We start from the raw sequence: 72,089 nt of genomic DNA, 5'->3' as shown, positions 1-72,089 counted from the left end.
TTATGACAGTAACCTCCCTGTTTGCTGGAGAAATTGTGGAAATCAAAATGCAAATCATTATCATATTTTTGGGACTGCCCTGTTATCAAAAACTATTAGAGGGGGATACACAATGCCCTACAAGACATCTTTAAATGTGAAATACCCTTAGAGAGTAAGACCATATATTTTGGGTATATACCTCAAGAATGGTTGAAAAGAGATAAATAATTAATGAATATACTGTTGGTGGCTGGTAAAAAGACTCTTACTAGGCAATGGTTATCACAGGAGAGCCCAGCTTTAAATACATGGATGGAAATTACAATGGACATTTACAAAATGGAGAAGATAACAGCATCTGTTAATCATAAGCTGGAACAATTTGATTCAAACTGGGAAAAATGGTTTAACTACATAATACCTCATAGGCCTGATTTTATTCTCACAAATCAATGAATATGTTGTAAAAAAAAAGATCGCTCCCTACTTGTACACAGTTCTTTCCTTTTTTACTTGTTTTTTTCTTTCCACCCTTTTCTATAAGTGTATACCTCAGATAAAGACTTTGTGGAGATTTGTAACATATATGGTTATATGATATATATATATATTTACAATGTCTGAAATGCATCTTATGGAAATGTTTGTTTGATGATGAACTTCAATAAAAAAATAAATAAAAAGAAAGCTTCCTCCTGCTCTTCACCCCACCACCACTTAGTGTCATTGTGAAGCAGCTTATACAGTGGGGCCAAAACCTTTGAGAGGTCCGGAAGAAACTTGCCATAATAATTCACCATGACCAAAAATGATCTGAGTTCAGTGATGCATTGGGGCTTGGGGCCTCCTTAATAGCTCTCACTCTTTCCTCCACTGGACAAAGTCCCTCAGTTGTAATCTTGTGTCCCAGGTAGGTCACACTCGGAGCCAGGAACACACAACCGCAGCCCTGCATCTGAGAGTCTCTTCAGCACCTGTTCTAATTTAGCCAGATGCTCCTCCTCCATGGCTCCCGTGATCAAAATATCATCAAGATACACTGCTACATGCAGAATCCCCTGCAGCAAAGAGTCCATTGTCCTTTGGAAAACGGCGGGGCTAGACGCCACTCCAAACTCCAGGCAATTGTATTTGAATAATCCCTTGTGCATATTGATGCTGATGTACTCCTTTGAATCCTCATCGAGCAGCAGCTGTTGGTAGGCATAGCTCTTGTCCAGCTTTGTGAATAGTTTCCCCTCTGACAGGGTCGCAAACAGGTCATCCACCCGTGGCAACGGGTACTCCTCCAGCTTAGAGACCTTATTCACCATAAGCTTGTAGTCCCCACATATCCTCACTGTTTTAGCTGCCTTCAAAACTGGAACAATAGGAGCTGCCCACCTTGAAAACTGGACGGGCTCAATGATGCCCAGCCCCTTTAAACGGTCCAGCTCCACCTCGACTTTGCCCTTCATGGCAAAGGGCACTGACCTGGGTTTATAAAAATGTGGTGTGGCCTCAGGGTCGACATGGAGTTTCACGGTCACGCCCTTCAGTGTGCCCAGCTCGTCCCTGAAAATGTCACTATACCGCTGCAGAATGTCCTCCGTCGTGTGTCCATACTTAATTTCATGCCAGTTGAGCCGGATTTTCCGAAGCCAATCACGGCCCAGAAGACTGGGCCCACTGCCCTTAGCTATCACCAGCCTGGCTTCAGCCTTCTGGCCCCCAGCCGAAATATTCATATATAACACCCCTAAATGAGGTATGGGCTGTCCCGTATAGGTCCTGAGTTGGAGCTTAAATGGTCTGATAGAAGGCAGGTTGGATCCCCATATCCTCCTGTAGGTGTCTTCATTAATGACCGATTCAGTAGCCCCTGAATCAATCTCCAACTTAATGTCCTCTCCCTTGACAGTGACTGGAGCATAATATGGTTCAGGTGGTCCCTCATCCGTTTCCACCCCAAACACGTTGTAGGCTCACACTGCCTCTTCATCTGCTTCTCCTAGGTGGTGTGAGGCTGCCTGAGTCTGTTGAGCTTTCCCCTGCCCAGGCTTAACCTTACCCTTTATGCTCCTGCGGAGGTCAGCGGGAGACGCTCATGGAGTGAGTACTGTTTCAGATCCGCTCCATAATCTTTACTTTTTTTAACCTTTGATCACCCTTATTCAACTTATTGTTACCTACACCAAAAGACTTTTGCTACTTTCTCGGGCTTATTGTTAAGATTTTATCGTGAATTTTGGAAGATATGCAAACAGAAATGGCTCTTAGATCCAAAGGACGAGAACCGGGGCGAAACCCGAACGGTAATGGAAAGAAGCCAGCTCAACCGCAACGCACTGAGTTAACTTATGAACTGCTTATGGAGCTTTTGGATAAAAAATTTGAGGAACAACATCAGGCTTTTCAACGAGACATAAAGGTTTTTCAAGATTATATGGTTAAGACGGATTCAGTAATTAACCAGCAGCAAGCGCTTATCACATTGCTGCAAGAAGAAGCGCGGAAACGAGATTTGACTATTGAAAAATTGCAACAGGATTTAATTTCGACTATTAAATTGGTGGAGACACTTAAAGCCAAGAGTGTCGATTTGGAGAATCGGTCCAGAAGACAGAACCTACGCATACTTGGTCTCCCAGACGGCATAGAACAAGGCGATCCTTCGAAATACTTTGCTCAATTTCTAAAAGATGCGTTTCCGTCGGTTTTTCCAGTAAACCCTCCGCTACTTGACCGAGCACATAGAATTTGGAGTCGATCACCGACGGTTTCAGATAAGCCCCCGGTGGTAATCGTCCGATTTCATTACGTACACGATAAAGAACAACTCATTCGTGAAGCTCGAAGGGCCGGGATGATTAAATTTCATGAGTATTGTTTTCGTTTGGTGCAAGATTTTAGCCCAGAAGTTATGAAGAAAAGGCTGCTTTTTAAACCTCTGATGTCTGAATGTTATGAGAAAAATCTAAAACCTGCGCTCTTATACCCGGCGAAGCTCAGGATCTCCCCCCCGAATGCTCCGCGTAAAGTATTTTTGTCTACCTTTGAAGCGAAAAAGTATTTGGAAGTGAACTTCCCTACTGATACAGTTACTACTCTCCATTAAATGAGTGATTCTGATCGTGAAAGATGGTTTTTGATTTTTTAATCTCCATCTCTGTTTTTTAATGGTTTGATGGTTTTTTAATAACCATCTCTGGTTATTGGTGTAGGTTTATCCTATACTTCATATTTAAGTTAAAGTGTGTTTTCGTTATATTAATCGCTCTGTCTTATACACTTTAACTACTATACTATATTTTTGTCTATTATTTTTGTTCCCTTGAAGGTATATTTTTAACCTTTCGAAGTGAATTTTTTGTTTAATATCAAGATAATGGTTTTTTGTAAAGTATTGGTTTAGTTTAAGATGGCGTTATTGTTTCTTTTTTCGTCTTCTTCCTATAATGCATCGCTTATCATAGTTTAAATACTTCTTGATTTGTTTGGGTTATAACCCGATTTATAAACTTTTAATGATTTTATTCCCTTTTTCTTTACAACTCAGCATATTAAGAAGCGCAGTTTTTAGTACTGCGATCATAATTCTTAAAGTTCGGGTGGTTTTTTATATATATCCGTTAAACACGGAGTGGTCTGCCGCTGATATGGGGGTAGAGTTAGTTTCATTTTTTCTTTTTTCTAGCCATATTTTGGCTTTTTTTCTTTTTCATACGGGGGTGGGGGTTGGTCTGTTTTCTTTTTTAATTTTTCTCTTATTAATTTGTTTTAGTTTTTTTACTTGGGCTGTTCTTGAACTACAAATATGTCTACGATGTCGTCACTTCCGGGTCCGCTCTTTATTTTTGTCCCTCTTCCGGATGCATGAGTTTATAACATGGTTAACCCTTTATATACCAAAGGGATGACTTTAGAAACATGGCTCAAACCATTAACTTTGTGTCTTGGAATACTAATGGATTAAACCATCCGATTAAACGAAAGAAGATTTTCAAAGTATTCCAAAGACTTAATGCTCATATTATTTTTGTACAAGAAACTCACGTGAGGAAGGAGGACAAATATCGCTTTTTTAGGTCTTGGCGGGGTCAACAGTATCATTCGAATTCGAATGCCAAAGTTAAGGGAGTTTCAATTTTTATTGACTCCTCTATTGCATTTGTTCAACACGATATCCTTTCGGATCCGAATGGTAGATTTTTGTTAATTACGGGTTTACTCGGTAATAAAAAGGTTGCTATGGTTAATGTTTATGCCCCGAATGTGGATTGTCCTGACTTTTTTAAGTCCTTATTTACTTCTTTACCTAATTTAAATGAATATAAGTTAATAATGGGTGGTGACTTTAATTGTTGTTTAATTCCTTTGATGGACAAATCTACACCTATTCAGACTCTACCCAATAAGTCGGCCACTTGTATTAACTCCTTTTTGACTGATAATGGAGTTTTTGATATTTGGAGATTTCGTCATCCTAATGACAAAGAGTTTTCTTTTTTCTCACATGTTTATCACTCCTATTCGAGAATTGATTATTTTTTTATTGACTCTTGTTTTATTCCATCGGTAATTGGTTGTAATTATGATATTATAGCTATTTCTGACCATGCTCCATTAATACTTTCTATTAATTTTAGGGATACAGCTTTAAATGCTAGACAATGGCGATTTGACTCTACCTTATTGCAAGAACCGGACTTTATTAAATTTATGAAGGAACAGATTGATTTCTTCTTTTCAACTTTATGCTCCTGCACTTTTTAACTAAATGTCCCTTCTTGCTACAAGCATGGCAGACAGTATCTTTGAATTTACAAACATTTGCATAGTGCGTTCCTCCACACCGAAAACATTCCACCCGCTTTGCCCGTTTACCAGTCTCCCTCCCGACTTGGATCACTGCTGCCGACTGCGACCCCCCATATCCTTTCTGTATACCCTTGGCATTATCAGCAGCCACCTCCATGCCTTGAGCAATCTCTAGGGCTGTCTTGAAAGTCAACGGTGGGGTTTCTCCCAACAAGCGGCGTTGTACGGCGGCATTATTAATGCCACATACTAATCTGTCACGGAGCATGTCAGCCAACACGGCTCCGAAATCGCAATGCTCCGACAGCTGCCGAAGCTCGGCCACAAAATCGCCCACAGACTGACCTGGCTTCCGGGCACGGCTGCGAAACTTGAACCGTTGAACTATCACCAAAGGCTTCGGATTGCGGTGGTTCCCCACGAGCTTGACCAGTTAGTCGTATGGAATTTCTCCCAGTTTCCGCGGCGTAGCTAAGTTCCGTATCAGCTTGTACGTCTTTGCCCCACACCCACTCAGGAGAATAGAGGCTGCTTAGCCTCCTCAGTAATTCCATTAGCACAGAAAAAGCGGCCCCACCTTTCCTCGTACTGCGGCCACTCCTCGATTTGCTCGTTGAACACACCGACCGTTCCGAACGTAGCCATCCGAACACAAGGCTCCTCGCCCGCTCACAGCTCCTGATCGAAAATAGATAGATAGATAGATACTTTATTCATCCCCATGGGGAAATTCAACTTTTTTTCCAATGTCCCATACACTTGTTGTAGCAAAACTAATTACATACAATACTTAACTCAGTAAAAAATATGATATGCATCTAAATCACTATCTCAAAAAGCATTAATAATAGCTTTTAAAAAGTTCTTAAGTCCTGGCGGTAGAATTGTAAAGCCTAATGGCATTGGGGAGTATTGACCTCTTCATCCTGTCTGAGGAGCATTGTATCGATAGTAACCTGTCGCTGAAACTGCTTCTCTGTCTCTGGATGGTGCTATGTAGAGGATGTTCAGACTTATCCATAATTGACCGTAGCCTACTCAGCACCCTTCGCTCAGCTACCAATGTTAAACTCTCCAGTACTTTGCCCACGACAGAGCCCGCCTTCCTTACCAGCTTATTAAGACGTGAGGCGTCCCTCTTCTTAATGCTTCCTCCCCAACACGCCACCACAAAGAAGAGGGCGCTCTCCACAACTGACCTATAGAACATCTTCAGCATCTCACTACAGACATTGAATGACGCCATACCTCATCGCCAAAAATATGTGGTAACTTCTACTTTACAAAAAGACCACTCGACAACTTGTTGGTCAAAACAGCATCTTTATCTGGGACAATACAGAAGCTTCCAGGTACCTCGTGTGGCATGGGTAGAGGAACTACATACAATGCATACTGGGAGTCAAAAGAGTAAAGACCCTGCCAACCCCGGATCCCGCCTCTTGCTACCAACAGCTTCCCAATTAGTATTAACTTACTTTTAATAATACTCACATTACAACAGTTATCTGTTCTTCTTTAAAGACCAACAGATATTGTGGCAGAATTAGGCCATTTGGCCCATCGTCTGCTCCATAATTTCATCATGGTTGAACCATTATCCCTCTCAGCCTCAATCTCCAGCCTTCTCCCCATATCCCTTCATATTCTAACTAATCAAAAATCTATCAACCTCTGCCTTAAATGTACCCAATGACTTGGCTCCATTGCTTGCTTGCTTGCTTGCTTGCTTGCTTGCTTGCTTGTTTGTTTGTTTGTTTGTTTATTAGTATTGTTTCTCCTTTTTTCACTTGCACAGTTTGTTTTCTTCTGCACTCTGGTTGAACACCCAAGTTGGGCGATCTTTCACTGATTCTGTTATGTTATTTATCGATACATATATTGAGTATGCCCGCAAGGAAATGAATCTCAGAGTTGTATATGGTGACAAATGTGCACTTTCAACGAGGATTATCGTGTACAGTTCTGATAATCACATACGAGGAAGAGACTAATCTCAAGAACGTGCAGATAAGATGCACAAAAGGTTTGCCAGGATTGGAGGTTTCGGTTATAATGAGAAAACAGGGGGCTAGGTCTGTTTTCCCTCGAGTGAGGAGGCTCTGGGGTGACTTTATAGAGATCATTAAAATTTAGAGGGGCATAGGTAGGGTAAACAGGTACAGCCCTTTTCCCATGGTAGGGGAGTCTAGAATCAGAAGCTCAGGAGTAAGGTGAGTGTGAATTGATTTAAGGGAGAACTGAGGGGTCAGAGAGTGGTGATCATATGTACAAACAGTTAGAGGAGGTGATAGAGGCGAGTCCTATCACAGTGTTTAACATCAGCCTTGGACAGGTACACGGATAGGAAAGATGTGTCTGAATATTGGAGGAGAACTGGATTTGCTTAGGTACGTATCTTGGTTGTTGTGTATGAATTGTGCACTACAGCACAAGCTCATGTTTAAACACACTTGTCTGGGTGATCAGTTGTAAAACAGTAAAAGATTAGAGTTTATATAGCAGAGAAGCAGGTCCTTCAGTGCAACTTTCCCTGCCCTCCAAAGTGTCTTCCTGAGGTATGGAGGGTTATGGGGTAGTGTGGGTTTAGTACTTTATTTTTAAGGATTATATGGGTCGGCACATCATGGAGGACTGAAGGGCCTGTACTGTGCTGTAGTGTTCTATGGTTCTATGGTATCCCACTTGCACAGTGTGCTGTCTTCTGCACTCTGCACTCTGGTTAAACGTGATCTTTCACTGATTCTGTTATGGTTATTGTTCTATAATAATTCTATGCTGCAGAGAGTTGAGGACTCAGCCAAATATATCACAGGTACAGCCCTCCCCAGCATCGCTAGTACCTATATGAGCTGTTGCCTGAAGAAAGCAACATCTATTACCAAAGACCTCACCATCCAGGCCACGGCTGCCACCATTGGACAAAAGGTCCAGAAGCTCAAGCTCCACATCACCCAGTTCAAGAATTACTAATTCTCAGTTCTTGAATCAGCCTTCTCTAAGCCCAACTTCTGTATCACAATAACATGACCACTTTTGCAAATCAACAGGCTTCATATCTTTGTTCTAATTGTGTTATTTATTTAAAATCAGGTATAAATAATGCTTCCCTTTCTCTCTGTCTGTACACACTGGAATTTAGAAGGATGAGAGGGGGTGGATTTCATTGAAACCTGTAGATGTGGAAAGGATGTTTCCCATGGTGGGGGAGTCTAGGACAAGAGGACACAGCCTCAGGATAAAGGGGTGTCCATTTAAAACAGAGAAGTAGACAAATTTCTTTAGCTAGAGGGTGGTGAATTTGTGGAATTTGTTACCACAGGTAGTTAGGTGTTTTGAAGGCAGAGATTGATAGGTTCTTGATTAGACATGGCATCAAAAGTTACAGGGAGTAACCGGGGAAGTGGGGCTGAGGAGGGGAAAAAATAATCACCCGTGACTGAATGGTAGAGCAGAGTCAATGGGCCAACTGGCCTAATTTGCTCCTATGTCTTTAGGTCTGATAAAACATTGGTTAGAGCACATCTGGTGTATTGTGTGTAGTTCTGGTCACTACTCTGTAAGAAGCATATGCTTGGTTTGGAGAAAGTACAGAGGTGACGCACCAGGATTGGAAAGTTGGGCAAGATTCATCAATGCCGAGGAAGTTGTGAGGTGACCTGATTGAAATATACAGAATTGCGTGTGTGATACAGAGAGGAGCTCAGAATTGCAGATGGTGACGTATATGTACTTTGATAATAAATTTACCAACAGTTGTTGCAGATGTAGTCGTTAGGAACCATAATGGTGTCGCCAGCTCCCAAATCATACTGCTACAACACGTCACCTGAACCTGTATCCTTACTTCATTTAATTAGTTGCAGTTTGGTATCCCGGTACCAAACTTACCTGCTACTCACCTATGCCACCTCACCACAGAATCACACAATGGCTACTCCAAAGTGGAATGGGGAAGGTCTTGAGCGAAAGGTTCAGTTCCCCAGCCTATCTCTGTCCATGCCCACAATGGAGGCTCTGCTTACTTTTTATTGGCCCCAAGCAAAACTCTACGCAACAAAACTTCCTTTTTAATTGTTCTTGTTCTCAAAGAGATCCTGCTTTCGCTGATTTGCTCATTTCTGCTCTTGCACAGATATTTATTAAGCAAAATAAACTTTATTCATAATAAAAATTATTAACAAGTATATGATAACTCAGAGCATCAAGTCAAGTCAACTTTTATTGTCATTTCGACCATAACTGCTGGTACAGTACATAGTAAAAATGAGACAACGTTTTTCAGGACCATGGTGCTACATGACACATTACAAAAAAACTAGACTGAACTACGTAATTAAAAAAACAGAGGAAGCTACACTAGACTACAGACCTACACTGGACTGCATAAAGTGCACAAAAAACAGTGCAGGCATTACAATAAATAATAAACAGGAGAGTAGGGCAAGGTGTTAGTCCAGGCTTCGGGTATTGAGGAGTCTGATAGCTTGGGGGAAGAAACTGTTACATAGTCTGGTTGTGAGAACCCGAATGCTTTGGAGCCTTTTCCCAGTTGGCAGGAGGGAGAAGAGATTGTATGAGGGGTGCATGGGGTCCTTCATAATGCTGTTTCCTTTGCGGATGCAGTGTATAGTGTAAATGTCCGTGATGGCAGGAAGAGAGACCCCAATGATCTTCTCAGCTGACCTCACTATCCGCTGCAGGGTCTTGCGATCCGAGATGGTTCAATTTCCGAACCAGGCAGTGATGCAGCTGCTCAGGATGCTCTCAATACAACCCCTGTAGAATGTGATGAGGATGGGGGGTGGGAGATGGACTTTCCTCAGCCTTCGCAAAAAGTAGAGACGCTGCTGGGCTTTCTTTGCTATGGAGCTGGTGTTGAGGGACCAGGTGAGATTCTTCGTCAGGTGAACACCAAGAAATTTGGTGCTGTTTACGATCTCTACCGAGGAGCCATCGATGTTCAGAGGGGAGTGGTTGCTCCGTGCCCTCCTGAAGTCAGCAACCATCTCTTTTGTTTTGTTCACATTCAGAGACAGGTTGTTGGCTCTGCACCAGTCCGTTAGCCTCTGTAAGCTGACTCGTCATTCATGCTGATGAGACCCACCACGGTCGTGTCATCGGCGAACTTGATGATGTGGTTCGAGCTGTGTGTTGCAGCAGAGTGAACAGCAGTAGACTGAACACGCAACCCTGGGGAGTTCAGGGTTGGGGAACCCCGTGCTCAGTGTGATGGTTTTGGAGATGCTGCTCCCGATCCGGACTGACTGAGGTCTCCCAGTCAGGAAGTCTAGGATCCTGTTGCAGAGGGAGGTGTTCAGGCCCAGTAGGCTCAGCTTTCCAATCAGTTTCTGAGGGATGATTGTGTTGAGTGCTGAACTGAGGTCTATGAACAGCATCCAAACGTATGTGTCTTGTTTGTCCAGGTGAGTTAGGGCCAGGTGGAGGGTGGTGGCAATGGCATCAACTGTTGAGCGGTTGGGACGGTACGCAAACTGCAGGGGGTCCAGTGAGGGGGGCAGCAGGGTCTTGATATGCCTCACGACGAGCCTCTCAAAACACTTCATGATGATGGATGTATGTGCAATGACGGTAGTCATTTAGACAGGACACTAAAGACTTCTTCGGAACGGGGATGATGATGGCGGCCTTGAAGCATGTTGGAATGGTGGCACTGCTCAGGGAGATGTTGAAGATGTCAGTGAGAACATCTGCTAGCTGGTCTGCACATCCTCTGAGCACTCTACCAGGAATGTTGTCTGGTCCAGCAGCCTTCTGTGGGTTGACCTTGCACAGGGTTCTTCACACGTCGGCCACGGAGATACACAGCACCTGGTCATTTGTAGGAGGGGTGGACTTCCTCGCCGCCACGTCATTTTCTGCCTCAAACCGGGCGTAGAAGTTATTCAGCTCATTTGGGAGGGAGGCATCACCTGCACAGTCAGGTGATGTTGTCTTGTAATTGGTTATGTCCTGGATGCCCTTCCACATGCGCTGCGTGTCGCCGCTGTCCTGGAAGTAACTGTGGATTAGCTAGGCGTGTGCACGCTTTCCCCTCTGATGGCTCGGGACAGTTTGGCCCTTGCTGTTGTTAGAGCTGCCTTGTCGCCTGCTCTGAAGGCAGAGTCGCGGGACCTCAGCAGCACACGCACCTCTGCAGTCATCCATAGCTTCTGGTTGGCACGTATAGTGATGGTCTTCATCAGAGCAGGTAGAACCAGTCAAGAATAAAGGAGGGAAGCAGATGAGATAGGTGAGATCTGAAATGAATACCTGGCATCGGTATTTACTGTGGAGGTCAGGGAGATCAGTGTGACGTGTGCTAAAGTGCCAGGGCATTTTTAGACAAAGTAAAGGGTAGTGTTGGATCTCTTATCAAACATGAGGGTGGAAAACACCTACTAGCTGGTTGTGATATACTCCATTTTATGGAGAGAGAGGCAAGAGTTTGGATTGCTTTTGCATTAAAGAGATCTTTGAGCCCTCTCTAGCCATATGCAAGGACCTGAAGAGCTGGTGAGTTGAAAATATTGTTATGTATTATCTAAAATATATTTAGTACACTTATCAAAAATGCATCATTCCAAAGGGCACTATAGTTGTTGGCTATGAGGCTCATTGTGTTTTACTATCACCTAATTACTGGAATCATATTGGGATCCCTCCTGCAGACTGTGATGTGTATTCTGTCTGGAGTGTACCGATGGGTGAGGAGGCGTAAGTGGATAGTTAACTCCCCAGTGGTAGAGCATGATGCTTTCCCAAGGAGCATGTTTCCAACTGTGCCTCATTTTTCAATAACGTCCATTTAAATCAGTTCAAATGGTGTTTGTCTTATAATAACTGTTCCTGCTTCTCCAACTGTTTAAATCCCTGAGAAACAGGATTTCCCAGTTTTTTTATTAATCCCTACCATTAACTGAATGGTCCTCGGAGCCCCAATTTCAGAGACTCACCTCCTCCCTATGTCTGGTCCAGCGGCCTTATTCGTTCCACTCTGAACACTAGTATTCAAACTTATGATGCTATCAGTTTTGTTTAATACAACATATTGGTCCAAGATTGTCTTCTTGATATTTATAAACACATCTTCCCATTGTATGTTGATGAGGGCAGTTGGTGAATAGGAACACCATGCAGCCCTTGGACATCTGGACCCACTCATCTCACCCCACACATCTGCCCTCTCTGAACTGAAGGTGGGAGCACCAGATGAAATTCACAGCACATAAGGAGGAGCCAATGAGCTGAAAAGACAGAAAGCATTTCTCAACAGGAAGTGAGCTTCAGAGTTCGGTCAGATCCAGATCACAGCACAACAGTTGTCCTGTTCTAAAGAGTCAGTTAATTTATTTGTTGGAGATTGTGCAAAGCCAGTTGGAATGTATAATGATTGATGTCCTCAATCTGGACAGACTTTAATGATGATTTCACAACTGTAGTTCATGAAGAATTGTAATACCTATGGACATGCCAGCAGGAAAGCTTCACCCAACTCTTTAAACACCGTCCTGTATTAGTTTGGGAATGTAATCATTTCACCACTGGCGGTCAGAATTTGGATGTCAAGGTCCTAGTTTTTGGAATTCTCGTCTTGCACCTCTCTTCTATCCTTCCTTTCTCTTTGAAACATTCTTCACAAAAACTACCAAATTGTTCAAGCATTTATTTACTGTACCTGATTTCCAATTATATTTTTTCAGTGACAAGAGAAAAACCATGCTTATTTGAAGTGATTTGGTATTTTTTTTCCCAATTAAGGTGCTCATAATCCATCATCAGGGATCACCCATGCTCTCTTCTCACTGCTACCATCAGGAAGAAGATACAGGAGCCTCAGGAATCACAACACCTGGTTCAGGAACAGTTATTACTGTTCGTCCATCAGGCTCTAAAATAAAAGGGGATAACTTCACTTGCTCCATCATGAACTATTCCCACAAACTATGGACTCACTTTCAAGGACTCCTCATTACACATTTTCAATATTTATCACTTAATTATTTACATTTGCACTTGTACAGTTCATTGTCTTCTGCTCTCTGGTTGATCTTTCTTTAATCCTGTTCTACTTACTATTCTATAGATTTGCTGAGTAAGCCTTCAGGAAAATGAAGCTCAGGATTATATGTCATAACATTTGTGTACTCTGATAATCAAACATACTTTGAACTTGAAATGAAGCTGTGCAAGGTCATAAAAATAACATAGCCGGACAAAATTCTAACTGTCATTGAACTCAAGGCAACCTGAGGTCCCCAGTTGTTTCAAACAGGCTTCAGTCATACTGGTGCTCAAGAGGAACGTGGTAACCTGCCTCGATGAATATCGAGTAGTTACAGTAGATCCACTGTGATGAAGTGCTTTATGAGGTTGGTAATGAAACATATCAACTCCTGACTGAGAAGTGACTTGGTTCTGCTCCAATTTGCCTACCAGCAAAACAGGTCAACAGCATATGCCATTTTATTAGCTCTTTAATCATCTAGACGGCGAAGATACATACTTCAGGATACTTTCCATTGGCTACAGCTCAGCATTCAATATTATCATCCACTCAGAGCTAATCAATAAGCTTCGAGACATTGGCCTCAATATCTAATTGTGCAATTGGATCCTCGGTTTCCTCACGTGCAGACCCTGATCCGTTCCAATTGGCAACAACATCTCCTCCACAATGTCCACAGGTGCACCACAATACTGTGTGCTTAGTGTTACGGATTCAGCAACAATTAATATATAAGTGAGGCAGGGTTTTTTATAACAAATAAAACATTTATTAAACACTGAAAAACAAACCCCCAAAAGTAAACAAACAACTAACGTAACCGGAAATCAGCTGCTGTGCGGCAGCTTAAACAGTTCTTAAAGGAATAAAGCGAAAACAGCTCTTAAAGCGATGTTGCAAAAACAGTTCTTCAAAGTAGTACTGCAATAGTTCAAAATGCTTACAGTCCATTAAAGGAGAGACTTTTTAGATGATTTAAATTCTCTTTCACGTCGTGTTGCTGCGGTTCCCAGTCAAACTATACTTTTCCCGGAGAATTTACGAAGATGAAAATGAAACGGCTTAAAGGCACTGACCTTTCCTTTACAAAACTGTACCCAACCCTTTCTGCTATTATTTGCAGGGGTTAACACAGGCACAGCCAATGAATACCTTCCAAATGAGGATCAAACAAGGTCAAACCTGTTTTTCCGTCGAAATCGATTTTCCTCGATCTTTTAACACCCGAACTCCGATCTTCACTCTCCACTGATTTTTAACTGGCAGTATTATAAAGAAACTGCCGGCAATGACCTTTTAAACTTTAGGCATTAAATAGAACTCCACCTTTCAACCAAACTGCATGATAATATTGGACCACGCAGTAGCATGGAGTCAAAATGGCAAATCCAGCCATGAACTGCCCCTCCTCACAGGGAGGGGTCCTCCTTTTATACCCTGTAAAAAAAACCTGTCACATGACCTCTACTGGTGGGAAAATGACATCACTCCACCATCACAAGACCACTACCTTAGGTCCAGTATATCTTCAACACCACTGTCACGTGACAAGTACAAGATACCCACGGGTATCTAACATTAGCTACCAGTTCTTTTCGCTTTACACTTCTGACTGTGAGGCTAAGCACAGCTCCAATACCATATTTATGTTCGCTGACACCACCACTGTTACTTGACAAATCACCAGGTAAGAGGGAGATTAAAAATCTGGTTGAATGGTGCTACAACAGCAACCTCTCACTCAAAGTCAGCAAAACCAATGAGCTGATCATTGACAAAAGGAAGAGGGAACCGAAGGTTTATGAGCCTGTCATCAGTGGAGAGTCATTTAATTTCGGTTCCTTTAAAATCAGAGAATGTTTACATATACAACCTGAAATTCGTACACTTCACAGACATCCACAATGCAAAGGTGGAGACGGTCAATATCTTTAAATACCTTGGTGTATCATTTTAGAGGATGTGTCCTGGGCCTAGCATGTAAGTGCAATTACAACGAAGGCACGGCAGTTTCAAGATTCAAGATTATTTAATGTCATTTCCAGTCCACAGGTGTAAAGGGAAACAAAATTATTGTTCCTCTGGATCTGTCGCCATGCATAAAGACACACTAAGATAAAAAAACATGATAATAAAAAACACAATAAATATAAGTACATGAGATATTTTATATATATAGATGGACATGTACATAAAGTGACACGAGGTACAGGAATGTCTGTGTATACGGTGACTGTGACAGGAGATAGGTAATGCAGAAGTGGGTTCGGTGAGGTGTTGATCAGCCTTACTGCTTGGGAAAAGTAACTGTTTTGGGTCTGGTGGTCTTGGCATGGAGTACAGTTCCAAACCCATCAAATGCTCTTCGTGCACGAACCTTTTCATTGCCAGGATCACTCATTCCTGTGAACCTCTTCTGGATCCTCTCCAAAGACAGCATATCCTTTCTTTGATAAAGAGCCCAAACTATTCTCAATACCCCAAGTGTAGTCTGAACAACATTACAGTATTGCTTTAATATTCTAGTCTTCTTGAAGTGACTGCTAACATTGCATTTGCCTTCCATACCACCAACTCACCTGCAAGGTAACCTTCAGGGAAACCTGCAAAGGATTCCCAACTCCCTTTGTACTTCTAACTTTTGATTTTTCTTCTCATTTAGCAAATAGTCTATGCCTTTATTTCTTCTTCTAAAGTGTAAGACCATACACTTCCTGACACTGTATTCCATCATTTAGCACCCTATGCATTCAGTAAACCTATCTAAGTCCTTCTGCAGACACCCTGCTGCCTTAACATGACTTATTCTACCACCTGCTTTCGTATCATCTGCAAACTTGGCCACAAAACAATCAATTCCATCATCCAAATTTTTTCGCATATAACCTGAAAAGAAGCAGTCCCAACACCAACCCCTGTGGAACACCACTAGTCACTGGCAGCTAACCAGTAAAGGCCCCCTTTATTCCCACTCTTTCCCTCCTGTAAGTCAGCCAATCTTCTATCTATGCTAGTATCTTTCCTGTAATACCACGTATTCTTATTTTACTTAATGGACTTTGACATCCTGTCAACAGCCTTCTGAAAATCAAGTAAACAATATCCACTAACTCTCCTTTATCATCACTGCACGTTATTTCCTCAATGACTTCCAACACACCTGTCAGATAAAATTTATCTTAAGCAAACCATGCTGACTTCAGCCTATTTTATCATGTACCCAAAATCCTCCACAATCTCTTTGCTACCTCTTTCAGAACCCTGTGGTGTAGTCCATCTGGTCCAGGTGAAGTATCTACATTCAGGTCTTTCAGCTTCTCAAGCACCCTCTCCTTAATAATAGCAACTACACTCACAACTGCCTTGTGACTTTCTCTAATTTCTGCCATCCTGGTCTTGTCTTCCACAGTGAAGATTGAAGCAAAATACTTACTGAGTCAATCAGCCAATTCTTTGTGCTACCTCTCCAGCATCATTTTTTAACGGTCTGATGTTCCTCTTGCCTCTCTTTTATTCTTTATATATCTGAAAAACCTTTTGGTATCCTCTTTAATATTATTTTCTAGCTTACCTTCATATTTCATCTTTTCTCTCATAGTTTTTTTAAAGTTTCCTTCTGCTGCTTTTTAAAGGCTTCCCAATTCTCTAGCTTCTCAGTAATTTTTGCTGTATTGCATCCATCCCTTCTGATATGCTCTTTTGCGGACACTGATTTCCCGTTTCAACCACAGTTGCCTCATCTTCCTTTTAGAAGACTTTTTCATGTTTGGGATGTATCTATCCTGCACCTCCGAATTGCCCCCAGAAACACCATCCATTGCCATTCTGCTCTCATCCTTGCTAGTGTCCCTTCCAATCAACTTTGTCCAGCTCACCTCTCATGCCTCCATATTTGGCTTTACTGACTTTGGCTTGTCCCTCTCAAACTGCAGGGTGAAATGAATCTTATCATATTATGATCACTACCTCCCAAGGGTTCTTTACCTTAAGCTCCCTAATCAAACCTGTTTAATTACACACATCCCAATCCTGAATTGCCTTTTTTCCCTAGTGGGCTCAACTACATGATTCTCTAAAAAGCAATATCATTTGGCATTCTACAAATTCCTTCTCCTGTGTTCCATCACCAACCTGATTCTCCAAATTTTCCTGCCAATTGAAATATCCCATGACTATTGTAACATGATAGGAATCCAATTTCTACTGATAGGGATACTCCTGGCCTTTAATCTGTATCCCTGTGTATTACTTTGTGTAAACATACTGCTGTCATTGATAAATTCTCTTTTTCATGTTCTTATACAGTACCTCATCATCATGTGCCATATCATATGAAGTGATCGATCATGGACTTTGACCATGATTGTTCTTAGCAATTTTCTTTTGCACAGAAGAGTTTTGCCACTGCCTTCTCCTGGGCAGTGTCTTGACAAGATTGGTGACCCGAGCCATTATCAATACTCCAGAGATTGTCTGCCTGGCATCAGTGGTCGCATAACCTGGACCTGTAATATGTGCTAGCTGCTCATATGACCATCCACCACCTGCTCCTATGGCTTCATGTGACCCTGATTTGTGAGGGGGTGGGGGGGGGGGGTGTTAAGCAGGTGCTACACCTTGCCCAAGGGTGATCTGCGGGCTAGTGGAGGGAAGGAGCACCTTACACCTCCTTTGGTAGAGAACTATCTCCACCCTGTCACACATAGCTTGTAGCTTACTTGATAAGTAGTTTCGAAGGTGACATATGTAGAATGCACTGCTTTTCTTAAGGCAGCTTATGATGTCCATAGGATTAGAAAATGGACCATTCTACTCATATATATGGTTGTCTAGATTCCAATTCTGATCAGACTAATGTAATGCCCTGGTTCACATCTTTATTGCTATGCTGTAGGTATTTCATTTAGCAGTTCTGTAAGAGCAGTTCTGCTTTCAGCCTGTTTGGGTTATTGTTGAAGATAAGGGATAATGAGGAATGTGTGCCATCCAATTAGGATGCTGGAACTGGGGGGGCAAAGATTTTTTGGTGAGGGACACAACTGTTGGTCTTGGAGCTTTTGTTCGGCGGTAGATGAAGAGAAAAACTGGGGAGGACCAGTCATAGGATACGAACCAGTGGGAGACCATCTGTTCGAGATGGATTGCGAGCGACGTTTGGAAGGTGGTGTGAGCTTTCTCTCAGACCGACGACCCAGTACACGAGTGACCGAGAAGTATGGGTATTGAATGGGGTAGACAGTCATATCCCCAACAAATTGTTGCTACAAACTTGAAATACCATTAAAGCATTAGGAACAGTTACGATCATGCAGCGGAGGTTTGACAAATTGGTCAGCAAAGACTTTGATTCAATTCAAACTAGCACTGACATAATGTCAGTGGAACAGCCTGGTACAATTGGGTCCCGGGAGAGGTTGGTGGGGGCATGGGCTGTCCATACTTTCTGGGAGGAGGGCAGCATAGGCAAGCATGCTGAATTGGAAGCTGAGTTTCCCTTAGCTGGGGCCAGAGACTTCAAAGTCAAGTTGCTCTCATTTCTGCAGATCAAGGGGAAGGAGTGATCTGGCTCAGGAGGTCTAATGTGTCTTCCAGCGAGGGGTGAGCGTTTTGAGTTTGTATCTGCCCTTAGCTCTCTGGCAAATAGGTGGCCAAGTGCATAGGCAAGGGGTCTAAGTTATCAAAAGCTGAGAATGCTCTCAGGAGTGGGCCCCTGGGTACCTAAATGGAGAGGCCCGGTAAGGGAATGACTAGGTATCCTGGGGGGTAACACATTCCAAGTAATATATCAAGGAACACCCTAAAGCACAAAATCCTATTCCTGAAGGCTGAGTGGGGGTCAAGCTCCAGTGTATCACTACAGATTGAGGCTAGAGCGATACTTGACACCGGTTCTCAGGTTACTCTGTACTGTTCGGTTTACAACTGGTATTTGACACATTTACCATTGACGCCACTCAACACGCTAGACATCTGGGGTCTTAATACGGATGACTATCCATACGATGGTTACTCCTCATTGAAGCTGGAGTTTTCAGAGGCAGATAGGGAGTAGCCAAGGTTGTTGATACTTTAGTGTTGGTTTGTCCGGACCCAGTCGAGAAGGACGAAGCTTCAATTCTTGTGGGGAATGCTTGTATTGTGAAGAGGCTAGTGGGATCCTGCAAGGCGAAAGTTGGAGAGAACTTCCTGAAAATAGAAATGTATTTTCCATTCACCCTGTGTTCCAAGCTGCTTTTGAGGAAGTGAGTGACTGCACTGGGCTGGATGATGAGCATAAATGAGGGACTGTGTGGTACACCCAGTCCAAACCAGTCGTGTTACAGCCTGGGGAATTAGCTAGAGTGAAGAGAATGCCCAAATTTCCCGGAACACCTAATGCCGAGGCCCTCTTGGCGGATGCTCCCGAAGACCACGAACAGGAGTTATGCTTACCTGCTGGGGTACTGGTGAGGCCCAAACTGCAGAAGTCCTCGGTTGTATGGGTGAACAGGATGACAGTGAGTGTCAGGTACACCTCAGAGGGGAAGGTCACCCTCAGGCGAGGGATGCCAATGGCGCACCTCTTTCCAATGACGGGTAATGTCTAGAGTCCCTGTCAGACAAGCCAGAGAGAAACTCTCTCCCAAAAAGGGAAAGTTGACTGCCGAGTCATGCAACTTTGGGGACTCCAGGGTACTTGGAGTTTGGAAGAAGAGCTTGATAGAACCGATGTGGAAGCTGGAAAATGTCTTTTCAATGGAGGAGTTTGATGTGGATTGTTCCAAGAGCTCTCGCCACACCATCCAGGTGACAGAGGACAGCCCGCTCAGAGAAAGGTCGCAGCGACAGTCCCCAACCAGTATACGGTCCGAGTATACAGCGAGTGGCTCTCCTACCCGACCGCGTGCTAGCGAGGCTGACGATGGGCCTCGTTCAGGCGAAGCGGCAAATATGATTGAAATATTGAAAGAGATACGGGAGTTCCAGAAAGATATAAAACAGCAGCTACATGATATCAAGTCAGAGCTCGCCAACGTCAATCAACAAATAGCAGTGGCAGAGGCTAGAATTGAGAAGGTGGAAGATCGCATTCAAAACGTGGAACGGATACTAAGTAAGATGATAGAAATATTAAATCAACAAGAAGGTAAACTGCTTGACCTGGAGGGAAGATCACGGTGGAAAAATATCAGGATATACAACATTTCCAAAGGAGCAGAGGGTTTTTCTATGACGGAGTTTGTCGGAAAGTTGCTGCGGGACGTGCTGGAGCTTCCCTCAACTATGGAGCTGGAAATCAAAAGACCCATCGTGCGCTAGTCGCGAAGTCTACCCAAGATAAGCCACGTTCAATAATAATTAAATTCCTTCTGTACAGCACCAAGGTGGAGATTCTACCAAGGGCCTGGGGTAAGAAGAGAGTGTTTTTAGATGATAAAGTAATATATTTCGACCAAGATTACCCCCCCTGCCCGCAGTCCTGCAGAAACGTAAAGAATACTCTGAAAGTAAAGCGAGTACTAAAGCAAAAAAAGATTAGATTTCAAACTCCGTACCCTGCTAAACTCGAGTGTTTTATGACGACGAGACGCAGTTGTATCAGACAGTGGAAGAGGCGACTACAGACATGAAGACCAGAGGGTTGCCCATCAGCGTGACCAAACTGAGAGAAAGCCTGGCAGAGGAATTATCCCACTCCGCTTGGGAAATAGTGCGAGAATCGAGAAGGCAGGAGACGGGAGGAGTCCGAGAGAAGTATATCAGGAAGAGACCAGGAGTTTCCCAAAGACAGTCCTCACCCCCTTCAGAAGAGCCATAAGGTTTGGCTAACTTTAAAAATGTTGAGAAGCTAAACGGCAGCAAAAGTAGACGGTGATATTGTCAGGAGGGGCCGGATGGACCCAAACACAAGACGCAGACACTGAAGTACTGGGGGGGGGGGGGGGTCATGATGGGGATGCCATGGCACTAAAGGGTAGAGCTGGGGTTCAGGTAAATAGAGTTCAGGCAGGCGGAGCGGAGCGGCTCCCGAAGTTCAGGCAGGCTGGCAGGCAGATAAGCTGTCAGAGAGCCCTCCCTGGGCGGGCCACGTATATCCCGGGTAGGGACGCCTCCCAGGCGGAAACACCGGAGGCCTGGGCACGAACGGACCCCTAGGCGGGTGCGGGGCACTATCCCAGGGTTCGGGCGGAAGAGAAGGACGGGGCAGAACCCCCACCGGGCAGCGGCAGGTCGGCCGGACCTGCCCGACGGAGGCAAGGGGTAGGAACGGGCATAGGTCCAGGGTGACCAACACAACAGTCACGATAACAGGAAAATCGGAAACGGCCAGCAGACAGCGCAACCGTGCGAACAAAACAAACGAGCGGAGAAGCGGGACCAGTGCATGGGAAGAAAGGTGGGGGAGTGGACCAACCTGGTAGTACTGGCACAGGGCAGTGAAGCCTGATGAAGAGAAGATCTGAGCCCGGGCGGAATCACAGAATGCAAAGCAGAGTTCGGAGCCGGCGGAGAAACGGGAAACAGAACAAAACGACCACCCGCCTGGTCCCAGTCCCAAGGCCCCTTATAAACACCTGCAGCTCAATGAGTTACAGGTGTGCCTCCTTGAACCAGGAGGGTCCTAACTAGATCACGGGTGACGGGAGGGACAACTGCAGGACCCGGATTCCGGAGCCCCCGGACCGGATCAAAACCCGGAACGTAGTTCAGGGCTGGACCCTGACAGATATACCTATCTCGAGAAATATTTATTATAATATGGATTTTATATTACTCAGTTATTATTCTTAAGTGACTTGTGTTATGAATATGAAGCAACTCTGAGGGGCCGAAGGGTACAAAGTCGCCCCCTCCTTTTTGAGAATCGCAAGATCGCTATTAATTCGGGTCTGGGACCCAGGAAATGAGAGAGAGACTTGCAGAATACACAAGGTTTGGAATGTGTCCTGGCCTCAGCGGAACGGATCCACTGATAACGGCCATTGTCTCTTGGAGACGGAATTGTGTATTGAGTACTGTACTATTCATTGAAAACCCTCAGGGAACAACCAGAGAGGTCTGGTTGAGGGATTGCATCATCTCAACCTGATTGACATCTGAGACCCCGTGAGTAAGGATAAAAGAGGGGTCTGGGGAACAACCCTTTAGATGCACCAGGAGAAACGCTGGAAATCCAGTGACAGCGTTTTATAGCGAAAGCCGGTGGGGGCTCGTGTGCGTCCTCCCTTGCCTGGGTGGCGGGCTCACCACGAAAGAACAGTTTAGCTAAAGGAGAGGTCACAATTGAAATGCCACGACAACGAGACACCTGACGGATCAAAATCATAAAGGAAGGTTGGAAAAACCTGACGGATCAAAATCATAAAGGAAGGTTGGAAAAACCTGATGGATCGAAATCATGAAGGAAGGTTGGAAAAACCTGTAGCGGTAAATGTTCCCATTATCTCTCTCTCTCTCCAACAAAGTGTAACACAGCGAAAACCAAAAGACGGCAGCTTGTGGAACTGCATTGAACTTTATATTTCCATCGGATAATACATTATCCCCTAGACAATGATAGAGTTTATTTCTTATTGATTATTATTATACCCGCACTTTTAGATTTAGTATTGATGACGTAGATAATCTGTATATTTGCATTGATATTATTTTTGTGTATTTTTACTAAATAAATACTGTTAAAAATAGTATCATCAGACTTCAATGGACGTCTCCATCTTTGCTGGTAAGTGACCCAGTTACGGGGTTCGTAACACTTGGAAATGTTCTTTTATCCATTTTCTGACCTGTACTTTTCAATAATCTTTTTGTGGATTTGCTTGGAGTGTTTTTTGTCTTTGTGGTGTTGTTTTTTTGTCAGGGTACTGAATACATTTACAATCCAGTTTGTGTTTATATTGGTAATTAATTTAGATCACCTTGTTGAGATTTGTTTTCACTTTGACACAGAAGAGTCTTTTACTGTTGATCGGAATGGTAAACCGATGGAGGGGCAGGTGGTTATAAGGAAGATGAGAGGCTACTGAAGGATTTGGACAGAATGGACAAAGAAGTGGCAGATGGAATACAGTGTCGGGAAGTGTATGGTCATTCACTTTGGTAGAAGACTCTCTTCTAAATGGAGAAAAAATACAAAAATCCTCCACATTGCCAAGAGTCTTACCATTAATACTATATTCTGCCATCATATTTGACCTACCAAAATGAACCACTTCACATTTATCTGGGTTCAACTCCATCTGCCACTTCTCAGCCCAGTTTTGCATCCTATCAATGTCCTGCTGTAACCTCTGACAGCCTTCCACACTATACACAACAACCCAACCTTTGTGTCATCAGCAAATTTACTAACACATCCCTCATCTTCCTCATCCTGGTCATTTATAAAAATCACAAAGAGTAAGGATCTGAGGTACACCACTGGTCACCGACCTCCATGCAGAATATGACCGGTCTAGAATCACTCTTTCCCTTCTGTGGGAAAGTCAGTTGTGGATTCACCAAGCAATGTCCCCTTGGATCCCATGCCTCCTTACTTTCACAATAAGCCTTGCACGTGGTACCTTATCAAATGCCTTGATGAAATCCATATTACATCTACTGTTCTCCCTTCATCATCCTCAAAAAATTCAATCAGGCTCGTAAGGCACAACCTGTCCTTGACAAAGCCATGCTGACTATTCCTAATCATACTATAACTCTCCAAATGTTCATAAATCCTGCTTCTCAGGATCTTCTCCATCAACATACCAATCACCGACCATGTTAGCATTCATTTCAAGAGGACTAGACTATAAAAGCACAGATGTACCGTTGAGGATTTATGAGCCACTGGTGAGGCCTCATTTGGAGTTGGGTAGTTTTGGGCAATTTGGGTAGTTTTAGGAAAGGAAGTGCTGACACTGGAGAGGGTTCAAAGGAGGTTTACAAAAGTGATTCCAGGATTGAACAACTTTTCATATGAGTTCACTGGAATTCAGAAGAATGGGGGCTGACCCAATTTAAGCCTATCAAATGTTGAAAGGCCTCGATAGAGTGGATGTGGAGAGTATGTTTCCTATGGTGGGAGAGCCTATCACCAGAGGATACAGCCTCAGAAAAGTGGGGCGTCCTTTTAGCACTGAGATGAGGAGGAATTTCGTTAACCTGAGAGTGGAGAATCTGTGGAATTCCTTGCTACAGACAGTTGTGGAGATCCAGTCATTGGGTATATTTAAGGCATGTTGATAGATTCTTGGTTGGTCAGGGCATGCTGGGATACGATGAGAAGGCAGAAGACTGGGGCTGAGAAGGAAAATGGATCAGCCATGATGAAATGGTGGAGCAGACTCGATTGGCCAAATGTGCCTAATTCTGCTCCTATACCTTTTCGTCCGGGTCCTATACGCCAGTGATATTCAATCTGATTCTGATTTGGAAATACAGAGTCTGGTATGAGCTCTACCCTTGTTGGACTGTCTACATACTGTTTCAAGAAATACTCCTGGTTGCCTATAATAAATTGTATCTCATCTGAACCTTTGGTCAGTTAAACTATTTCTCCCTCCTCTCCATGTCCCAGCCTTCTGAATGTTTTATGTTATCACTATCCACTCTCCGCTTTGCATTCTCCCTCCTCACAACCTTTACCAATGTGTTTCGCTCCACACTGACTCCCTCACTTTCTGCTTTCCCTGACCAACAGCTGCCTTTTCTTTTCATATCCCTGAACCCTTCAGATGTTTAAACATTTATTTTCAATTCAGTGGCACTTTGTTCTCTAAAAGATGAGGTGGATACTCTCATTGAACGTTGGATTTGTTTCTGTTTTCACCGTGATATTATGTACAGAATCCTACTGGCCTTGTGCTTATTAACAGTGGTATTTACCGGAAATGAATTACAAGCCATCAGTGGATGTGGGATCAATGTGATCTCTAGTGAAATTGTTCTGACCAAATATTTTAAAGTTGAATGTGTTTAAGATGATGAGAAGCATTCTTCGTGTGGAAGTCGGAGGCTTTTTCCCAGGGCTGAAATGGCGAGCACGAGAGGGCACAGGTTTAAGGTGCTTGGAAGCAGGTACAGGGGAGATGTCAGGAGTAAGTTTTTTACGCAGAGAGTGGTGAGTGCGTGGAATGGGCTGCTGGTGACGGTGGTGAAGGCAGGTATGATAGGGTCCTTTAAGAGACTCCTGGGCAGGTGTATGGAGGTCAGAAAAATAGAGGGCTATGGGTAACTGATGCACCATCAATAACTCTGAGGCATGGGTTAAGGTAGGTTTTATTGGCTGGAAGAAAGAACAAGCAGCAACTGACCACCACACTGCATCCTGGAGACTGAGGCCGGGGCTGTGTCTCCAATCGCCTTTATACCGGGGTCTGTGGGAGGAGCCACAGGAGCAGTCAGCGGGGGTGGTGGGGGGTGGTGGGGGTCCAGACAGGTATAGGTAGTTCAGCACAGTAACTCTGGGTAATTTCTCAGGTTCGGCACAGCCTTGTGGGCCAAAGGGCCTCTATTGTGCTGTAGGATTTCCTATCTTTCTATGTTTAATTTTGCACATTATTTTGAATGTTAAAATAATTGTCTGTTCATTCCTTTTCCAGAGCTGCTGCCTGTCCTGCTGAGTTCCTCCAGCATCTTGTCTGTGCTTCTCTGGATATCCATCGTCTGCAGAAAGAATCGCTTGAGTTTAAAATTCGAGTGAGCTGCTTTATTTTGCTACAGAGTTCAATCACTGTCCAGAGCCTACAAGTTTCCTTTCAGAGGGAATGATCATCAGAGAATATCACAAAGCATTATTGTGGATTTGTTTCTGACTAGTTTTAACATTGAATTACCAAGATACAAATCAATATTTGCTCTGTCTTCTTCGCACCAAATATTTTCTGAACTTTGGGTTGCTGTCAGAAAATGAAAAGAAGGAAATACATAATGCTTTAAAGAGAAAGGCTGTGTTAGTATAGGTATACCATGAGCATACAGCAATGTGCAAAGGTCTCTGGCACAGAAACAGAGCCTATAAGAAGTATTCGCCCACCCTGGAAGTTTTCATTTTGTAGAGATCTGTTTTCACTTTGCAATTAGCCTGCAGGCATTTCATCAGCAGTCGTGGTGACACTCTCAGTGCACAGGTTTTGGTGTTTCTCTCTGGGACTGCTCACATTTAGATAGGACCCCATTGCTTGCCTCGGTCCTGATTGGCTACCCCTCCAGCTGAACTTGAATTACTGTCAGCATCCTGTAAACTTGAACCAGTCTGGGCATTCTCCTCCGACCTCGCTCATTAACAGGCACTTTCACCCACGGAGCTGCCACTCACTGGATGTTTCTTTACACAATTCTCTGTAAACTCTAGAAAGCCTTGAAAGGATTCACTCATGGCCTTCCGAAAATTCAACTGGGTGGCTGAGGAACATTTCTCAAAATTTGTAAAATATATATTAATACAACAAACTACAGCGTAAAGAAAGACACATGAATCAACTTATGACCTTTTATTTTTGACCAGAACATTGAAACTTCAGCAGTGATAAAAGCCTTTTAATTGATAACACCTCAAAATCTACACCTCAAATTTGCTCCAAATTGTGGTTCGATTCTCCAAAATCTTTGATAGTTTTGAAAGTGAATATACTGACTGACACCAGAGAAAGGAATAACATTGCTTATTTTCTATGATACAGCAAGAAAGGGATCACATCATATTTTACAGTAGCGTCACTAGTACTATTTCCTCTTTATCATACTCAATCCCAAAATGATGCTAAAAGAGAGCTTTTGCTGGCTTGGTTTTATATAAACTGACCAGAAAATCAGATATAGCAGTTGGCATGTAGGAGAGTGGAATCCAAAAACACTTTGCATCTAATCCAGCAGAGTACCGAGTACGAGGATGAAGAGAAATCAGAGCGTGATTCAGACACCACACCACTTTCATCAAATCTGGGTTTAATTGCCCCAACATATTGGTCAGCGGTTTTGCAGAGACTGTAAAAGAATATGAAAAGTACATTTAAAGAAAATTGTTTTTTATCTATGATGTTGATAAGCACCATATATAACACGCTGCAGAACATTAGAGGCACATATCGTTTTCGCAAAGGAAGGGTGAAGTTAGTTTTCAAGTAGAATTTATTTTCCTAAGAGTCCGCTAATTTTTGTGATGAGTTGTTGACTTGTGCAGTAAAGGCACACTCTCTGTGTTATGTTTTGTAATTGACTCAAAGGAAGATCTGGGAGTCCGAAATGCGGGTTTAACTTTGAGTTTACTTTCAGCGAGGCACACGTTCATCACGTGGTAGCGTGATGATGTTTGCAATTAACATATTTTAACATTTTACCCATCATGAATAAACAAAACTGATTAATCAATTAATATCTACATAAGATTACTCAAATATTATTGAAACACACAACAATCTGTTTGCTCTCAGAAGACAAAATAGGTGGAGTTCCTGCCTCTTGTTGCAAGTAATGGCTCTTGCTACCTGAAATTAAACAGGAAGTCCCCGGCAGACATCAATTTTTATATCTCCCACCCCTCCCATAAATAAAACCCCATGTTATTAATCCTCGTGTCTCTTGCAACCCAGATGACTGAGGAAGGATTTAATGGATTCTTTTTCTTTAATTGATGCTGGGTATATCGGCTTCCTCTCCCTTCCGGGAGACTGCATGGAGCTGCTGCTGGTGGGCTGGTGATTTGAGAAACTGGGATGCAACCATGCAATGTAGAGTTAATGGACCACCTGAACTCTTTCTTCCCATTCATTTGCATTTTTATGACATATAGAATTACTGAAACTACGTGTATTAATGCTCTAAGTTGTGGTTCCATTCTCTGAAATCTTTGACAGTTTTCAAAGTCAAGGTTCCTGACTGACACTACTGTGGTGAACTACGTATACCTGTCTGGATATGCCCCCTGCTGACTGCTCCTGTGGCCCCTCCCACTGACCGTGGCTCCTCCCACAGACCCCGGTATAAAGGCGATTGAGGCCTGAGCCTGGCCCTCAGTCTCCAGGATGTAGTATGGTGGTCAACTACTGCTTGTTCTTTCTTCCAGTCAATAAAAGCCGATATCTCGCCTCACGTCTCAGAGAGTTATTGATGGTGCATCAATTTCATTGACTGGAAGTTTTAAATCATGGAACGTATTTTACATCCGGAAAAATTGGATTTGGACCCCCAAGTTCCTGAAGCAGCTCTTGCCTTTGAACTCTGGCTTACATGCTTCCAATCATACTTGGAGGAGGTTCGTGCGACTGAACCCGCTGTTATGCACAGAATTCTCCTCTCGAGGGTCACCCCGAAAGTTTACTCACTTATCAGGGACCTGCCAACCTACCAAGGGGCACTGGACGCCCTCAAAAGACAGTACCTGCGGCCGGTGAACACTGTCTACGCAAGACATCGCTTAGCTACGCGACGACAGCGGCCTGGAGAGTCGAGCGCCGAGTTTCTCCGAGCCCTACAGACACTCGTGCGAACTTGCAACTGCAAAACTTTCACGGCGGAACAGCATGCGGAGCTCCTCATACGAGACGCCTTTGTTACAGGGATCAGGTCAGTGTACGTGCGCCAGCGGCTGCTGGAAAATGCCGATCTTACCTTACGTTCGGCGATCGAGATGGCCGACACGCTGGAGGCTGCTCTGCACAATGCTGACGCTGTCCAGCCGCGCGATCCCCCGCCGGTTCCGTGGACACCTCAGACCCCGCCGCCGCCGGTTCCCGCGAGCGAATTCGCCAATGCCGCTGCCAGTCGCGATTCCACGAACTCCCCGAACCCGACCACAGCTGCTGCCAGTCGCAAGCCCATGCAGTGTTACTTCTGCGGACTTGAAAAGCACCCCCGAAAACGCTGCCCGGCCCGAGAAGTGACCTGTTCCAGCTGCGGGAAGAAGGGCCATTTCGCCAAGGTCTGTAAGTCTAAACCACGAGCGGGGTCGGGCAGCGCTGCATGTGAGGCATGGGGGCCGCCATCTTGCATGCCTGGATGAGGGCGGCCATCTTTGTCGGCGCCAACATGCCCCGCCCCCTACCCACCGGTGCTTACCGGGCACCAAGACGGCAGTTCAACTCTGGCCTCCGTAACCCCCGACCAAAGCGCTCCACACCAGCTTGCAAAGTCAATGATGGACATCCTGGTGGAGGGGCACAGGACTAGCTGCCTGTTTGACACGGGCAGCACTGAGAGTTTTATTGACCCGGACACGGTGCAACACTGCGGACTCGTGACACAGCCGGTAAGCCAGAGGGTCACCATGGCTTCTGGGTCGCATTCCACAGACATTCGGGTGGGTTGTGTAGCGACATTGGTGGCGCAGGGCACAGAATATCGGAACTTTTCGCTACTGGTAATGCCTCAACTGTGCGCACCTGTGCTATTGGGACTGGACTTCCAGAGCCACCTCGAAAGTGTGACTATGGCATATGATGGGCCCCTCCCACCACTCACTGTCAGGAATCCTCAGTTTTGTGGAACTTCGCCATATACCCCGCTACTGACCACACACACACACCGACCCGTACATCCCACCCAGCACCATGCCGACAGCTGTGCTACTGACACCACTTGTAGCCTCTCCACCCTCAAGATCCCTCCCCCACCGCTGTTCGCCAACCTGACCCCCGACTGTAAACCTGTGGCAACTAAAAGCAGGAGGTACAGCGCGGGGGACTGGGACTTCATTCAGTCAGAGGTGCAGCGGCTGCTCAGGGAGGGGATCATTGAGCCAAGCACAAGCCCTTGGAGGGCCCAGGTGGTTGTTGTTCGGACCGGGCAGAAAAAATAGGATGGTCGTGGACTATAGCCAGACCATCAATAGGTTCACGCAGCTTGACGCGTACCCCCTACCCCGCATCGCGGATATGGTCAACCAGATAGCTCAGTACAAGGTGTACTCGACAATAGATCTGAAATTCGCTTATCACCAGCTCCCCATCCGCCCAGAGGACCGCCCCTACACCACCTTAGAGGCGGGCAGCAGGCTCTATCACTTCCTGCGCGTCCCATTCGGTGTCACAAATGGTGTCTCGGTCTTCCAGAGGGAAATGGACCGGATGGTGGACCAGTGCCAACTGAAGGCCACATTTCCCTATCTGAATGACATCACCATCTGTAGTCACAACTGGCCGGATCACAATGCCAACCTCCAACGATTTTTCCAAGTAGCCAAAGCCCTGAACCTTACTTATAATAGGGACAAGTGTGAGTTCGGAACCACCCGACTCGCTATCCTTGGGTATGTCGTGGAGAAAGGGGTCATTGGCCCTGATCCCGACCGTATGCGCCCCCTGTTAGAACTCCCTCTTCCCACCACCCTCAGAGCCCTCAGACGGTGCCTGGGCTTCTTTTCCTATTACGCCCAATGGGTCCCCCATTACGCAGACAAGGCCCGCCCCCTGGTCAAGTCTACCACTTTTCGCCTCTCTGCAGAGGCATGCGCGGCCTTCAGCCGCATTAAAGGGGACATTGCCAAAGCAACGATGCATGCGGTGGATGAGACCATTCCCTTCCGAGTAGAGAGTGACGCCTCCGATTTCGCGCTGGCTGCTACCCTCAATCAGGCAGGCAGGCCAGTAGCATTCTTTTCTCATACCCTTCAAGGCTCTGAAATTCGGCACTCCGCGGTGGAGAAAGAAGCCCAGGCCATAGTGGAAGCTATTAGGCACTGGAGGCACTATCTCGCCGGCAAAAGGTTCACCTTGCTGACTGACCAGCGCTCAGTTGCGTTCATGTTCAGCAACCAACAGCGGGGCAAAATCAAAAATGATAAAAATTTTGCGGTGGAGAATCGAGCTCTCCACCTACAACTATGATATCCTGTACCGGCCTGGAAGGCTCAATGAGCCCCCTGATGTCCTATCCCGGGGAGCGTGTGCCAGCACACAGCTCGACCAGCTATACGCCCTCCATGCACATCTTTGCCACCCGGGGGTCACCCGATTTTACCATTTTGTGAAAGCCCGGAACCTGCCGTACTCCCTTGAGGACATCAGGATGATGACCAGGGACTGCCAAGTCTGCGCTGAGTGCAAACCGCACTTCTACCGTCCTGAAAAGGCGCAACTTATCAAGGCCACCCGCCCCTTTGAGCGACTGAGTGTTCACTTTAAGGGCCCCCTTCCCTCCACCGACCGCAATGTCTACTTTCTCAACATTATCGACGAGTACTCGCGGCTCCCCTTTGCCATCCCCTGACCCGACACCACTACCACGTCTGTCATAAAAGCCCTGCGCCAGCTCTTCACTCTGTTCGGATATCCCTGCTATATCCACAGTGATAGAGGGTCCTCCTTTATGAGTGACGAGCTGCGCCAGTACCTGCTGGCTAGGGGCGTTGCTACTAGTAGGACCACGAGCTATAATCCCCGGGGAAATGGCCAGGTGGAGAGGGAGAATGCCACAGTGTGGAAGGCCACACTCTTAGCCCTTAAGTCAAAAGGGTTGCCGGTCTCTCGATGACTGGAGGTCCTCCCTGAGGCACTCCACTCTATCCGCTCCCTGTTATGTACGTCCACCAATGCCACCCCTCACGAGCGCCTATTCTCTTTTCCCAGGAAGTCTGCCACTGGGACCACCCTCCCAGCTTGGCTGACGTCCCCAGGGCCAGTGCTGCTCCGGAAACATGTGAGGAGCAATAAATACTCCCCGCTGGTCGAGAGGGTTCACCTTCTACATGCGAACCCCCAGTATGCCTACGTGGTCTTACCTGATGGGCGGGAGGACACGGTCTCTGTCCACGACCTGGCGCCCGCAGGAGCAGCAGACCACTACCCCGAACACTCCACGGTAACTATGAACCCTGTACCGGAGGTGATACCGCACACACCGAGCCCTACACAGACTCCTCACGACACTCCTATACCGGGCGTCTCATACGCGCATATACCAGGCGCTTCGCACACGCATGAGGGATCACTGACGCCTAGATTGCTGACACCTCCAGTTAGGCCGGAACCAGCACAACCACCGTCTCCGGTACAATCACCACCGGCACCTGTGCAATCACAGCCAGTGCTACGTAGATCGCAGCGACAGATTTGACCACCTGATAGACTTAACCTGTAAATATACTTGTAAGAAACTTCGCCCCGTGAGGACTCTCTTTTAAAACAAAGGAGGGGTGAATGTAGTGAACTACATATACCTGTCTGGACACGCCCCCCCTGCTGACTGCTCCTGTGGCCCCACCCACTGACCGTGGCTCCTCCCACAGACCCCGGTATAAAGGCGATTGAGGCCTGAGCCCGGCCCTCAGTCTCCAGACACATCTACTGTTGTCTAACGTCTACAGACACAGCAGTAAATAAGGTTGAAAGAGTACAGAGAAAATTTACAAGGATGTTGTCGGATTTGAAAGACCTGAGTTATAAGAAAATATTAAATGAGTTAGGACTTTATTCCCTGGATCATGAAAGATTGAGAGGAGATTTGGTGTACAAAATTAGGAGGGGTATAGGTCAGGTAAAGGCAAGCAGGCTTTGCAACCAGAGGTCATGGGGTAAGAGTGAGAGATGAAAAGTTTAAAGGGAACCTGAGGGGAAACTTCTTCACTCAGAGGGTTGAACAACCTCCTGAGCAAAAGGAAAAGAGACCACAGATTGCAGGCGACTGTGCAATTGTTGAGTTGTAAATGCTAATATGAAATGCTTGAAGTGGGATGTGAGGCCTTCTTCAAAATTAGCATCTTGTACCTTCAAGTTTGTATTGCAAAGACTGGTTTACAAGGTTAACACAGATGGTTGATAACAAAGGAGAGATACAGTGCTGCAGTTGTGCTGCTGAAAGATAGATGCTTTGTGTGGGAGGATGAGCTAGGAAAGATGGCGGCATCAGGTTTTGCAGACCCAGGCGACCTTCCAGTTTGTCCAAGGGACAGCTTTTTCTTCTTCTCTTGTGTCTTTCTTTTCTGTTCAAGATGTCTGGGGTTCTGTCAGAGCCTGTGATCTACTATGAACTATGGTTCATCACAAGCAGTGAGTCTTTGAACTGGCTGCGCAGCTCGGTGCTTTCCTGTCTCCAGGAGCAGGCTGCAAGACTTGCACCTTTGTGTCTGGCCCCACAGATGACCCAGTTCCTCCCTGATATCACCACTGAAACGTCATTGGAAACTGAAATATTGGGACAGCAGACAGTGTGTGCTGCTGTCAGAAGAAGGACTCTGTACTCAATTCATCCTCTAACCTCCCCCCCAAACTGATGGTGAGTGAAAGCTGGCAGGGTACTTGGAGAAGTGACTTGGCAGATTGCAACACTGGGCCAGAAATCAATCAATCTCTTTCTCTCTCTCTCTCTCTCTCTCTCTCTCTCTCTCTCTCTCCCTCGCTCTCGCTCTCTCGCTCTCTCTCTCTCGCTCTCTCTCTCGCTCTCTCGCTCTCTCTCTCTCGCTCTCTCTCTCTCTCCAGCTGCTGCTTCTGCATGGAAGGACTTGGGGAGAGGCTGGGCTTTACGTTTCTGATGTTTCTATCATTCATTCTTTGGGTTTTATTGTTTTGTGAATGTCTGTGAAGAATAAGAATTTCAGGCTGTATACATTCTCTATATCAAATTGAACCAATTCATTTGAACCATTTATATACTGTATGAACATAAAAAAACTAATGAAAATGGATTTTGCATTTTCTAAACTATTCTGCTATTACAGGTGAAGCATAGCAGTCGCTGAATAAAATTTATTGAGACAAGCTTCCTTTAGGTAATGTATCCATTTCGATCACAAGTTCATAATTGGATATCTTTAATTAAAAACATCTAAATGTATATAAAATAAAAACAACTAACCTTTATCCATGTAATCAACCCCATAGTCTTCTAGTACCTCTGGTGGTAATCTACTCCAGAGCCCGTACATTTGCTTCAGTGGGCGGTCTGTATCAGTCAAGGGTGTTTTGAAAGCGCCTGGCTCAATACAAACTACTTTCACTCCAAAACACTTCATATCTCTCCTGCAAAATTACAAAATAAATCTGTCATGTTGTTACAAACTTTTGTCTATTGGCTTTTGTTTACTTTGTCCTTTTTTATTTTACGTAAAACACTGTTCATGCTGCTTCAAATGATAGACTATGAGGAGAAGCAGTCAATCTTTTGTGAAGGAATAATAATAACATATTTATAGAATGCTTTCCAACAGACGATGTAATTACAGGTGATATACAAACAATAAAGTTTAAAAATGAAAACAAAATACAAAACAAAACAAGGTGGAATAAATAGGTAACACACACAAGATAGCAGAGGAACACAGCGGGCCAGCCAGCATCTATGGAAACTTGTACAGTCACTATTTCTGGACAAGATTTCTGCCTCAAATATTCCCAGTGATCTGGCCTCCATGGCCACATGAGGCAATGAATTCCACAGATTATCCACTCTCTGGCTAACGAAATTCCTCCTCATCTCTATTCTAAATGGATGTCCCTCTATTCTGAGTCTGTGTCCTCTAGTCTTAGACTCCTCCACCACAGGAAACGCCTCCACATACTCTCTGTCAAGGCCCTTCAACAATCAATGTTTCAATGAGATCACCCTTCAATCTTCTGAATTTCAGTGAATAGACACCTGGAGCCAGCAAACACTCCTTGTATGACAAGCCTTTCAATTCCAGAATCATTTTTGTCAACCTTCTTTGAACCCACCCCAATAACAGCAAATTCTTTCCTAGATAAGGGGCCCAAAACCGCTCACAGTAATCCAAGTGAGGCCTCACCAATGGTTTATAAACCCTCAGAAGTACATCCTTGCTTTATATTCAAGTCCCCTTGAAATGAATGTTAACATTACATTTTCCTTCCTCACCACAGACTCAAACAAAACAATTCACCTTTATGGAATCCTGCATGAGCACTCCCAAGTCCCTTTGCACCTCAAATTTTTGAATTTTTTTTTCTCCATTTAGAAAATATTCTTCCCTTTTCTTTCTTCTACCAAAGTGCATGACTATTCACTTCCCAACACTGTATTCCATGTGCCAATTCTTTACCCATTCTCCGAATCTGTCTAAGTCCTTCTGTAGCCTCTCATCTTCCTCAAAACTACCTGCCCCTCCACGTAAATGCACACCGTCTGAAAACCTGGCCACAAGGCCAGCAATTCTGTCATACAAATCATTGATATGTAACATAAAAAAGAAGCAGTCCCAACACATACTCCTGTTGTACACCACCAGTCACTGGCAGACAACTGGAAAAAGCTTGCATTATTCCCATTATTTCCCTCTTGCCAATCAACCACTGCTTTATCCATGCTAGTATCTTTCCTGTCATACAATGGGCTTCTGAAGTAGCCGCATGTTTGGCAACTTGTTAAAAGCTTTCAGAAAATCCAAGTATTCAACATCCGCCAATTCTCCTTTATCTATCCTGTTTGTTGTTTCTTTAGAATCAACTCTAACATCTTCCCAACCACTGAGGTCAGACTGACTGGCCTACAATTTCTATTCTTCTGCCTCCTCCCTTCTGGAAGAGTGGAGTGACATTTGCAATTTTCCATTCTTCCAAAACCACGCCAGAAACAGCAGGTTCCTGAAAGATCATTAGTAATGCCTCCAGAATATCTTCAGCTACCTCTTTCAGAATGCTGGGATGTACACCATATGGTCCAGGTAACTTAGCTACCTTCAAACCTTTCAGTTTCCCAAGAACTTCTCCTTGCACTCACTTCAATCCCCTGACATCCTCGAAACTCTGGCATACTGCTAGTGTCTTCTACAGTGAAGACTGATGCAAAATTCTCATTCAGTTCATCCGCCATTTCCTTCTCCCCCATCACTACCTCTCTCGCCTCATTTTCCAGCGGTCCAGTATCTACTTTCACCTCTCATTTACGATTTATATATCTGAGGAAACTTTTGGTATCCTCTTTAATATTATTGGCTAGCTTTACTTCAGATTTCATCTTTTCCTTCTTAATGACTGTCATTGTTGCCATCTGTTTGTTTTTAAAAGCTCCCCAAATCCTCGAACTTTCCACTAGTTGTTACTCTATAATATGCCCTCTCTTTAGTGTTGATGTGGACTTTGACTTCTCTTGTCAACCACAGTGCCGTCATCTATATTTAGAGTACCTCTTCTTCTTTGGGATGTTTATATCTGTTGCCTTCTGAATTGCAATTCCAGCCATTGCTACTCTGCCATCATCTCTGGCAGAGTTCTTTTACAATCAGATTTGGCCAGCTCCTCTCTCATGCCTGTCATGTCATAATTACTGGCCCTTAAGGGTTCCGTTACCTTGAATTCTCTAATTAATTAATTGTGCAATTCCCAATCCAGAAGAGCTGGTCACTACAAACTCCTCTACAAAGCCATCTCACAGACATTCCTGAAATACCCCTCTGAGACCTGATTTTCCCTATTTACCGGCATATTGAAATCCCCCTTGACTATTGTAACATTGCCTTGTTGGCATGTATTTTTTAGCTCTCATAGTAACTTGTAGACCACATCTTTACTACTGCTTGGGGGTCTGCATGTAGCTCACATTAGGGTCTTTTCACTATTGAATGCCTTAGCTCTACGCACAATGATTCAACACCATCTGGTCCTATTTCACCTCTTTCTAATGATTTGATTTCACTTTTTTACCAACAGAGCCAAACACCTCCCATTCTGCCTACCTGTGTGTCCTTTCAATACAATGTGTATGTTTGGACGTTAAGCTCTCCGCTACAATGTTCTTTCAGCCACAATTCAGTCATGCCCCCAACGCCATGCATGCCAGTCTACAAGTTCTTCCACCTTGTTCTGTCTACTGTGCATATTCAATCCTGTATCCAGCCATTTCGATTTTGTCCACCTGTCAGCACTGCAACTCATTCTGTTGACTGCAATTTTGCCCTATCGTCAGCCTCTCTTTGCTCGCAGTCACACTACATACTGCCTCTGTTTGTTAACCAACTACCTAATCCTTAGCACTATCACTCCAGTTCCATTCCCTTGCCAAATTTGTTTAAGCCCAACACAACAGTTCAAACAAACCAGCCCGCAAGGATATTGGACTGCTCAGTTTCAGGTGCAAACCATCCCTTTTGTACAGGTCATACCTTCCCCAGAAGTGACCTCAATGATCCATAAATCTGAAATCCTGCCCTCTACACCAGATCCTCTGGCACGCACTCATCTGCTAAATCATCCTAATGGATGTCACTCCTATTAATACCTAAATGTACTTTTATTTGACCTGTTACACTGTCATTTTATGAAGTTTCCTGTGAATCCAGGGAGTCTAAAGGGAGCAGGACATTTACAAGCACCCTGGTCCCCTACTCCAGCTGCAAAGATGACTATTTCCTGGCCCCTGGAGCTCTGGTCTCCAAGCCCTGGTACCAGCTCTTGGCTCAGGGCTCACTCTCAGTACCTGGCTGATATTCTGGAGCAGGAGCAAGTCAGATTGTGAACCACCAGGATTCCCAAAAAACAAAATGCCAGATTAAATTAATTTTACTGCATATACAAAGAGAAATATCAAGGAGAGCATCTTAATTTCAAACTCACCTGAGAATATCGTTGAAGGCTTCTACACCAAATTTAGAGATGCAATATGGTGCACACATAGGGCTGACCCTTCCAAATGTACTTGCAATATTTACTATTCTGCCTTGTGCCCTCTTTATCAGCGGAAGTACACTCAGTGTGACTTCAATAAGTCCAATCAGGTTGACATTCAGCGCAGGTTTGAAATCACTTATCGTAAGCCAGTCAATAGGTGCAACGGTGTGAATGATGCCAGCACAGTTAACCAGCCCCCAGAGTCCTAGAACTGTTGAAATGAACAAAGACTTAAATGTCAGATTACCCTTTATTATAATTGATTGGCTCCTAATACTGTCTTGTGATTTCACACTCATATCGAAGCAAAAACATCAACTTAATACATATATTTACATGCAGCCCACATAAAAAACGCTAATGCTGTTGCCTTAGTGTTAAAGGTTCATTATACTCCTTGCCTTATATTGCACATTTAGATGGAGAAATAATTGTAACACTTATTTACAAGTGTCACTGTGACCAGTCCCACACACACACACTGACCCTCACTGGGTCCAGTCCCACACACACACACTGACCCTCACTGTGACCAGTCACACACACACACACTGACCCTCACTGGGTCCAGTCCCACACACACCAACAGGCTGGTATATGTCTAGGGGAAAAGGAGATCCAGCTACACACCAACTCCACCTCCTGTACATGCAGGTGCTGTGAGAATCAAGTTTATGCCTCGCGCCCACACAGTATCAAATTCACACCAGATACCTTATGAAATACACTTTAAAGAGTTTACTAAAACTAAAAGAGTACTAGGCAATACAATATATATGAAAGGAAAGAAAAAAAACAAAAGGCGCCAACTTATCAAAGTTCAGTCAGTTTAGTGCACATCGTTGGATCTCAACCATCGAACCATTTGACCCCTCGTCGCTTGCCTCCGACCTCCACGTCTTCACACCTGGGACCACCCCCGGTGGTCAACCAAGTAGTGCAGCCCACGTCCACCTTCCTCGGCGTCTTCCTCCCGACTCCCCTCAAAAGACCCCCCCAAGTTCCCAGCCTCACAAGACAAAATAACATTCCCCATTGGTTAACAAATGAATACAATCCCCATATCAGCAAGTCTAAAGCTAAACAACTGCGAGAGAAACACTTATCAGACAAAGAAGCATTCCTACTCTTAACAAACCAAAGAAGCCATTTTGAGTAACATACACAGGACATTGTACATAATGTAAAGCTTTTTACTCACAGATATGAAGGATGTAAGAAATAAAGTCAATTCAATTCAATTCAATTCAAAGGTCTAAGAAATAAATTTAATCACAGTAGTGGATTCCAGTTAATTGAGCCATTGGTTAATCAGACAGTCCCCAATTTGACACAACTCTTAAAGAATAAAAACAGATAATCAAGAAAACAACCAGGATGCTCTTTGTTTATTTGGAACATCATGGTGTTTAATTAGGACAGGAGACTGTTGCTAAGCTGTTCCTGATTAGAGTCAGTTAACTGATGGTTTGTCTTTTTTTGTATACCTTTTTAACTATTTCCATGAAACTTTGACCAATTGTGGTAGCCACTTACCTGAGCCAAAATGTACTGATCCTGATATGTCCTAACTAACCAGAAATCAGATCAGAACAGTCACTCCAAAGACAACACGGGATTCAATCAACCGACACATAATGCCAGCAATACTCTTAAGAGTATGGAAACCATGTCTAAAAACGGATTTATTTATTGAGATACAGCGTGAACAGTCCTTTGCGGCCCTTAAACCCACGCCACTCAGAAATCCCCTGATTTAACCCTCGTCTAACTGGACAATTTACAATGACCAATTAACCTACCAACCAGTACTGCTTTGGACTGTGAGAGGAAACAGGGTCACCCGTTTTCCAAAGCGGCCTGGTCGAGGGAAGTGCCTGGTGTGAGAAGTGCTAGTCTTTGGCTCGAGAGTCCTCGGCGAGGAGGCTGAGGGAGGAGACTAAGTCAAGCACAATTGGAGAGGGTGAAGACATGACCGCTAAGCTGATTCAGTGTGCTACGTGCATGATGTGGGAGGTCAGGGACACTGAAGGTGCCCTCGGCTGCTACAGCTGTGGAAAATGTGTCCAGATTCAGCTTCTGAAGGAGCACGTTGCAGCACTGAAGAAAGAACTGGATGACCTCAGGTTCATCCACGAAAACGAGAGTTTTCTGGACAGGAGGTTGTTACACCGAGGATACCGGAAGAGAGAAAGGGTGTGATGATGAGGATGGATAGGATGCTTGAAATACAAGAGACCCCAGGGATGTACCTCTCGTAAACAGGTTCACCCTCTTGGAAGCTGTCAGGACAGAAGATACTGCCAGTCTGAGAGGCGGACCGGTCTGCGGGCAGAAAATTGGTGCAGAAGCAGAGCCGAGGAGTCAGACATCAGGAAGAGCTGTGGTAGTAGGGGACTCCATAGTGAGAGGCACGGAAAGAGGTTTCTGCGGCAACAGGCGAGATTTAAGGATGGTATGTTGCCTCCCTGGTGCTAGGATCCAGGACATCACGGACCGATTGCAGGGAATCCTCAAGGGTGAAGGTGAACAGCCGGAAGTGGTAGTGCATGTCGGCACAAATTACATCGGGAAGAAGAGGAAGGACATTCTGCAGCAGGACTTCAGAGAACTCGGAAGAAGGCTGAAAAGCAGGACTTCCAGGGTGGTTATCTCCGGTTTGCTTCCAGTTCCTCGTGCTGGAGAGGGCAGGAACAGAGATAACGGATCTGAATGTGCGGCTGAGGAACTGGTGCAGGAAGCAAGGATTTACATTCTTGGACCACTGGGATCTGTTCTGGGGTAGGGATGAATTTTACAAAAGGGACGGGTTGCACCTTAATAGGCGGAGGACCAGCATTCTGGCAGACAGGTTTGCCACTGCAACACGGATGTGTTTAAACTAAGTAGTGGGGGGAGGGGATGAACTGGAAATATAAGGATGGAGTTAAAGGGAAAGTGAAAATAAGAAAAGTTAAAAAGGACAACAGAATCAATGGAGTAGAAAGTTCAAGAAGCGATCATACGGTATGGCCAAGTGAAATAGAAATTGATATGAAAGGAGAGGGGAGTAACAAATTAAAAGTATTATATATGAATGCACGAAGTGTAAGGAATAAAGTAGATGAGCTTGAGGCTCAGTTAGAAATTGGCAAGTACGATGTTGTGGGAATAACAGAGACATGGCTTCAAGTGGACAGGACCTGGGAAATGAATATTCACGGTTATACATCTTATCGAAAGGACAGACTGACTGGCAGAGGGGGTGGGGTGGGTCTGTTGGTGAGGAATGATATTCAGTCCCTTGCGAGGGGGGACATAGAATCAGGGGATGTAGAGTCAGTATGGATAGAACTGAGAAATTCTAAGGGTAGAAAGACCCTAATGGGAGTTATCTACAGGCCCCCAAACAGCAGTCTGGATGTAGGGTGTAAGTTGAATGAAGAGTTAAAATTGGCATGTCGCAAAGGTAATGATACAGTTGTCATGGGGGATTTCAACATGCAGGTAGACTGGGAGAATCAGAATGGTACTGGACCCCAAGAAAGGGAGTTTGTGGAGTGCCTCCGAGATGGATTCTTAGAACAGCTTGTACTGGAGCCTACCAGGGAGAAGGCAATTCTAGATTTAGTGTTGTGCAATGAACCGGATTTGATCAGGGACCTGGAGGTAAAGGAACCATTAGGAGGTAGTGACCATAATATGATATGTTTTAACCTACAATTTGAGAAGGAGAAGGGAAAATCGGATGTGTCAGTATTACAGTTGAACAAAGAGCTATGAGGGAGGAGCTGGCCAAAGTTCAATGGAACAATACCCTAGCAGGGAAGACAGTGGAACAACAATGGCAGGTATTTCTGGGAATAATGCAGAAGGTGCAGGATCGGTTCATTCCAAAGAGGAAGAAAGATCCTAAGGGCAGTAAAGGGTGGCCATGGCTGACAAGGGAAGTAAAGGGCAGTATAAAAATAAAAGAGAAGTATAACATAGCAAAGATGAGTGGGAAACCAGAGGACTGGGAAGTTTTTAAAGAGCAACAGAAGATAACAAAAAAGGCAGTACGCCAAGAAAAAATGAGGTACGAAAGTAAACTAGCCAAGAATATAAAGGAGGATAGTAAAAGCTTCTTTAGGTATGTGAATAGCAAAAAAATAGTTAAGACCAAAATTGGACCATTGAAGACAGAAACGGGTGAATTTATTATGGGGAACAAGGAAATGGCAGATGAGTTGAACAAGTACTTTGGATCTGTCTTCACTAGGGAAGACACAAACAATCTCCCAGATGTAATAGTGGTCAAAGGAACTAGGGTAAAGGATGAACTGAAGGAAATTTATATTAGGCAAGAAACGCTGTTGGATAGACTGTTGAGTCTGAAGGCTGATAAGTCCCCGGGACCTGATGGTCTGCATCCCAGGGTACTTAAAGAGGTGGCTCTAGAAATCGTGGATGCATTGGTAATCATTTTCCAATATTCTGTAGATTCAGGACAGCTCCTGCTGACTGGAGGGTGGCTAATGTAGTCCCACTTTTCAAGAAAGGAGGGACAGAGAAAACAGCGAATTATAGACCGGTTAGCCTGACATCAGTGGTGGGAAAGATGCTGGAGTCAATTATAAAAGATGAAATTACGACACATTTGGACAGCAGTAGAAGGATCAGTCCGAGTCAGCATGGATTTATGAAGGGAAAATCATTCTTGACTAATCTTCTGGAGTTTTTTGAGGATGTAACTTTGAAAATGGACAAGGGAGAGCCAGTGGATGTAACGTACCTGGACTTCCAGAAAGCTTTTGATAAAGTCCCACATAGGAGATTAGTGGGCAAAATTAGGGCACATGGTATTGGGGGCAGAGTACTGACATGTTTTGAAAATTGGCTGACTGACAGGAAACAAAGAGTAGCGATTAACGGGTCCCTTTCAGAATGGCAGGCTGTGACCAGTGGGGTACCGCAAGGTTCGGTGCTGGGACCGCAACTGTTTACAATATACATTAATGATTTAGATGAAGGGATTAAAAGTAACATTAGCAAATTTGCTGATGACACAAAGCTGGGTGGCAGTGTGAAATGTCAGGAAGATGTTATGAGAATGCAGGGTGACTTGGACAGGTTGGGTGAGTGGGCAAATGTATGGCAGATGCAGTTTAATGTGGATAAATGTGAGGTTATCCACTTTGGTGGCAAGAACAGGAAGGCAGATTACTATCTAAATGGAGTCAAGTTAGGAAAAGGGGAAGCACAACGAGATCTAGGTGTTCTTGTACATCAGTCAATGAAAGCAAGCATGCAGGAACAGCAGGCAGTGAAGAAAGCTAATGGCATGCTGGCCTTTATAACAAGAGGAATTGAGTATAGGAGTAAAGAGGTCCTTCTGCAGCTGTACAGGGCCCTGGTGAGACCCCACCTGGAGTATTGTGTGCAGTTTTGGTCTCCAAATTTGAGGAAGGACATTCTTGCTATTGAGGGAGTGCAGCGTAGGTTCACAAGGTTAATTCCCGGAATGGCGGGACTGTCATATGTTGAAAGATTGGAGCAACTGGGCTTGTATACACTGGAATTTAGAAGGATGAGAGGGGATCTTATTGAAACATATAAGATTATTAAGGGTTTGGACACGCTGGAGGCTGGAAGCATGTTCCCGCTGATGGGTGAGTCCAGAACTAGAGGCCACAGTTTAAGAATAAGGGGTAGGCCATTTAGAACTGAGATGCAGAAAAACTTTTTCACCCAGAGAGTGGTGGATATGTGGAATGCTCTGACCCAGAAGGCAGTGGAGGCCAAGTCTCTGGATGCATTCAAGAGAGAGTTAGATAGAGCTCTTATAGGTAGTGGGATCAAGAGATATGGGGAGAGGGCAGGAACGGGGGTACTGATTGTGTATGATCAGCCATGATCACAGTGAATGGCGGTGCTGGCTAGAGGGGCTGAATGGTCTACTCCTGCACATATTGTCTATTGTTTGTCACCCAGATGTAACCCACACGTTCGCAGGGCGTACACGGAAACTCTTACAGGCAGCAGCGGGAACTGAACGTGGATCACTTGTACTGTAAAGTGCTGTGTTGAACACTACACCACTGTGAATGTTCTGCCACAGGAGGGAGAGTAGAGGGGGATAACATGATATTCCTTTAGACTCAATAGGATGACTGGCCTAATTTTGCTCCTGTGCTTTATTGTCTTATGAAAACATCTGTTCAAACTGTAACAGAGTTAATGCTTCAGATCAATGAGAAAATAAATTGGCTTTCATTTGCAGAGAGGTTAGGAAAGAAATGGATTTGGCTGTAGTAATATCTCAGAGAAGCCGAGATCAGGATTGCCACAGGGATACGCTGTTAGAATATAGAATAGTGCAGTACAGGAACAGGCCCCAGCACATGTGCACAAACCATTATACCAATCTAGCTAATCCCATCTGCCTGGACATGGTCTATATCCCACAATTCCCTGCTTGCACATATATCTGTCTAAATGCACCTGAGGCCTTGTGCTGCCTCTATCACTTGCTTGCCAGTGCAGGCCAGCCCCAGAGCAGTCCATGCAAAAAGAAATTTGTAGTTCCTGAATCATTGAGTGTATGCCTTCAAGCTTCTGTACTTCCTCCTGAAGGTAGAAATGAGAACGAGGCATGACCTGGGTGGTGGGAGTCCTTAATGATGGATGCCAACTTTTTGAGGCATCGCTCTCGGAAGATGTCCTGGCTACTACAGAGTCTAGTGACCTGATGGTGCCGATTAAGTTCACAACGCTTTGCAGCTTGTTTCAATCTTGTGCAGTACCCCCCCCCCCCCCACCCCAATACCAGACAGTGATGGAACCAGCTGGAATACTTTCCACGGAACACTTGTAGAACATTTGCTATTGTTTTGGGTGATGAACTATTCTCCTGGACCTTCAAATGAAATATAGTTGTTGCACTTAATACTCCCAATTTGGCCTAACTACTGTTTTACATGCTTCAACATGAACTCCCAATTTGTATACTCAATGCCCTTCTGCTTTCTTTACCACCTCATCCACCCATGTTGCCACTTTTAGGGAGTTATGCACCTGCACCCCAAAATCCGACTGAAAGCCTGTGTTCCTAATGGTCCTACCATTTACTGTCCTCTTGCGTTTGACCTTCCAAAATGCAACACTTTCAATTTGTCCAATGGCGAGGGAGTCTAGGGCCAGAGGGCACAGCCTCAGAACAGAGTGCTATACATTTAGTATGAGGGTGTGGAGGAATTCCTTTAGCCAGAGAGTGGTGAATCTGTGGAGTTCGTTGTCACGGGCAGCTGTGAAGGCCAAGTGATTGGGTATATTTAAGGCAAAGGTTGATGCATTCTTTATTAGTCAGGGCATGAAAGGTTATGGGGAGAAGGCAGGAGATTGGGGCTGAGCAGGAAATGGATCAGCTATGATGGAATAACAGAGCAGATTCAATGGGCTACATAGCCTAATTCTGCTCCTATGTCTTATGGAATTCTTATTGAATTTTACACGCAAGATTAATTCCTTGAACATGTCTGTCCTAAGCCTTTTAAGGTACCTTTTCTTTCTTCCTTGCTGTTATGGGACATGAGTTTCACTTGAAAGGCTAGTATTTGCCTTCCAAATTGATAACCCCTTCATAAGGATATGGAGAACTATCTGCTTAAACTGTGGTGTATCTGATGAAGATATGCATGTTGGTTGGAAGTTGCAGGGTGTAGACTCATCAATGATGTAGAAGTGGCAATGTTTCCAAGGCAGGAATGTGTGTGATTTTGAGTCAATGGTGTTCCTATAAGCATGCTGTCTGTGTTTGGGAGGTACTAATGGACAAGCGTAGACGAGCACCAGAAAGACAGTCTGTAATGATCAATAGGCAAGTTATTTGGAATCAAATGACCTTGTCTCATGTCTCAGGGTGGAGTGTGTCTGCACCCAGACTACCTCTACCCCTGGCACTACTTCTCTACCACCTGACTGACACCCCTCCCTCGGCGCCCCTCTATCACCATTCCTATTTGCTCTCGCCAGGTTTACATACTTGCTCCCTGCTCCACGTTCAGAAATACAGTACTGTGCAAAAGTCTTAGATACCCTAGCTCTATGAGTATGTGTACATTATATTTATATATAAAAGCTCCTTCAAACAGAGAATTTACTAATATGGAATATTACCGTCTGTCTTTTCAGTTCTGAAGGAAATGTGATAGCTACCCTTTATCTCTTTTACCAATCAACTTCCCAGCTCTTTACTTCACTCCCTCCCACTCTCTGAGTTTCAATTATCATCGGCCACCTTGCACATCTCCCCACCCCCCCACCGATCTTCTTACTCTGAATTCTCCCATTCCTTTCCAGTCCTGAAGAAGGGTCTAGGGGCAAAACACCAACTGTTTATTCATTTCCATAGGTGCTGCTTGGCCTGCTGAATTCCTCCAGCATTTTGTTTTGTAGAACACCTTATCACATTTTTATCTTTTCTCTGTTTGGTATTGCATTGTGCTGCTGCCAGAAAAATTGAGAAATTTATCAACATAAGCCAGTTGGCTTAAAACTGATTTGATTACTGAAGATTTTCAAAATGCTTTTACTGCATTACATGTTTTTAAACTGATAAATAGTTCACAGTGAGCAATGCGATCTAAGAATTGACAATTTTTGTTTGGCAAAGATGAAGGTTTAAATTTAAATTACCTTTTCCCTTTACCTCCGATTTTACAAATTCTGCTGCCTTCCCAATACTCTCAGAGTTGGTAACATCAAGTTGAAATGTTTTGAGTCTCGATGATGTCCTGCTCTTCAGTTCTTCAGCACCCTTCTCGGTAAAACAGGCAGCCAGAACACGGAATCCCTGCTGGTCCAGATGCTGGGCCAGCAGATTTCCAAAGCCAGAGTCACAGCCTGTGATGTACACGTGCTTGTCAAATACATTTGTTATCTGTTTCCCGTCTCTGTACCGCCAGTACAGGAAGCAAAGTACCAGTGAAAGAATCAGATAGCCAAGCATTTCTGAAACTAGAGAAAAACACAGAGCGCTTCAGCATCATTGTACTTGAGAAACTATTTCAATTGTGTGAAGTCATTGAAAAATAATTCGGAGGTTCAACAAATCCACTGGGGAACACAAGAGTTCAGAAAATTTGTTGTAGTTTATTGGGAAGGTTAGATCCTACTGTAAGGGAAATAGAGATGTGGTGATGAATTCTCAAACTAAGAAGTGTTTTGCCTGATCGGGAGTTGTTCACAACTGAAGCACAAGTGTCTAACCAATGGAATCAATATTGTGAAGTGTGATGTTTCATCATCTTTAACACACCGTAAGCTACGTAAGCTTAATTGGCTTATCCCTTCGACTCATCCAGTTGTTACAGATTCAGCAACAATAAATAAATGAGTGAGGCAGGGTTTTTATAACAAATAAAACATTTATTAAACTCTGAAAAACAAACCCCCAAAAGTAAACAAACCACTCACGTAACCGGAAGTCAGCTGCTGTGCGGCAGCTTAAACAGTTCTTAAAGCAATGAAGCTTAAACAATTCTTCAAAGTAGTATTGCAAAAGTTCAAAATGCTTACAGTCCACTTAAGGGAGAGACTTTTTAAGATGATTTAAATTCTCTTTCACGTCGTGTTGCTGCAATTCCCAGTCAAACTACTTTTCACACGAAGAATTTACGAAGATGTAAAATGAAACGGCTTAAAGGCACTGACCTTTCCTTTACAACACTGTACTCAATCCTTTCTGCTATTTCACAAGGGTTAACACGAGCACAGTCAACAAATTCCCTCCGAATGAGGATCAAACAAGGTCGAACCTGTTTCACCGTCGAAATCGACTTTCCTCGATCTTTTAACTCCCGTACTCCGATCTTCACTCTCCACTGATTCTCAACTAGAAGTATTATAAAGAAACTGCTGGCAATGACCTTTTAAACTTTAGGCATTAAATAAAACTCCATCTTTCAACTAAACTGCGTCATAACAGTAAGTGATACTTTGTTCCCTGTTCTGATTAGAATTGTTAGTTCTAAGTTCTGCTCTAGTTTCTAGAGAGTCACTGTGAATCCCATCTCTTTGTCAAGATCCTAAACATCCATCAGATCTCCACTCAGCCTCCGGCACTAAAGAGAAAACAACCCAAGTTTATCGAGCCTCTCGTTAGAGCACATGCCTTCTAAAGCAAGCAGCAACCTGGTCAATGTCTTCTGCATGCTCTCCAATGCCTCAACATCCTTCCTGTAGTGGGTGACCAGAACTGTATGCAATACTCCAGATGTGTAACCAGAGTTATATTAAATTACAACATAACCTCCTGGCATTTGAACTCAGTGTCTTGACTAATAAAAGCAAGCATACCATAAGCCTTCTTAACCACCATGTTGACCTGTGTAACCATTTTCAAGGAGCTATGAACTTGGATGCTAAGATCTCTCTGCTCACCCCAGATGAGCTTCCTGCAATTGTGTAGAGGCATAGAATGCATTTTTTTTTCCAGCTATTCACTAAGAGCAACTTATGAACGTCTGTAAAAGTAGAACCTGTTAGTGACTCAGGGGTCACACTGTTTTAGAAAAGGCATAAGAGAGTAGGAACAAATAATCCTTACCTATTTGTGCTCTCTCTCTCTCAGTACTTCCTGCAGCAAATCTTGTTGCCTAATTTTAAGTGGTCTGTGGTATTTGGAAAATGAAAGCTTTCTTCAATTTTGTCCTCCTCCAACTTTGTTTTCCACGTCTGAACTGCAGGACTGTGAACGTTCTTGGTCAACTGAAGAGGGTTATACTGTTGGGTTGCTACTGGACTTGATGGGTCAGCCAACAGATTGTTTGTTTCTGTCAAAATTTGTTTTTTTTTATAGGGTTTACGAAATCTTTCAGAAGCAGGCTCCTCCCAAAAGGATATTTCATGCACTTGACACTGTAAGCTCTTTAAACTGCAGCCACTACAGCAAGATATTTTATTACACCCTCTCAGAAATCCCATTATGACAGTAACCTCCCTGTTTGCTGGAGAAATTGTGGAAATCAAAATGCAAATCATTATCATATTTTTGAGACTGCCCTGTTATCAAAAACTATTAGAGGGGGATACACAATGCCCTACAAGACATCTTTAAATGTGAAATACCCTTAGAGAGTAAGACCATATATTTTGGGTATATACCTCAAGAATGGTTGAAAAGAGATAAATAATTAATGAATATACTGTTGGTGGCTGGTAAAAAGACTCTTACTAGGCAATGGTTATCACAGGAGAGCCCAGCTTTAAATACATGGATGGAAATTACAATGGACATTTACAAAATGGAGAAGATAACAGCATCTGTTAATCATAAGCTGGAACAATTTGATTCAAACTGGGAAAAATGGTTTAACTACATAATGCCTCATAGGCCTGATTTTATTCTCACAAATCAATGAATATGTTGTAAAAAAAAAAGATCGCTCCCTACTTGTACACAGTTCTTTCCTTTTTTACTTGTTTTTTTCTTTCCACCCTTTTCTATAAGTGTATACCTCAGATAAAGACTTTGTGGAGATTTGTAACATATATGGTTATATGATATATATATATATTTACAATGTCTGAAATGCATCTTATGGAAATGTTTGTTTGATGATGAACTTCAATAAAAAAATAAATAAAAAGAAAGCTTCCTCCTGCTCTTCACCCCACCACCACTTAGTGTCATTGTGAAGCAGCTTATACAGTGGGGCCAAAACCTTTGAGAGGTCCGGAAGAAACTTGCCATAATAATTCACCATGACCAAAAATGATCTGAGTTCAGTGACGCATTGGGGCTTGGGGCCTCCTTAATAGCTCTCACTCTTTCCTCCACTGGACAAAGTCCCTCAGTTGTAATCTTGTGTCCCAGGTAGGTCACACTCGGAGCCAGGAACACACAACCGCAGCCCTGCATCTGAGAGTCTCTTCAGCACCTGTTCTAATTTAGCCAGATGCTCCTCCTCCATGGCTCCCGTGATCAAAATATCATCAAGATACACTGCTACATGCAGAATCCCCTGCAGCAAAGAGTCCATTGTCCTTTGGAAAACGGCGGGGCTAGACGCCACTCCAAACTCCAGGCAATTGTATTTGAATAATCCCTTGTGCATATTGATGCTGATGTACTCCTTTGAATCCTCATCGAGCAGCAGCTGTTGGTAGGCATAGCTCTTGTCCAGCTTTGTGAATAGTTTCCCCTCTGACAGGGTCGCAAACAGGTCATCCACCCGTGGCAACGGGTACTCCTCCAGCTTAGAGACCTTATTCACCATAAGCTTGTAGTCCCCACATATCCTCACTGTTTTAGCTGCCTTCAAAACTGGAACAATAGGAGCTGCCCACCTTGAAAACTGGACGGGCTCAATGATGCCCAGCCCCTTTAAACGGTCCAGCTCCACCTCGACTTTGCCCTTCATGGCAAAGGGCACTGACCTGGGTTTATAAAAATGTGGTGTGGCCTCAGGGTCGACATGGAGTTTCACGGTCACGCCCTTCAGTGTGCCCAGCTCGTCCCTGAAAATGTCACTATACCGCTGCAGAATGTCCTCCGTCGTGTGTCCATACTTAATTTCATGCCAGTTGAGCCGGATTTTCCGAAGCCAATCACGGCCCAGAAGACTGGGCCCACTGCCCTTAGCTATCACCAGCCTGGCTTCAGCCTTCTGGCCCCCAGCCGAAATATTCATATATAACACCCCTAAATGAGGTATGGGCTGTCCCGTATAGGTCCTGAGTTGGAGCTTAAATGGTCTGATAGAAGGCAGGTTGGATCCCCATATCCTCCTGTAGGTGTCTTCATTAATGACTGATTCAGTAGCCCCTGAATCAATCTCCAACTTAATGTCCTCTCCCTTGACAGTGACTGGAGCATAATATGGTTCAGGTGGTCCCTCATCCGTTTCCACCCCAAACACGTTGTAGGCTCACACTGCCTCTTCATCTGCTTCTCCTAGGTGGTGTGAGGCTGCCTGAGTCTGTTGAGCTTTCCCCTGCCCAGGCTTAACCTTACCCTTTATGCTCCTGCGGAGGTCAGCGGGAGACGCTCATGGAGTGAGTACTGTTTCAGATCCGCTCCATAATCTTTACTTTTTTTAACCTTTGATCACCCTTATTCAACTTATTGTTACCTACACCAAAAGACTTTTGCTACTTTCTCGGGCTTATTGTTAAGATTTTATCGTGAATTTTGGAAGATATGCAAACAGAAATGGCTCTTAGATCCAAAGGACGAGAACCGGGGCGAAACCCGAACGGTAATGGAAAGAAGCCAGCTCAACCGCAACGCACTGAGTTAACTTATGAACTGCTTATGGAGCTTTTGGATAAAAAATTTGAGGAACAACATCAGGCTTTTCAACGAGACATAAAGGTTTTTCAAGATTATATGGTTAAGACGGATTCAGTAATTAACCAGCAGCAAGCGCTTATCACATTGCTGCAAGAAGAAGCGCGGAAACGAGATTTGACTATTGAAAAATTGCAACAGGATTTAATTTCGACTATTAAATTGGTGGAGACACTTAAAGCCAAGAGTGTCGATTTGGAGAATCGGTCCAGAAGACAGAACCTACGCATACTTGGTCTCCCAGACGGCATAGAACAAGGCGATCCTTCGAAATACTTTGCTCAATTTCTAAAAGATGCGTTTCCGTCGGTTTTTCCAGTAAACCCTCCGCTACTTGACCGAGCACATAGAATTTGGAGTCGATCACCGACGGTTTCAGATAAGCCCCCGGTGGTAATCGTCCGATTTCATTACGTACACGATAAAGAACAACTCATTCGTGAAGCTCGAAGGGCCGGGATGATTAAATTTCATGAGTATTGTTTTCGTTTGGTGCAAGATTTTAGCCCAGAAGTTATGAAGAAAAGGCTGCTTTTTAAACCTCTGATGTCTGAATGTTATGAGAAAAATCTAAAACCTGCGCTCTTATACCCGGCGAAGCTCAGGATCTCCCCCCCGAATGCTCCGCGTAAAGTATTTTTGTCTACCTTTGAAGCGAAAAAGTATTTGGAAGTGAACTTCCCTACTGATACAGTTACTACTCTCCATTAAATGAGTGATTCTGATCGTGAAAGATGGTTTTTGATTTTTTAATCTCCATCTCTGTTTTTTAATGGTTTGATGGTTTTTTAATAACCATCTCTGGTTATTGGTGTAGGTTTATCCTATACTTCATATTTAAGTTAAAGTGTGTTTTCGTTATATTAATCGCTCTGTCTTATACACTTTAACTACTATACTATATTTTTGTCTATTATTTTTGTTCCCTTGAAGGTATATTTTTAACCTTTCGAAGTGAATTTTTTGTTTAATATCAAGATAATGGTTTTTTGTAAAGTATTGGTTTAGTTTAAGATGGCGTTATTGTTTCTTTTTTCGTCTTCTTCCTATAATGCATCGCTTATCATAGTTTAAATACTTCTTGATTTGTTTGGGTTATAACCCGATTTATAAACTTTTAATGATTTTATTCCCTTTTTCTTTACAACTCAGCATATTAAGAAGCGCAGTTTTTAGTACTGCGATCATAATTCTTAAAGTTCGGGTGGTTTTTTATATATATCCGTTAAACACGGAGTGGTCTGCCGCTGATATGGGGGTAGAGTTAGTTTCATTTTTTCTTTTTTCTAGCCATATTTTGGCTTTTTTTCTTTTTCATACGGGGGTGGGGGTTGGTCTGTTTTCTTTTTTAATTTTTCTCTTATTAATTTGTTTTAGTTTTTTTACTTGGGCTGTTCTTGAACTACAAATATGTCTACGATGTCGTCACTTCCGGGTCCGCTCTTTATTTTTGTCCCTCTTCCGGATGCATGAGTTTATAACATGGTTAACCCTTTATATACCAAAGGGATGACTTTAGAAACATGGCTCAAACCATTAACTTTGTGTCTTGGAATACTAATGGATTAAACCATCCGATTAAACGAAAGAAGATTTTCAAAGTATTCCAAAGACTTAATGCTCATATTATTTTTGTACAAGAAACTCATGTGAGGAAGGAGGACAAATATCGCTTTTTTAGGTCTTGGCGGGGTCAACAGTACCATTCGAATTCGAATGCCAAAGTTAAGGGAGTTTCAATTTTTATTGACTCCTCTATTGCATTTGTTCAACACGATATCCTTTCGGATCCGAATGGTAGATTTTTGTTAATTACGGGTTTACTCGGTAATAAAAAGGTTGCTATGGTTAATGTTTATGCCCCAAATGTGGATTGTCCTGATTTCTTTAAGTCCTTATTTACTTCTTTACCTAATTTAAATGAATATAAGTTAATAATGGGTGGTGACTTTAATTGTTGTTTAATTCCTTTGATGGACAAATCTACACCTATTCAGACTCTACCCAATAAGTCGGCCACTTGTATTAACTCCTTTTTGACTGATAATGGAGTTTTTGATATTTGGAGATTTCGTCATCCTAATGACAAAGAGTTTTCTTTTTTCTCACATGTTTATCACTCCTATTCGAGAATTGATTATTTTTTTATTGACTCTTGTTTTATTCCATCGGTAATTGGTTGTAATTATGATATTATAGCTATTTCTGACCATGCTCCATTAATACTTTCTATTAATTTTAGGGATACAGCTTTAAATGCTAGACAATGGCGATTTGACTCTACCTTATTGCAAGAATCGGACTTTATTAAATTTATGAAGGAACAGATTGATTTCTTCTTTTCAACTTTATGCTCCTGCACTTTTTAACTAAATGTCCCTTCTTGCTACAAGCGTGGCAGACAGTATCTTTGAATTTACAAACATTTGCATAGTGCGTTCCTCCACACCGAAAACATTCCACCCGCTTTGCCCGTTTACCAGTCTCCCTCCCGACTTGGATCACTGCTGCCGACTGCGACCCCCCATATCCTTTCTGTATACCCTTGGCATTATCAGCAGCCACCTCCATGCCTTGAGCAATCTCTAGGGCTGTCTTGAAAGTCAACGGTGGGGTTTCTCCCAACAAGCGGCGTTGTACGGCGGCATTATTAATGCCACATACTAATCTGTCACGGAGCATGTCAGCCAACACGGCTCCGAAATCGCAATGCTCCGACAGCTGCCGAAGCTCGGCCACAAAATCGCCCACAGACTGACCTGGCTTCCGGGCACGGCTGCGAAACTTGAACCGTTGAACTATCACCAAAGGCTTCGGATTGCGGTGGTTCCCCACGAGCTTGACCAGTTAGTCGTATGGAATTTCTCCCAGTTTCCGCGGCGTAGCTAAGTTCCGTATCAGCTTGTACGTCTTTGCCCCACACCCACTCAGGAGAATAGAGGCTGCTTAGCCTCCTCAGTAATTCCATTAGCACAGAAAAAGCGGCCCCACCTTTCCTCGTACTGCGGCCACTCCTCGATTTGCTCGTTGAACACACCGACCGTTCCGAACGTAGCCATCCGAACACAAGGCTCCTCGCCCGCTCACAGCTCCTGATCGAAAATAGATAGATAGATAGATACTTTATTCATCCCCATGGGGAAATTCAACTTTTTTTCCAATGTCCCATACACTTGTTGTAGCAAAACTAATTACATACAATACTTAACTCAGTAAAAAATATGATATGCATCTAAATCACTATCTCAAAAAGCATTAATAATAGCTTTTAAAAAGTTCTTAAGTCCTGGCGGTAGAATTGTAAAGCCTAATGGCATTGGGGAGTATTGACCTCTTCATCCTGTCTGAGGAGCATTGTATCGATAGTAACCTGTCGCTGAAACTGCTTCTCTGTCTCTGGATGGTGCTATGTAGAGGATGTTCAGACTTATCCATAATTGACCGTAGCCTACTCAGCACCCTTCGCTCAGCTACCAATGTTAAACTCTCCAGTACTTTGCCCACGACAGAGCCCGCCTTCCTTACCAGCTTATTAAGACGTGAGGCGTCCCTCTTCTTAATGCTTCCTCCCCAACACGCCACCACAAAGAAGAGGGCGCTCTCCACAACTGACCTATAGAACATCTTCAGCATCTCACTACAGACATTGAATGACGCCATACCTCATCGCCAAAAATATGTGGTAACTTCTACTTTACAAAAAGACCACTCGACAACTTGTTGGTCAAAACAGCATCTTTATCTGGGACAATACAGAAGCTTCCAGGTACCTCGTGTGGCATGGGTAGAGGAACTACATACAATGCATACTGGGAGTCAAAAGAGTAAAGACCCTGCCAACCCCGGATCCCGCCTCTTGCTACCAACAGCTTCCCAATTAGTATTAACTTACTTTTAATAATACTCACATTACAACAGTTATCTGTTCTTCTTTAAAGACCAACAGATATTGTGGCAGAATTAGGCCATTTGGCCCATCGTCTGCTCCATAATTTCATCATGGTTGAACCATTATCCCTCTCAGCCTCAATCTCCAGCCTTCTCCCCATATCCCTTCATATTCTAACTAATCAAAAATCTATCAACCTCTGCCTTAAATGTACCCAATGACTTGGCTCCATTGCTTGCTTGCTTGCTTGCTTGCTTGCTTGCTTGCTTGTTTGTTTGTTTGTTTGTTTGTTTGTTTGTTTATTAGTATTGTTTCTCCTTTTTTCACTTGCACAGTTTGTTTTCTTCTGCACTCTGGTTGAACACCCAAGTTGGGCGATCTTTCACTGATTCTGTTATGTTATTTATCGATACATATATTGAGTATGCCCGCAAGGAAATGAATCTCAGAGTTGTATATGGTGACAAATGTGCACTTTCAACGAGGATTATCGTGTACAGTTCTGATAATCACATACGAGGAAGAGACTAATCTCAAGAACGTGCAGATAAGATGCACAAAAGGTTTGCCAGGATTGGAGGTTTCGGTTATAATGAGAAAACAGGGGGCTAGGTCTGTTTTCCCTCGAGTGAGGAGGCTCTGGGGTGACTTTATAGAGATCATTAAAATTTAGAGGGGCATAGGTAGGGTAAACAGGTACAGCCCTTTTCCCATGGTAGGGGAGTCTAGAATCAGAAGCTCAGGAGTAAGGTGAGTGTGAATTGATTTAAGGGAGAACTGAGGGGTCAGAGAGTGGTGATCATATGTACAAACAGTTAGAGGAGGTGATAGAGGCGAGTCCTATCACAGTGTTTAACATCAGCCTTGGACAGGTACACGGATAGGAAAGATGTGTCTGAACATTGGAGGAGAACTGGATTTGCTTAGGTACGTATCTTGGTTGTTGTGTATGAATTGTGCACTACAGCACAAGCTCATGTTTAAACACACTTGTCTGGGTGATCAGTTGTAAAACAGTAAAAGATTAGAGTTTATATAGCAGAGAAGCAGGTCCTTCAGTGCAACTTTCCCTGCCCTCCAAAGTGTCTTCCTGAGGTATGGAGGGTTATGGGGTAGTGTGGGTTTAGTACTTTATTTTTAAGGATTATATGGGTCGGCACATCATGGAGGACTGAAGGGCCTGTACTGTGCTGTAGTGTTCTATGGTTCTATGGTATCCCACTTGCACAGTGTGCTGTCTTCTGCACTCTGCACTCTGGTTAAACGTGATCTTTCACTGATTCTGTTATGGTTATTGTTCTATAATAATTCTATGCTGCAGAGAGTTGAGGACTCAGCCAAATATATCACAGGTACAGCCCTCCCCAGCATCGCTAGTACCTATATGAGCTGTTGCCTGAAGAAAGCAACATCTATTACCAAAGACCTCACCATCCAGGCCACGGCTGCCACCATTGGACAAAAGGTCCAGAAGCTCAAGCTCCACATCACCCAGTTCAAGAATTACTAATTCTCAGTTCTTGAATCAGCCTTCTCTAAGCCCAACTTCTGTATCACAATAACATGACCACTTTTGCAAATCAACAGGCTTCATATCTTTGTTCTAATTGTGTTATTTATTTAAAATCAGGTATAAATAATGCTTCCCTTTCTCTCTGTCTGTACACACTGGAATTTAGAAGGATGAGAGGGGGTGGATTTCATTGAAACCTGTAGATGTGGAAAGGATGTTTCCCATGGTGGGGGAGTCTAGGACAAGAGGACACAGCCTCAGGATAAAGGGGTGTCCATTTAAAACAGAGAAGTAGACAAATTTCTTTAGCTAGAGGGTGGTGAATTTGTGGAATTTGTTACCACAGGTAGTTAGGTGTTTTGAAGGCAGAGATTGATAGGTTCTTGATTAGACATGGCATCAAAAGTTACAGGGAGTAACCGGGGAAGTGGGGCTGAGGAGGGGAAAAAATAATCACCCGTGACTGAATGGTAGAGCAGAGTCAATGGGCCAACTGGCCTAATTTGCTCCTATGTCTTCACGTCTGATAAAACATTGGTTAGAGCACATCTGGTGTATTGTGTGTAGTTCTGGTCACTACTCTGTAAGAAGCATATGCTTGGTTTGGAGAAAGTACAGAGGTGACGCACCAGGATTGGAAAGTTGGGCAAGATTCATCAATGCCGAGGAAGTTGTGAGGTGACCTGATTGAAATATACAGAATTGCGTGTGTGATACAGAGAGGAGCTCAGAATTGCAGATGGTGACGTATATGTACTTTGATAATAAATTTACCAACAGTTGTTGCAGATGTAGTCGTTAGGAACCATAATGGTGTCGCCAGCTCCCAAATCATACTGCTACAACACGTCACCTGAACCTGTATCCTTACTTCATTTAATTAGTTGCAGTTTGGTATCCCGGTACCAAACTTACCTGCTACTCACCTATGCCACCTCACCACAGAATCACACAATGGCTACTCCAAAGTGGAATGGGGAAGGTCTTGAGCGAAAGGTTCAGTTCCCCAGCCTATCTCTGTCCATGCCCACAATGGAGGCTCTGCTTACTTTTTATTGGCCCCAAGCAAAACTCTACGCAACAAAACTTCCTTTTTAATTGTTCTTGTTCTCAAAGAGATCCTGCTTTCGCTGATTTGCTCATTTCTGCTCTTGCACAGATATTTATTAAGCAAAATAAACTTTATTCATAATAAAAATTATTAACAAGTATATGATAACTCAGAGCATCAAGTCAAGTCAACTTTTATTGTCATTTCGACCATAACTGCTGGTACAGTACATAGTAAAAATGAGACAACGTTTTTCAGGACCATGGTGCTACATGACACATTACAAAAAAACTAGACTGAACTACGTAATTAAAAAAACAGAGGAAGCTACACTAGACTACAGACCTACACTGGACTGCATAAAGTGCACAAAAAACAGTGCAGGCATTACAATAAATAATAAACAGGAGAGTAGGGCAAGGTGTTAGTCCAGGCTTCGGGTATTGAGGAGTCTGATAGCTTGGGGGAAGAAACTGTTACATAGTCTGGTTGTGAGAACCCGAATGCTTTGGAGCCTTTTCCCAGTTGGCAGGAGGGAGAAGAGATTGTATGAGGGGTGCATGGGGTCCTTCATAATGCTGTTTCCTTTGCGGATGCAGTGTATAGTGTAAATGTCCGTGATGGCAGGAAGAGAGACCCCGATGATCTTCTCAGCTGACCTCACTATCCGCTGCAGGGTCTTGCGATCCGAGATGGTTCAATTTCCGAACCAGGCAGTGATGCAGCTGCTCAGGATGCTCTCAATACAACCCCTGTAGAATGTGATGAGGATGGGGGGTGGGAGATGGACTTTCCTCAGCCTTCGCAAAAAGTAGAGACGCTGCTGGGCTTTCTTTGCTATGGAGCTGGTGTTGAGGGACCAGGTGAGATTCTTCGTCAGGTGAACACCAAGAAATTTGGTGCTGTTTACGATCTCTACCGAGGAGCCATCGATGTTCAGAGGGGAGTGGTTGCTCCGTGCCCTCCTGAAGTCAGCAACCATCTCTTTTGTTTTGTTCACATTCAGAGACAGGTTGTTGGCTCTGCACCAGTCCGTTAGCCTCTGTAAGCTGACTCGTCATTCATGCTGATGAGACCCACCACGGTCGTGTCATCGGCGAACTTGATGATGTGGTTCGAGCTGTGTGTTGCAGCAGAGTGAACAGCAGTAGACTGAACACGCAACCCTGGGGAGTTCAGCGTTGGGGAACCCCGTGCTCAGTGTGATGGTTTTGGAGATGCTGCTCCCGATCCGGACTGACTGAGGTCTCCCAGTCAGGAAGTCTAGGATCCTGTTGCAGAGGGAGGTGTTCAGGCCCAGTAGGCTCAGCTTTCCAATCAGTTTCTGAGGGATGATTGTGTTGAGTGCTGAACTGAGGTCTATGAACAGCATCCAAACGTATGTGTCTTGTTTGTCCAGGTGAGTTAGGGCCAGGTGGAGGGTGGTGGCAATGGCATCAACTGTTGAGCGGTTGGGACGGTACACAAACTGCAGGGGGTCCAGTGAGGGGGGCAGCAGGGTCTTGATATGCCTCACGACGAGCCTCTCAAAACACTTCATGATGATGGATGTATGTGCAATGACGGTAGTCATTTAGACAGGACACTAAAGACTTCTTCGGAACGGGGATGATGATGGCGGCCTTGAAGCATGTTGGAATGGTGGCACTGCTCAGGGAGATGTTGAAGATGTCAGTGAGAACATCTGCTAGCTGGTCTGCACATCCTCTGAGCACTCTACCAGGGATGAATTCTGGTCCAGCAGCCTTCCGTGAGTTGACCTTGCACAGGGTTCTTCACACGTCGGCCACGGAGAGACACAGCACCTGGTCATTTGTAGGAGGGGTGGACTTCCTCGCCGCCACGTCATTTTCTGCCTCAAACCGGGCGTAGAAGTTATTCAGCTCATTTGGGAGGGAGGCATCACCTGCACAGTCAGGTGATGTTGTCTTGTAATTGGTTATGTCCTGGATGCCCTTCCACATGCGCTGCGTGTCGCCGCTGTCCTGGAAGTAACTGTGGATTAGCTAGGCGTGTGCACGCTTTCCCCTCTGATGGCTCGGGACAGTTTGGCCCTTGCTGTTGTTAGAGCTGCCTTGTCGCCTGCTCTGAAGGCAGAGTCGCGGGACCTCAGCAGCACACGCACCTCTGCAGTCATCCATAGCTTCTGGTTGGCACGTATAGTGATGGTCTTCATCAGAGCAGGTAGAACCAGTCAAGAATAAAGGAGGGAAGCAGATGAGATAGGTGAGATCTGAAATGAATACCTGGCATCGGTATTTACTGTGGAGGTCAGGGAGATCAGTGTGACGTGTGCTAAAGTGCCAGGGCATTTTTAGACAAAGTAAAGGGTAGTGTTGGATCTCTTATCAAACATGAGGGTGGAAAACACCTACTAGCTGGTTGTGATATACTCCATTTTATGGAGAGAGAGGCAAGAGTTTGGATTGCTTTTGCATTAAAGAGATCTTTGAGCCCTCTCTAGCCATATGCAAGGACCTGAAGAGCTGGTGAGTTGAAAATATTGTTATGTATTATCTAAAATATATTTAGTACACTTATCAAAAATGCATCATTCCAAAGGGCACTATAGTTGTTGGCTATGAGGCTCATTGTGTTTTACTATCACCTAATTACTGGAATCATATTGGGATCCCTCCTGCAGACTGTGATGTGTATTCTGTCTGGAGTGTACCGATGGGTGAGGAGGCGTAAGTGGATAGTTAACTCCCCAGTGGTAGAGCATGATGGTTTCCCAAGGAGCATGTTTCCAACTGTGCCTCATTTTTCAATAACGTCCATTTAAATCAGTTCAAATGGTGTTTGTCTTATAATAACTGTTCCTGCTTCTCCAACTGTTTAAATCCCTGAGAAACAGGATTTCCCAGTTTTTTATTAATCCCTACCATTAACTGAATGGTCCTCGGAGCCCCAATTTCAGAGACTCACCTCCTCCCTATGTCTGGTCCAGCGGCCTTATTCGTTCCACTCTGAACACTAGTATTCAAACTTATGATGCTATCAGTTTTGTTTAATACAACATATTGGTCCAAGATTGTCTTCTTGATATTTATAAACACATCTTCCCATTGTATGTTGATGAGGGCAGTTGGTGAATAGGAACACCATGCAGCCCTTGGACATCTGGACCCACTCATCTCACCCCACACATCTGCCCTCTCTGAACTGAAGGTGGGAGCACCAGATGAAATTCACAGCACATAAGGAGGAGCCAATGAGCTGAAAAGACAGAAAGCATTTCTCAACAGGAAGTGAGCTTCAGAGTTCGGTCAGATCCAGATCACAGCACAACAGTTGTCCTGTTCTAAAGAGTCAGTTAATTTATTTGTTGGAGATTGTGCAAAGCCAGTTGGAATGTATAATGATTGATGTCCTCAATCTGGACAGACTTTAATGATGATTTCACAACTGTAGTTCATGAAGAATTGTAATACCTATGGACATGCCAGCAGGAAAGCTTCACCCAACTCTTTAAACACCGTCCTGTATTAGTTTGGGAATGTAATCATTTCACCACTGGCGGTCAGAATTTGGATGTCAAGGTCCTAGTTTTTGGAATTCTCGTCTTGCACCTCTCTTCTATCCTTCCTTTCTCTTTGAAACATTCTTCACAAAAACTACCAAATTGTTCAAGCATTTATTTACTGTACCTGATTTCCAATTATATTTTTTCAGTGACAAGAGAAAAACCATGCTTATTTGAAGTGATTTGGTATTTTTTTTCCCAATTAAGGTGCTCAGTATCCATCATCAGGGATCACCCATGCTCTCTTCTCACTGCTACCATCAGGAAGAAGATACAGGAGCCTCAGGAATCACAACACCTGGTTCAGAAACAGTTATTACTGTTCGTCCATCAGGCTCTAAAATAAAAGGGGATAACTTCACTTGCTCCATCATGAACTATTCCCACAAACTATGGACTCACTTTCAAGGACTCCTCATTACACATTTTCAATATTTATCACTTAATTATTTACATTTGCACTTGTACAGTTCATTGTCTTCTGCTCTCTGGTTGATCTTTCTTTAATCCTGTTCTACTTACTATTCTATAGATTTGCTGAGTAAGCCTTCAGGAAAATGAAGCTCAGGATTATATGTCATAACATTTGTGTACTCTGATAATCAAACATACTTTGAACTTGAAATGAAGCTGTGCAAGGTCATAAAAATAACATAGCCGGACAAAATTCTAACTGTCATTGAACTCAAGGCAACCTGAGGTCCCCAGTTGTTTCAAACAGGCTTCAGTCATACTGGTGCTCAAGAGGAACGTGGTAATCTGCCTCGATGAATATCGAGTAGTTACAGTAGATCCACTGTGATGAAGTGCTTTATGAGGTTGGTAATGAAACATATCAACTCCTGACTGAGAAGTGACTTGGTTCTGCTCCAATTTGCCTACCAGCAAAACAGGTCAACAGCATATGCCATTTTATTAGCTCTTTAATCATCTAGACGGCGAAGATACATACTTCAGGATACTTTCCATTGGCTACAGCTCAGCATTCAATATTATCATCCACTCAGAGCTAATCAATAAGCTTCGAGACATTGGCCTCAATATCTAATTGTGCAATTGGATCCTCGGTTTCCTCACGTGCAGACCCTGATCCGTTCCAATTGGCAACAACATCTCCTCCACAATGTCCACAGGTGCACCACAATACTGTGTGCTTAGTGTTACGGATTCAGCAACAATTAATATATAAGTGAGGCAGGGTTTTTTATAACAAATAAAACATTTATTAAACACTGAAAAACAAACCCCCAAAAGTAAACAAACAACTAACGTAACCGGAAATCAGCTGCTGTGCGGCAGCTTAAACAGTTCTTAAAGGAATAAAGCGAAAACAGCTCTTAAAGCGATGTTGCAAAAACAGTTCTTCAAAGTAGTACTGCAATAGTTCAAAATGCTTACAGTCCATTAAAGGAGAGACTTTTTAGATGATTTAAATTCTCTTTCACGTCGTGTTGCTGCGGTTCCCAGTCAAACTATACTTTTCCCGGAGAATTTACGAAGATGAAAATGAAACGGCTTAAAGGCACTGACCTTTCCTTTACAAAACTGTACCCAACCCTTTCTGCTATTATTTGCAGGGGTTAACACAGGCACAGCCAATGAATACCTTCCAAATGAGGATCAAACAAGGTCAAACCTGTTTTTCCGTCGAAATCGATTTTCCTCGATCTTTTAACACCCGAACTCCGATCTTCACTCTCCACTGATTTTTAACTGGCAGTATTATAAAGAAACTGCCGGCAATGACCTTTTAAACTTTAGGCATTAAATAGAACTCCACCTTTCAACCAAACTGCATGATAATATTGGACCACGCAGTAGCATGGAGTCAAAATGGCAAATCCAGCCATGAACTGCCCCTCCTCACAGGGAGGGGTCCTCCTTTTATACCCTGTAAAAAAAACCTGTCACATGACCTCTACTGGTGGGAAAATGACATCACTCCACCATCACAAGACCACTACCTTAGGTCCAGTATATCTTCAACACCACTGTCACGTGACAAGTACAAGATACCCACGGGTATCTAACATTAGCTACCAGTTCTTTTCGCTTTACACTTCTGACTGTGAGGCTAAGCACAGCTCCAATACCATATTTATGTTCGCTGACACCACCACTGTTACTTGACAAATCACCAGGTAAGAGGGAGATTAAAAATCTGGTTGAATGGTGCTACAACAGCAACCTCTCACTCAAAGTCAGCAAAACCAATGAGCTGATCATTGACAAAAGGAAGAGGGAACCGAAGGTTTATGAGCCTGTCATCAGTGGAGAGTCATTTAATTTCGGTTCCTTTAAAATCAGAGAATGTTTACATATACAACCTGAAATTCGTACACTTCACAGACATCCACAATGCAAAGGTGGAGACGGTCAATATCTTTAAATACCTTGGTGTATCATTTTAGAGGATGTGTCCTGGGCCTAGCATGTAAGTGCAATTACAACGAAGGCACGGCAGTTTCAAGATTCAAGATTATTTAATGTCATTTCCAGTCCACAGGTGTAAAGGGAAACAAAATTATTGTTCCTCTGGATCTGTCGCCATGCATAAAGACACACTAAGATAAAAAAACATGATAATAAAAAACACAATAAATATAAGTACATGAGATATTTTATATATATAGATGGACATGTACATAAAGTGACACGAGGTACAGGAATGTCTGTGTATACGGTGACTGTGACAGGAGATAGGTAATGCAGAAGTGGGTTCGGTGAGGTGTTGATCAGCCTTACTGCTTGGGAAAAGTAACTGTTTTGGGTCTGGTGGTCTTGGCATGGAGTACAGTTCCAAACCCATCAAATGCTCTTCATGCACGAACCTTTTCATTGCCAGGATCACTCATTCCTGTGAACCTCTTCTGGATCCTCTCCAAAGACAGCATATCCTTTCTTTGATAAAGAGCCCAAACTATTCTCAATACCCCAAGTGTAGTCTGAACAACATTACAGTATTGCTTTAATATTCTAGTCTTCTTGAAGTGACTGCTAACATTGCATTTGCCTTCCATACCACCAACTCACCTGCAAGGTAACCTTCAGGGAAACCTGCAAAGGATTCCCAACTCCCTTTGTACTTCTAACTTTTGATTTTTCTTCTCATTTAGCAAATAGTCTATGCCTTTATTTCTTCTTCTAAAGTGTAAGACCATACACTTCCTGACACTGTATTCCATCATTTAGCACCCTATGCATTCAGTAAACCTATCTAAGTCCTTCTGCAGACACCCTGCTGCCTTAACATGACTTATTCTACCACCTGCTTTCGTATCATCTGCAAACTTGGCCACAAAACAATCAATTCCATCATCCAAATTTTTTCGCATATAACCTGAAAAGAAGCAGTCCCAACACCAACCCCTGTGGAACACCACTAGTCACTGGCAGCTAACCAGTAAAGGCCCCCTTTATTCCCACTCTTTCCCTCCTGTAAGTCAGCCAATCTTCTATCTATGCTAGTATCTTTCCTGTAATACCACGTATTCTTATTTTACTTAATGGACTTTGACATCCTGTCAACAGCCTTCTGAAAATCAAGTAAACAATATCCACTAACTCTCCTTTATCATCACTGCACGTTATTTCCTCAATGACTTCCAACACACCTGTCAGATAAAATTTATCTTAAGCAAACCATGCTGACTTCAGCCTATTTTATCATGTACCCAAAATCCTCCACAATCTCTTTGCTACCTCTTTCAGAACCCTGTGGTGTAGTCCATCTGGTCCAGGTGAAGTATCTACATTCAGGTCTTTCAGCTTCTCAAGCACCCTCTCCTTAATAATAGCAACTACACTCACAACTGCCTTGTGACTTTCTCTAATTTCTGCCATCCTGGTCTTGTCTTCCACAGTGAAGATTGAAGCAAAATACTTACTGAGTCAATCAGCCAATTCTTTGTGCTACCTCTCCAGCATCATTTTTTAACGGTCTGATGTTCCTCTTGCCTCTCTTTTATTCTTTATATATCTGAAAAACCTTTTGGTATCCTCTTTAATATTATTTTCTAGCTTACCTTCATATTTCATCTTTTCTCTCATAGTTTTTTTTAAGTTTCCTTCTGCTGCTTTTTAAAGGCTTCCCAATTCTCTAGCTTCTCAGTAATTTTTGCTGTATTGCATCCATCCCTTCTGATATGCTCTTTTGCGGACACTGATTTCCCGTTTCAACCACAGTTGCCTCATCTTCCTTTTAGAAGACTTTTTCATGTTTGGGATGTATCTATCCTGCACCTCCGAATTGCCCCCAGAAACACCATCCATTGCCATTCTGCTCTCATCCTTGCTAGTGTCCCTTCCAATCAACTTTGTCCAGCTCACCTCTCATGCCTCCATATTTGGCTTTACTGACTTTGGCTTGTCCCTCTCAAACTGCAGGGTGAAATGAATCTTATCATATTATGATCACTACCTCCCAAGGGTTCTTTACCTTAAGCTCCCTAATCAAACCTGTTTAATTACACACATCCCAATCCTGAATTGCCTTTTTTCCCTAGTGGGCTCAACTACATGATTCTCTAAAAAGCAATATCATTTGGCATTCTACAAATTCCTTCTCCTGTGTTCCATCACCAACCTGATTCTCCAAATTTTCCTGCCAATTGAAATATCCCATGACTATTGTAACATGATAGGAATCCAATTTCTACTGATAGGGATACTCCTGGCCTTTAATCTGTATCCCTGTGTATTACTTTGTGTAAACATACTGCTGTCATTGATAAATTCTCTTTTTCATGTTCTTATACAGTACCTCATCATCATGTGCCATATCATATGAAGTGATCGATCATGGACTTTGACCATGATTGTTCTTAGCAATTTTCTTTTGCACAGAAGAGTTTTGCCACTGCCTTCTCCTGGGCAGTGTCTTGACAAGATTGGTGACCCGAGCCATTATCAATACTCCAGAGATTGTCTGCCTGGCATCAGTGGTCGCATAACCTGGACCTGTAATATGTGCTAGCTGCTCATATGACCATCCACCACCTGCTCCTATGGCTTCATGTGACCCTGATTTGTGAGGGGGTGGGGGGGGGTTAAGCAGGTGCTACACCTTGCCCAAGGGTGATCTGCGGGCTAGTGGAGGGAAGGAGCACCTTACACCTCCTTTGGTAGAGAACTATCTCCACCCTGTCACACATAGCTTGTAGCTTACTTGATAAGTAGTTTCGAAGGTGACATATGTAGAATGCACTGCTTTTCTTAAGGCAGCTTATGATGTCCATAGGATTAGAAAATGGACCATTCTACTCATATATATGGTTGTCTAGATTCCAATTCTGATCAGACTAATGTAATGCCCTGGTTCACATCTTTATTGCTATGCTGTAGGTATTTCATTTAGCAGTTCTGTAAGAGCAGTTCTGCTTTCAGCCTGTTTGGGTTATTGTTGAAGATAAGGGATAATGAGGAATGTGTGCCATCCAATTAGGATGCTGGAACTGGGGGGGCAAAGATTTTTTGGTGAGGGACACAACTGTTGGTCTTGGAGCTTTTGTTCGGCGGTAGATGAAGAGAAAAACTGGGGAGGACCAGTCATAGGATACGAACCAGTGGGAGACCATCTGTTCGAGATGGATTGCGAGCGACGTTTGGAAGGTGGTGTGAGCTTTCTCTCAGACCGACGACCCAGTACACGAGTGACCGAGAAGTATGGGTATTGAATGGGGTAGACAGTCATATCCCCAACAAATTGTTGCTACAAACTTGAAATACCATTAAAGCATTAGGAACAGTTACGATCATGCAGCGGAGGTTTGACAAATTGGTCAGCAAAGACTTTGATTCAATTCAAACTAGCACTGACATAATGTCAGTGGAACAGCCTGGTACAATTGGGTCCCGGGAGAGGTTGGTGGGGGCATGGGCTGTCCATACTTTCTGGGAGGAGGGCAGCATAGGCAAGCATGCTGAATTGGAAGCTGAGTTTCCCTTAGCTGGGGCCAGAGTCTTCAAAGTCAAGTTGCTCTCATTTCTGCAGATCAAGGGGAAGGAGTGATCTGGCTCAGGAGGTCTAATGTGTCTTCCAGCGAGGGGTGAGCGTTTTGAGTTTGTATCTGCCCTTAGCTCTCTGGCAAATAGGTGGCCAAGTGCATAGGCAAGGGGTCCAAGTTATCAAAAGCTGAGAATGCTCTCAGGAGTGGGCCCCTGGGTACCTAAATGGAGAGGCCCAGTAAGGGAACGACTAGGTATCCTGGGGGGTAACACATTCCAAGTAATATATCAAGGAACACCCTAAAGCACAAAATCCTATTCCTGAAGGCTGAGTGGGGGTCAAGCTCCAGTGTATCACTACAGATTGAGGCTAGAGCGATACTTGACACTGGTTCTCAGGTTACTCTGTACTGTTCGGTTTACAACAGGTATTTGACACATTTACCATTGACGCCACTCAACACGCTAGACATCTGGGGTCTTAATACGGATGACTATCCATACGATGGTTACTCCTCATTGAAGCTGGAGTTTTCAGAGGCAGATAGGGAGTAGCCAAGGTTGTTGATACTTTAGTGTTGGTTTGTCCAGACCCAGTCGAGAAGGACGAAGCTTCAATTCTTGTGGGGAATGCTCGTATTGTGAAGAGGCTAGTGGGATCCTGCAAGGCGAAAGTTGGAGAGAACTTCCTGAAAATAGAAATGTATTTTCCATTCACCTTGTGTTCCAAGCTGCTTTTGAGGAAGTGAGTGACTGCACTGGGCTGGATGATGAGCATAAATGAGGGACTGTGTGGTACACCCAGTCCAAACCAGTCGTGTTACAGCTAGAGTGAAGAGAATGCCCAAATTTCCCGGAACACTTAATGCCAAGGCCCTCTTGGCGGATGCTCCCGAAGACCACGAACAGGAGTTATGCTTACCTGCTGGGGTACTGGTGAGGCCCAAACTGCAGAAGTCCTCGGTTGTACGGGTGAACAGGATGACAGTGAGTGTCAGGTACACCTCAGAGGGGAAGGTCACCCTCAGGCGAGGGATGCCAATGGCGCACCTCTTTCCAATGACGGGTAATGTCTAGAGTCCCTGTCAGACAAGCCAGAGAGAAACTCTCTCCCAAAAAGGGAAAGTTGACTGCCGAGTCATGCAACTTTGGGGACTCCAGGGTACTTGGAGTTTGGAAGAAGAGCTTGATAGAACCGATGTGGAAGCTGGAAAATGTCTTTTCAATGGAGGAGTTTGATGTGGATTGTTCCAAGAGCTCTCGCCACACCATCCAGGTGACAGAGGACAGCCCGCTCAGAGAAAGGTCGCAGCGACAGTCTCCAACCAGTATACGGTCCGAGTATACAGCGAGTGGCTCTCCTACCCGACCGCGTGCTAGCGAGGCTGACGATGGGCCTCGTTCAGGCGAAGCGGCAAATATGATCGAAATATTGAAAGAGATACGGGAGTTCCAGAAAGATATAAAACAGCAGCTACATGATATTAAGTCAGAGCTCGCCAACGTCAATCAAAAAATAGCAGTGGCAGAGGCTAGAATTGAGAAGGTGGAAGATCGCATTCAAAACGTGGAACGGATACTAAGTAAGATGATAGAAATATTAATTCAACAAGAAGGTAAACTGCTTGACCTGGAGGGAAGATCACGGCGGAAAAATATCAGGATATACAATGTTTCCAAAGGAGCAGAGGGTTTTCTATGATGGAGTTTGTCGGAAAGTTGCTGCGGGACGTGCTGGAGCTTTCCTCAACTATGGAGCTGGAAATCAAAAGACCCATCGTGTGCTAGTCGCGAAGTCTACCCAAGATAAGCCACGTTCAATAATAATTAAATTCCTTCTGTACAGCACCAAGGTGGAGATTCTACCAAGGGCCTGGGGTAAGAAGAGAGTGTTTTTAGATGATAAAGTAATATATTTCGACCAAGATTACCCCCCCTGCCCGCAGTCCTGCAGAAACGTAAAGAATACTCTGAAAGTAAAGCGAGTACTAAAGCAAAAAAAGATTAGATTTCAAACTCCGTACCCTGCTAAACTCGAGTGTTTTATGACGACGGGACGCGGTTGTACCAGACAGTGGAAGAGGCGACTACAGACATGAAGGCCAGAGGGTTGCCCGTCAGCGTGACCAAACCGAGGGAAAGCCTGGCAGAGGAATTATCCCACTCCGCTCGGGAAATAGTGCGAGAATCGAGAAGGCAGGAGACGGGAGGAGTCCGAGAGAAGTATATCAGGAAGAGACCAGGAGTTTCCCAAAGACAGTCCTCACCCCCTTCTGAAGAGCCATAAGGTTTGGCTAACTTTAAAAATGTTGAGAAGCTAAACGGAAGCAAAAGTAGACGGTGATATTGTCAGGAGGGGCCGGATGGACCCAAACACAAGACGCAGACACTGAAGTACTGGGGGGGGGGGGGGGGGGGGGGGAGTCAGGATGGGGATGCCATGGCACTAAAGGGTAGAGCTGGGGTTCAGGTAGATAGAGTTCAGGCAGGCAGAGCGGAGCGGCTCCCGAAGTTCAGGCAGGCAGAGCGGAGCGGCTCCCGAAGTTCAGGCAGGCAGAGCGGAGCGGCTCCCGAAGTTCAGGCAGGCAGAGCGGAGCGGCTCCCGAAGTTCAGGCAGGCAGAGCGGAGCGGCTCCCGAAGTTCAGGCAGGCGGAGCGGAGCGGCTCCCGAAGTTCAGGCAGGCGGAGCGGAGCGGCTCCCGAAGTTCAGGCAGGCGGAGCGGAGCGGCTCCCGAAGTTCAGGCAGGCGGAGCGGAGCGGCTCCCGAAGTTCAGGCAGGCGGAGCGGAGCGGCTCCCGAAGTTCAGGCAGGCGGAGCGGAGCGGCTCCCGAAGTTCAGGCAGGCGGAGCGGAGCGGCTCCCGAAGTTCAGGCAGGCGGAGCGGAGCGGCTCCCGAAGTTCAGGCAGGTGGAGCGGAGCGGGCTCCCGGAGTTCAGGCAGGCAGGCAGACAGGTCCCCGGGATTTAGGGTTCAGGCAGGCAGGTCCCTGGGGTTCAGGGTTCAGGCAGGCAGGTCCCTGGGGTTCAGGGTTCAGGCAGGCAGGTCCCTGGGGTTCAGGGTTCAGGCAGGCAGGTCCCCGGGATTCAGGGTTCAGGCAGGCTGGCAGGCAGATAAGCTGTCAGAGAGCCCTCCCTGGGCGGGCCGCGTATATCCCGGGTAGGGACGCCCCCCCCAGGCGGAAACACCGGAGGCCTGGGCACGAACGGACCCCTAGGCGGGTGTGGGGCACTATCCCAGGGTTCGGGCGATAAGAGAAGGACGGGGCAGAACCCCCACCGGGCAGCGGCAGGTCGGCCAGACCTGCCCGACGGAGGCAAGGGATAGGAACGGGCATAGGTCCAGGGTGACCAACACAACAGTCACGATAACAGAAAAATCGGAAACGGCCAGCAGACAGCGCAACCGTGCGAACAAAACAAACAAGCGGAGAAGCGGAACCAGTGCATGGGAAGAAAGGTGGGGGAGTGGACCAACCTGGTAGTACTGGCACAGGGCAGTGAAGCCTGATGAAGAGATCTGAGCCCGGGCGGAATCACAGAATGCAAAGCAGAGTTCGGAGCCGGCGGAGAAACGGGAAACAGAACAAAACGACCACCCGCCTGGTCCCAGTCCCAAGGCCCCTTATAAACACCTGCAGCTCAATCAGTTACAGGTGTGCCTTCTTGAACCAGGAGGGTCCTAACTAGATCACGGGTGACGGGAGGGACAACTGCAGGACCCGGATCCCGGAGCCCCCGGACCGGATCAAAACCCGGAACGTAGTTCCGGGCTGGACCCTGACAGATATACCTATCTCGAGAAATATTTATTATAATATGGATTTTATATTACTCAGCTATTATTCTTAAGTGACTTGTGTTATGAATGTGAAGCAACTCTGAGGGGTCGAAGGGTACAAAGTCGCCCCCTCCTTTTTGAGAATCACAAGATCGCTATTAATTCGGGTCTGGGACCCAGGAAATGAGAGAGAGACACACAGAATACACAAGGTTTGGAATGTGTCCTGGCCTCAGCGGAACGGATCCACTGATAACGGCCATTGTCTCTAGGAGAAGGAATTGTGTATTGAGTACTGTACTATTCATTGAAACCCCTCAGGGGACAACCAGAGTGGTCTGGTTGAGGGATTGCATCATCCTGACCTGATTGACATCTGAGACCCCGTGAGTAAGGATAAAAGAGGGGTCTGGGGAACAACCCTTTAGATGCACCAGGAGAAACGCTGGAAATCCAGTGACAGCGTTTATAGCAAAAGCCGGTGGGGGCTCGTGTGCGTCCTCCCTTGCCTGGGTGGTGGGCTCACCACGGAAGAACAGTTTAGCTAAAGGAGAGGTCACAATTGAACGGCCACGACACCGAGACACCTGACGGATCAAAATCATAAAGGAAGGTTGGAAAAACCTGACGGATCAAAATCATAAAGGAAGGTTGGAAAAACCTGTAGCGGTAAATGTTCCCATTATCTCTCTCTCTCTCCAACAAAGTGTAACACAGCGAAAACCAAAAGACGGCAGCTTGTGGAACTGCATTGAACTTTATATTTCCATCGGATAATACATTATCCCCTAGACAATGATAGAGCTTATTTCTTATTGATTATTATTATACCCGCACTTTTAGATTTAGTATTGATGACGTATATAATCTGTATATTTGCATTGATATTATTTTTGTGTATTTTTACTAAATAAATACTGTTAAAAATAGTATCATCAGACTTCAATGGACGTCTCCATCTTTGCTGGTAAGTGACCCAGTTACAGGGTTCGTAACACTTGGAAATGTTCTTTTATCCATTTTCTGACCTGTACTTTTCAATAATCTTTTTGTGGATTTGCTTGGAGTGTTTTTTGTCTTCGTGGTGTTGTTTTTTTGTCAGGGTACTGAATACATTTACAATCCAGTTTGTGTTTATATTGGTAATTAATTTAGATCACCTTGTTGAGATTTGTTTTCACTTTGACACAGAAGAGTCTTTTACTGTTGATCGGAATGGTAAACCGATGGAGGGGCAGGTGGTTATAAGGAAGATGAGAGGCTACTGAAGGATTTGGACAGGATGGACAAAGAAGTGGCAGATGGAATACAGTGTCGGGAAGTGTATGGTCATTCACTTTGGTAGAAGACTCTCTTCTAAATGGAGAAAAAAATCAAAAATCCTCCACATTGCCAAGAGTCTTACCATTAATACTATATTCTGCCATCATATTTGACCTACCAAAATGAACCACTTCACATTTATCTGGGTTCAACTCCATCTGCCACTTCTCAGCCCAGTTTTGCATCCTATCAATGTCCTGCTGTAACCTCTGACAGCCTTCCACACTATACACAACAACCCAACCTTTGTGTCATCAGCAAATTTACTAACACATCCCTCATCTTCCTCATCCTGGTCATTTATAAAAATCACAAAGAGTAAGGATCTGAGGTACACCACTGGTCACCGACCTCCATGCAGAATATGACCGGTCTAGAATCACTCTTTCCCTTCTGTGGGAAAGTCAGTTGTGGATTCACCAAGCAATGTCCCCTTGGATCCCATGCCT

At 44.3% G+C, this 72,089-nt stretch overlaps 2 protein-coding genes across 7 annotated transcripts in view; both read right to left on the bottom strand.

The window, feature by feature from the left end:
- Positions 1-5,437, bottom strand: part of LOC140728572 (dehydrogenase/reductase SDR family member 9-like) — a 23,176-nt gene extending 17,739 nt beyond the window's left edge. Inside the window, exon 1 of one of the 2 annotated variants that reach the window (XM_073047513.1) lies at positions 5,360-5,437. The gene's annotated coding sequence lies outside the window, so the exon portion shown is untranslated. Of the gene's footprint in view, positions 1-5,127; positions 5,324-5,359 lie in introns of those variants that run through there. The other variant, XM_073047512.1, reaches the window with a different exon arrangement.
- A 20,795-nt stretch (positions 5,438-26,232) lies between these two features.
- On the bottom strand, positions 26,233-53,580 carry LOC140728570 (dehydrogenase/reductase SDR family member 9-like). 5 transcript variants are annotated; one of them, XM_073047505.1, is made up of 6 exons: positions 47,873-48,105; positions 47,082-47,158; positions 45,961-46,281; positions 37,252-37,516; positions 33,542-33,705; positions 26,233-26,740 (listed from the first exon to the last, which is right to left on the bottom strand). In XM_073047505.1, exons 3-6 carry the CDS (start codon positions 46,271-46,273, stop codon positions 26,517-26,519), a joined length of 966 nt encoding a protein of 321 aa, XP_072903606.1. In that variant the 5' UTR covers positions 46,274-46,281; positions 47,082-47,158; positions 47,873-48,105; the 3' UTR covers positions 26,233-26,516. The 5 variants fall into 5 exon arrangements, with proteins under 5 accessions (XP_072903606.1, XP_072903605.1, XP_072903607.1 ...); XM_073047504.1 differs by having other exon boundaries at positions 46,978-47,158; positions 47,873-48,104; XM_073047506.1 differs by lacking the exons at positions 47,082-47,158; positions 47,873-48,105 and adding an exon at positions 53,377-53,580.
- Positions 53,581-72,089: the final 18,509 nt, after the last annotated feature.

The sequence above is a fragment of the Hemitrygon akajei genome, chromosome 5 (assembly GCF_048418815.1).
Source record: "Hemitrygon akajei chromosome 5, sHemAka1.3, whole genome shotgun sequence".
In the NCBI taxonomy this organism is placed as follows: domain Eukaryota; kingdom Metazoa; phylum Chordata; class Chondrichthyes; order Myliobatiformes; family Dasyatidae; genus Hemitrygon; species Hemitrygon akajei.
Note: the sequence above shows the minus strand (reverse complement) of the source record. Positions and strands in the feature narration are given on the sequence as shown.

What these genes read in the sequence shown, in the direction of transcription:
- LOC140728570 (XM_073047506.1), bottom strand. Translation starts at nt 46,273, where the DNA reads ATGCTTGGCTATCTGATTCTTTCACTGGTACTTTGCTTCCTGTACTGG. An exon ending in GCCTTCAACGATATTCTCAG is followed by an intron (nt 33,706 to 37,251) that starts GTGAGTTTGAAA and finishes GTAATTTTGCAG; the next exon opens with GAGAGATATGAAGTGTTTTG. An exon ending in GGTTGATTACATGGATAAAG is followed by an intron (nt 26,741 to 33,541) that starts GTTAGTTGTTTT and finishes ATTCTTTTACAG; the next exon opens with TCTCTGCAAAACCGCTGACC.